The sequence below is a fragment of the Triticum urartu genome, chromosome 2A, assembly GCF_056163025.1.
Source record: "Triticum urartu cultivar PI428250 chromosome 2A, HENAU_Tu73, whole genome shotgun sequence".
Taxonomy (NCBI): Eukaryota; Viridiplantae; Streptophyta; class Magnoliopsida; order Poales; family Poaceae; genus Triticum; species Triticum urartu.
Window position 1 is genome coordinate 334,660,589 of NC_141874.1, and position 72,089 is coordinate 334,732,677.

General features: G+C 43.6%; 2 pseudogenes; both read right to left on the reverse strand.

Annotated features, from left to right (window-relative positions):
* Positions 1–40,030: 40,030 nt before the first annotated feature.
* LOC147985015 (uncharacterized) lies at positions 40,031–41,663 on the reverse strand (annotated as a pseudogene).
* A 17,788-nt stretch (positions 41,664–59,451) lies between these two features.
* LOC147985016 (uncharacterized) lies at positions 59,452–60,153 on the reverse strand (annotated as a pseudogene).
* Positions 60,154–72,089: the final 11,936 nt, after the last annotated feature.

Sequence of the window (72,089 nt, forward strand, 5' to 3'; positions counted from 1 at the left end):
CAAGGAAAGGGAGGAATGTAATCACGAGGGTAGAGGAGCTTATTGATCCAATAACAAATACCTAGGATGCACAATTATTGAACCAGACCCTAGAGGAAGAAGATGTGCAAGCCATTTTGCAAATTCCAATCTATGATTGGATCGATGACTTCCCTGCATGGCATTATGATAAGAAGGGTGTGTTCTCAGTCAAATCTGCTTATGGAGCGGCAAGGGATTATGAAGCTCAAGAATCGATTAGGGGTGTTCCTGCATGCTCCACAATCAATAATGATGACAAAGGTTTTCAATGAAAGAAATTGTGGTCAATCTCTCTCCCAAATAAAGTGTTGCACTTCTTATGGAGAGTGGCCACAAGTAGTCTGCCTATGCGCATGAAACTGAGGAAAAGGGGTATGGAGGTGGACACAAGATGCCCACTCTGTCACAGGCTAGATGAAGATAGAGGGCATGTCTTTATCAAATGTAAATGTGTTAAACCAATCCGGAGACAACTACAGTTGGAAAGAGTAAGAGAAGAACTTTCTGCTTGCCCGAGTTTTATTTCTTTTCTTGAATCAATTCTCAATTTAGGTGAAGAGGAAAAGATAATAGTGTGTTGTTTACTCTCGATTTGGTGGGCCGAGAGGAATAAAGCCAATGTCGGTGATAGAATAGGATCTTCAGAGGAGGCGGTCTCTTCTATTTTTGCACATGCATTGGAATACAAGTCTCTGAAACTGAAGAGGTCAGTTCATAAAGTCCCGGTTGTATCTAAATGGGTCTTTCCCATGGTTAACTATGTTAAAATTAATACTGATGGGGCGTTCTGTGAAGAATCCCATTCAGGAGGCTGGGGCTTTATTGTGACAAATGATCAGGTGTTCCTGTGGATGCGGGACACAACCATCTCCAGGGAGTAAGCTCCGCACTTCATGTTGAAGCTTTGGCGCTACTCAAAGCTTTGCACATGACCTCCGATATGGGATGTAGTTGGGTTCAACTGGAGGTGGACGCGACCAATCTGAAGCAAGCTATCACCTCCCACGATTATGATCTTTCGTCTCTAGGAGTCTTGTTTAAAGAAATAACGCTAAACTAAGCGTGAGTGTAGTTTATATGGCGTCATATCCTGTGAATCCACCTATGGTGTAGAATAAGCTATTCTACACTCACGCTTAGTTTAGCCTGCCGTGTGGGTGGTCGTCGCAACGGCAACCTCGGAGGGAGATCCGTGTTGATTTCGGTCGCATCAGCAGCCTGTGGCGGCCGCCTCGGACAGAGATCCATGTCGATGGTTGTTGCATCGGCAGCCTGCGCCAGAGATCTGAGTAGGTGGCAAGCTGCATCTCATTTAGACAGCGACCAACATAGTCCGACGAAGACAACAATCACCACACTCCGGCTATGGCCATGACCAACACGATCCGACGAAGACAACGATCACCGCATCCCAACGATGACGGCGACCACAACAGCACAACCCCGTAGATGACCACTACTGCGACCACATAGCTGGTCTTATTTAGATGAACTCCTCTTGCAGTTCATGTTGTTGGGAATGCAAAATTCAGAAATATTGAATGTCATTTCTCTGGATTTGTTTTCGAGAAAGTTGGGAGAGAGAGCAACTGAACATGTGTTGGCTGCCTCGACTAGAATCACAGTATATCTTATACTAAAAATGAAAATGTAAACATGTTTGCTAGATTGACTGAAAGCTCTCGTTTAGTATTTTTACTTTCTTTTGGTGAATTGATACTGTAATTTAGTTAACAAGTCTTGTATGCTGCCAACACACTTCTACACCTGATAGATGCTACTTCTACTATTAAGCAGCCAACATCCCAAATAGCTGATGAGTGGCTGAATTAAACACGGCTTGTACAACAGTCTCATTTTGCCAAAGTTTCCTGTACATGATGGAGACAATAGTAGGCGACGACCACACTCCCACTAGGGCCGCGTCTTGCACATCTTGACGGCGGATGGCCATATATATATAGGGTCGCACTATTCATCACTCTGGGTGTACTTAGGGCCAATTCTTTTCTAGCTTATTTCAGCTTATTGTCAAAAAAAGCCAAAAGCTCAAAAGAACTGGATTTGAAAAGGCTAGCTCAGCTTATTTCCATCACTCTCCCCTTCACAATGAGAAAAGGCTAGGTGGGAGGAGCTTCCCGTAGCTTCTGACTTAACCCCGAAGGGGTATAACTATGTGGCCCTGTTGTTTGCCCAATTTACAGCAAAAATGCCACCGCCGGGTCCCAGTTTAGCTCCCGCAGAAAAAAAAACAGGCTCTCGTTCGGTCGTTCCCATCCGCACTGAGCTCCCGCAACACAGAGATGCCGTTGCCGCTAGGTTTCCCAGCTAGCCGCCGCCGCCGGTGCCCTGCTCCTCTGCTGCTGCTCCTCCCTCGGGCGAGCCCATGGACGGCGGGTAGGCCTCCATCCCCCGCCGCTGCTCCTCCCTCGGGGGTACCCCTGCCACCCCGGTCTCCTACCAGTTACTCCAGATCGATCCGGCGGGTGCTCAACTCCGGCCGCGGACGCCATAATGTTCAAAGCATTATATATTTGTTCATATAGGCAGAAAAATGATGAAAACAATAGCACAATATCGTTTAATGTGAACAACAATATAGTTCAAGGGCATTATAGACTTTTCACTGATCATACCACACATAAGCTGAACAAACGGGCATCGAAAAGAACTGGCTAGCTTATTCTTTGGAGCTTATTTCCACATGAGCTTATCTTGAACTTATTTTCATAAGAGCTTATTTCCACAGCATAGCTCAAAAGAACTGGCCCTTATTCCTCACCCCAGCCTAATCACACTCACCTAAACGACCGGCACGGCAGCAGCACCCTGAGTTTTGTGCGGTAATTTATAGTGCGTGTGAGGTAATATTACGGCCTTGACTTGTCTCAGGCGCGAGGAGCCATAACCATCCCCGATTGGAACATAGAGTAGTTGACTGTGACGAGGACGACGCAACATCGACGGGGGTGAGGCGTCGACGACCGTCACCTTGACTGCGACCGAGACGCCGGCCACTCGTTCACCCCTCCTCCAAGCGGCGATTGAGTTTGATGATTCCAGGTGCGGGCATCAGGACCTCTGCTATTGGATCTAGGTGCGGGAGATTGAAGTATTAAAGTCAGTCTCTAACCTCCCGAACGGGACTCAGACTCTGTTGTTGGATCCTGTTGGATCTTGTTCGGGGATGAGACTGACGTTCGAGTTCGATCCTGGACGACGGGATTGAGACGCAGGTTCTCTAACCTCCAACAGGGTCCACTCGTTCGATCCTACCATCGACCATCCTCCAAGCGGCGTGGGCATCAAGTTCGGCTTCGACGCCCGCACCATCCAGGTCCACTCCCGCCTCCCATGTCCCGTCTTGCTTCTATTATTCTATAATCGGTGGGTGCTTCCCATTAATTGGTGGTTCCTTCCAGCATTGCTAGGATATCTGTTGTTGACTAGTTCCAGGATAGGGACTCGTTAAATTTTGCAAGTGATAGGGTTAATTGACTAGTTCAATTAAATCACCAGTATTCAGTCCACTAAGGAGAGTAACTTTAATCGGCCAGTGGCCAATAGGACTAATTAACTAGTTCGAGTTCACTAATAATTAGCTAGTTCAAGTTCAGGTCAGATTCTGAATTAATACCACGGAACACATTACAATGGGGCTAGAGTTCAGTTCGTGTTTTCTTCAATAACCCTAATGGCAATCATGTGTATGTGCTCCATTGCGCTGCACCAGTAGCATTTTGATAAACTTGGCCTGAATTGTCATGAACAGAACCAGATACTTTATTGTGAAGACGTCAGCGCCACACACCCCCATCAAATCCGTCCAAGCTCATCATGTCTCCTCTCATATCTCATTGGCTGCTCCATTCTCGGTGCCTGATTAAGCACAAGGTATTGATAGGGATGCGTTCATTCCTTATTGGATAGTCATTGATAGGGATGCGTTGAGCTGAGCCCCAAGTTAATGTAAAGCTCATGATTTTCAAACCGAACTTTGTTGTCACCATCTAATCTTATGAATCTTACAAAGTAGTTAAGCATTATGTCGTTTCTTTTGCGTCTGCACATCAGATTTATAATAGACAATGTATTGTTGCCTCGAGTGTGTCATATATGACACCATCGCTTCTTTTGTGTCCGCACATGCAGATTTTTACTCCCTCTGTTCTGAATTACTCGTCGCAGAAATGGATGTATCTAGATGTATTTTAGTTCTAGATACATCCATTTCTACGACAAGTAATTTGGACCGGGGGGGGGGGGTAATAGACAATGTATTGTTGCTTCAATGTCATATATGACACCATCGCTTGGCAGGGCGATCCAGTACGAGGGAGCACCATGGGCGAACCCAGCCCTCGCGAATATCCATGGAGGCGGCTGGCGGGTGATGAGGACATCAATACCATTGTTACACCCACAGCCCCTACTGTTACATATACTGGACCAATTACTAGAGCTCGCGCACGCCAATTAAATTACCAGGTACTTTCGTTTCTTGGTAATGATTCTAATGTTCATGAGATTATGATGCTGCCTAAATTGGATACATTTGTTTTGCTTACAAATGAAGGTCCTAGCTTGGAGAAGGATGAACATTGGAGCAAGAACACGAATGGAGTTGATGGCATGCGCAAGGGATCAAGAACGGAGTTACAAGTGATGATTTCAGGACTTTGAAGCCGCCATAAGGAGTGCATGAAGCCTTGGACGAAATATACAAGATGCCACTTCATAATATTCGTCCATAGGCTATTCTAGGTGCTGCGTCACCTTATTAATGGGCCAGGCCCATGTAATTTCGAAATACTTAAGTATAGGCTATTTTTAGAGTCCGTATGTGTGGGGAAACAAGAGTTAGGGTTGGTTTCGGACCCCACCCTCAAGGGCCACGAAATTCCCCTCTCTTCCTCCATATATACAGCCCTTAGGGCGTCGTTTAGACTTGGGTTTTGTTTAGATTAAAAGTTTGCCATAGCTGCAACTTCGCGTACTTTGTTTGTGTCCAACGACCAGACCAAGACGTCACAGAACCCCACCTTGATCAATAAAGCTTTCATCTTATATTCGCAATATCCAGATTGCAATCTCAGCTTCTTGCTTGTTCTTCGTTTGCTCGCAGGAAACAGGCCCTCGTGGTCAGGTTGATCGTGCTCCGGCGTGGTCAATAACCCCTCGGAAGTTGGTTTAGCGATTGCTAAGGCGCGGCGTCTCGCACGTTCGTAGTCGGATCGTCAAGGTCGACTCCCACAGAAAACGATAGCCACCATCTCATCGAAACATCGGGACACCTTTGCCTCTATCAAGTGGTATCAGATTTCCAGGTTGCTCGGTGAGATTTTACAGTTTTTCGTAGATTAGATTGAGTCTGTTCTTCATACCTACAGTCCACGAAAAAGCCACAAAAAAAAATTAGGGTTAGTTCATCATATCCGAACCAATCTGAGCCTTTGCATAATCTTTTTAGGGTTTTTGCTTTGTTGAATTTGCGGTTGCATCGTCGTGTCAAGTTGCTGGTCTTAGAGTCTAGTCTTTTAGAGTTTCGAGTTCTGGTCATAAGTTGTCACGCCGCCGCCGCACCATCATCATCGCCCATCTACCACTTTTGCTTATCCGCCACCGCTTTGAATCCATATCCATATACCACCACCAATCCGTATCCATATACCACCACCAATCTGTATTCATATACCACCACCGCTACCATATACCACCACCGCTGCCATATACCACAACCATATATCCACCACCAATCCGAGTTCTTCTCATATTAGGTTTGTTCTTGAGATCAATCTCAATTCCGATCCGTGTTTCCTTGCCTGCGTAGGTCTCGAAAAAAAAAAAAAAGAGTCTGGAGACCCCCGGGCAGTTTTTAGGCCAAAATTTTCTCGGGCAAAATTTTTTTTTCCCTATCCTATTTTTAGGCTTTTCTGAGTCTTTTGAGCCACGTGCCATCATAGTGATTTTTTGTCGCACTTTTTCGTCGTCGCTGCCCTGATTTCCGAAAAAAAAAGTGGAAAAAAAATTTTCGTGCCCATACTATCAGTTTGACGAGGGAAGAGTTTTGAGACACTCGCCGTTATAGTAATTTTTCGCAAAAAAAAAAAAGAGGAGCACAAAAAAAAAGAGGAGCGCCAAAAAAAAAGAAAAAAGAGGAGCGCAAAAAAAAAGCGAAAAATAAAAGTTCCAGAGTGTGCTTTTCCCTTATTTACGTGCAGCGCCGTGATTTTGTTAGTGTTCTAGGCTCGCGTCTCTAGCACGGTCTAGCCTAGGACCAGCACAGTACCGTCGTTGAGCGTTTATTCAACTTTGCATCTCTGAATTGATTATTGCTGACCCTTTTTGCTACCATACTATAAGCCTTCCCAGCTCCACATACCTCTACGTCGTGCGTTTGACTCTCCCTGGCAATCGCTCTATCCAAGCTTTTGAGAGTTTTGACTACAACGGTTGCCGATCACCGCCTGCTGCTGGGTAAGAACTGGTAAGAATTTGAGATTTGCTTGACGGATTTGTGACACCCGCCACCACCACCTCTTGTTAGTATTCGGTAGGATCATATTCTTGTGTGTTTTCTATTGTTGCTAACCATGGCAGGATCACAAGCCGACGAGACTGACTGGGAGAACATGACGAATCAGGAGTTGCATGATAAATTTCAGCAAATGATGAATGGACAGGTGCAGGATGTGCTAAACAGATTTGAAGAGGCCATGGAGAAGATAGATGACATGGAGAAGACGTTCGAAACAAAGCTCGATGACAGGTTTAATGAATTGCTCGCGCGTCTTCCACCACCACCACCGGCTGCACCTAACGCACCTCTACAACAACAACAACGACGACTACCTACACATCGTGAAACAGCCCTCCGCCGAGCGAGCCGTCTCCCTCTTGCACCTGGCCAAACTGTTGGTGCTGCTGTTGCTACTTCTGTGGCTCCTGCTGCTGATGCGGAGGAGGGTGATTTTGCTGGCGATTACGAGGATGAGGTTGATCAAAATCAGAACTACGTGCCACCACCAGCACAGCAACCATCAGGTCGTCCACATGCAAATAATGGCAATGGTAGGGCTCACGCTCAGGTACGAGATCATGACCATCTCCCTAAACTAAAATTGAATATTCCACCATTTGAGGGTAGATATGTTCCTGATATATATCTTACTTGGGAGTTAGAAACTGAACAACGATTTACATGTTTACAATATCCCGAGGAGAGACGTGTTCCTGCTGTTGTTTGTGCATTCACTAGTTTTGCATGTGTTTGGTGGTCTGAGCATTGTAGATTATATCCCATTCCTGCTACTTGGGCTGCTTTGAAAACTGCTATGCGTACTCGTTGGGTTCCACCATATTATCAACGTGAATTACTTCAAAAATTGCAGCGCTTAAGACAGGGAAAAAATTCTGTAGAAGAATATTATCAGGAATTACAAACTGGCATGATTAGATGTGGTATTGTTGAGGAGAATGAAGCTATGCTTGCACGTTTTATGGGTGGATTAAATAGAGAGATTCAGACGATTCTAGAGTATAAGGAGTATACTAATATCACTCGTTTATTCCATCTTGCTTGTAAAGCTGAACGTGAAGTGCAGGATCGACAGGCATTGGCGCGGACTAACTTTTCTGCAGGTCGACCTTCTTCATGGACACCACGTGCATCATCTACTTCCACACGTTCTGCTTCACCGGCGCCTCCGTCGGCTGCCACCTCCAACCGTGATACAATAAAGCAGGCACAATCACCACTATCTGCCAAGAGCACACCTTCTGGGCCTGCAAAGAGCTCTTCTTCATCCATGGCATCAACAGGGCAGACACATGATATTATTTGTCGACGTTGCAAGGGTGGAGGTCATTATGCGAGAGAATGCCCATCTAAGCGTGTGATGATTGTTACTGAGGATGGTGGGTATGAGTCCGCTAGTGACTATGATGAGGAGACTTTGGCTCTTATTACACGTGACGAACACGGTGGAGACGATTCTGATCATGAGACGCAATACATGGCTCCTGAAGATGCTGACAGGTATGAATGTTTAGTTGCTCAACGTGTTTTGAGTGTGCAGGTTACACAAGCTGAGCAAAATCAGAGGCATAATTTGTTCCATACAAAGGGAGTTGTGAAGGAACGTTCTGTTCGCGTGATCATATATTGAGGGAGTTGCAACAACTTGGCTAGCATCGAGATGGTGGAGAAGCTATCTCTCACCACAAGACCACATCCACATCCTTACTACATCCAATGGTTCAACAACAGCGGCAAGGTTAAGGTAACACGTACTGTTCGTGTGCATTTTAGTATCTCTACATATGCTGATTATGTTGATTGTGATGTGGTACCTATGCAAGCATGTTCCTTATTACTTGGTAGACCATGGCAATTTGATAAAAATTCTATTCACCATGGTAGAAACAATCAGTATACTCTTGTTCATAAGGATAAAAATATTACTTTGCTTCCTATGACTCCTGATTCCATTTTGAAAGATGATATTAATAGAGCTAATAAAGCAAAACAGGAGAAAACTAAGAGTGAAAATCAGATTGTGGCAAAAGAATTTGAGCAACAAATGCAGCCTAATAATAATAAACAATCTAGTGTTGCTTCTGAAATTAAATTGAAAAGTGCATGTTTACTTGCCACCAAATCTGATATTGATGATCTAGATTTTAGCAAATCTGTTTGCTATGCTTTTGTGTGCAAAGAGGCATTATTTTCATTCGAGGACGCGCCTTCCTCTTTGCCTCCTGCTGTCACTAACATTTTGCAGGAGTTCGCCGACGTCTTTCCACAAGACGTGCCACCGGGATTACCACCTATTCGCGGGATTGAGCATCAAATTGACTTAATTCCCGGTGCATCATTACCCAACCGTGCACCATACCGTACCAATCCAGAGGAGACGAAGGAGATTATGCGTCAAGTACAAGAACTGCTCGACAAAGGTTATATACGCGAATCCCTTAGTCCTTGTGCTGTTCCTATCATTTTAGTGCCGAAAAAGGATGGTACGTCGCGTATGTGCGTTGATTGTAGAGGCATTAATAATATTACTATTCGTTATCGTCATCCTATTCCTAGGCTAGATGATATGCTTGATGAATTGAGTGGCTCTACAATATTCTCCAAAGTTGATTTGCGTAGTGGTTACCATCAAATTCGTATGAAATTGGGAGATGAATGGAAAACAGCATTTAAAACTAAGTTTGGATTATATGAGTGGTTAGTCATGCCTTTTGGGTTAACTAATGCACCTAGTACTTTCATGAGGTTAATGAACGAAGTTTTACGTGCCTTCATTGGACGATTTGTGGTAGTTTACTTTGATGACATATTGATTTATAGCAAATCTTTGGAGGACCATTTGGAACATTTACGTGCTGTTTTTATTGCTCTACGTGATGCACGTTTGTTTGGTAACCTTGGAAAGTGCACCTTTTGCACCGACCGAGTATCTTTTCTTGGCTATGTTGTTACTCCACAGGGAATTGAAGTTGATAAAGCCAAGATTGAAGCTATTGAGAGTTGGCCGCAGCCCAAAACGGTCACACAAGTGAGGAGTTTCCTTGGCCTCGCTGGTTTCTATAGGCGTTTTGTGAGAGATTTCAGCACCATTGCTGCACCTCTCAACGAGCTTACAAAGAAGGATGTACCTTTTGTTTGGGGTACCGCACAGGAAGAAGCCTTCACGGTATTGAAAGATAAGTTAACACATGCTCCTTTACTCCAACTTCCTAATTTCAATAAGACTTTTGAGCTTGAATGTGATGCTAGTGGAATTGGATTAGGAGGTGTGTTATTACAAGATGGAAAACCTGTTGCATACTTTTCTGAAAAATTGAGTGGGCCTAGTCTGAACTATTCTACTTATGATAAAGAATTATATGCTCTTGTTCGGACCTTAGAAACATGGCAACATTATTTATGGCCCAAGGAATTTGTTATACATTCTGATCATGAATCTTTGAAACACATTAAAAGTCAAGCAAAACTGAACCGTCGACATGCTAAATGGGTTGAATTCATTGAGACTTTCCCTTATGTCATTAAACACAAGAAGGGTAAAGAAAATGTTATTGCTGATGCCTTGTCTCGTCGTTATACTATGCTTTCACAACTTGACTTTAAAATATTTGGTTTGGAGACCATCAAGGATCAATATGTTACTGATGCTGAATTTAAAGATGTATTGCAGAATTGTAAGGAAGGGAGAACTTGGAACAAGTTCGTTCTTAACGATGGATTTGTGTTTCGTGCTAACAAGCTATGCATTCCAGCTAGCTCCGTTCGTCTTTTGTTATTGCAGGAGGCGCATGGAGGAGGATTAATGGGACACTTTGGCGTCAAGAAGACGGAGGATATACTTGCTACACATTTCTTTTGGCCAAAGATGAGACGGGATGTTGAGCGTTTTGTTGCTCGCTGCACTACCTGTCAAAGAGCTAAGTCACGACTCAATCCTCATGGTTTATATATGCCTTTGCCTGTACCTAGTGTTCCTTGGGAGGATATATCTATGGACTTTGTTTTAGGTTTACCTCGAACAAAGAAGGGGAGGGATAGCATATTTGTTGTCGTGGATAGGTTCTCGAAAATGGCACACTTTATACCATGTCATAAAAGGGATGATGCTGTTAATGTTGCTGATTTGTTCTTTCGTGAAATTATTCGCTTACATGGTGTGCCAAATACTATTGTTTCAGATCGTGATACTAAATTTCTTAGCCACTTTTGGAGATGTTTATGGGCTAAGTTGGGGACTAAGCTACTTTTTAGTACTACTTGTCACCCCCAAACTGATGGACAAACTGAAGTAGTCAATAGAACATTGTCTACTATGCTTAGGGCTGTTTTGAAGAATAACAAGAAAATGTGGGAAGAATGCTTGCCTCATATTGAATTTGCTTATAATCGTTCATTGCATTCTACTACTAAGATGTGCCCTTTTGAAATTGTGTATGGTTTCCTACCTCGTGCACCTATTGATTTGTTGCCTCTTCCATCTTCGGAGAAGGTTAATTTTGATGCTAAAGAACGTTCTGAATTGATTTTAAAAATGCATGAGTTAACTAAGGAAAACATTGAGCGTATGAATGCTAAATATAAACTTGCTGGAGATAAGGGTAGAAAACATGTTGTGTTTGCACCTGGAGATCTTGTTTGGTTACATTTGCGTAAAGATAGATTTCCTAATCTGCGCAAATCAAAGCTAATGCCACGTGCTGATGGTCCTTTTAAGGTTTTAGAGAAAATAAATGATAATGCATATAAACTTGAGCTACCTGCAGATTTTGGGGTTAGTCCCACTTTTAACATTGCAGATTTGAAGCCTTATTTGGGTGAGGAAGATGAGCTTCTGTCGAGGACGACTTCATTTCAAGAAGGGGAGGATGATGAGGACATCAATACCATTGTTACACCCACAGCCCCTACTGTTACATATACTGGACCAATTACTAGAGCTCGCGCACGCCAATTAAATTACCAGGTACTTTCGTTTCTTGGTAATGATTCTAATGTTCATGAGATTATGATGCTGCCTAAATTGGATACATTTGTTTTGCTTACAAATGAAGGTCCTAGCTTGGAGAAGGATGAACATTGGAGCAAGAACACGAATGGAGTTGATGGCATGCGCAAGGGGATCAAGAACGGAGTTACAAGTGATGATTTCAGGACTTTGAAGCCGCCATAAGGAGTGCATGAAGCCTTGGACGAAATATACAAGATGCCACTTCATAATATTCGTCCATAGGCTATTCTAGGTGCTGCGTCACCTTATTAATGGGCCAGGCCCATGTAATTTCGAAATACTTAAGTATAGGCTATTTTTAGAGTCCGTATGTGTGGGGAAACAAGAGTTAGGGTTGGTTTCGGACCCCACCCTCAAGGGCCACGAAATTCCCCTCTCTTCCTCCATATATACAGCCCTTAGGGCGTCGTTTAGACTTGGGTTTTGTTTAGATTAAAAGTTTGCCATAGCTGCAACTTCGCGTACTTTGTTTGTGTCCAACGACCAGACCAAGACGTCACAGAACCCCACCTTGATCAATAAAGTTTTCATCTTATATTCGCAATATCCAGATTGCAATCTCAGCTTCTTGCTTGTTCTTCGTTTGCTCGCAGGAAACAGGCCCTCGTGGTCAAGTTGATCGTGCTCCGGCGTGGTCAATAACCCCTCGGAAGTTGGTTTAGCGATTGCTAAGGCGCGGCGTCTCGCACGTTCGTAGTCGGATCGTCAAGGTCGACTCCCACAGAAAACGATAGCCACCATCTCATCGAAACATCGGGACACCTTTGCCTCTATCAGCGGGAGAGATCATCCTAGCGAGGTGGATCTAGCATCCCGTCGTCGAGGCGCCCCGCGGAGCACCCTGGCCCATGTAAGAAGGCCACTATGGAAGCGCCTCATTTGGGCAAGCAACCATGGTTCTGATTGTTCATATTGATTTTGAACTTGGATAGCAGGGGCATTTACTTTGTTGAGGAGGAAAATTTAGAAGGTACTGAATCCTCTTTTACATGTTTGGTCACAATAAAACTCCATTCTGAATTGACTTCTAATTTCAAATGCCCTGCAGGACGCAGCAGAAGATGTCCTTCAAGAATACCAAAAAGGCTGCAGCCGAGAGACAAAGATGGGAACATAGGATGTCCAGATGCTGTTGTAGAGGCTTCTCACTGTGTCCATTTGTGTTGTGTTGTTCCTTGCCAGAATTCTATGCATGTGCACCGCTACTAATTCTGCTGGCTGAATTTTAATCATGCCTGCCCCACCCAATGTTTTCTATGTTAAAAGTGGCATGTGAACTTCTGTGAGCATGCCGTTTAATTGGTTGAGAAAATTATACTTTGCGTAAAACTAAGTTTGTTTCTGAATTGTGACTCTATTGTTGAGCTCCATGATCTATGATAAAGTATTGCCGGAAGATGGTTGTAATCTTGGTAGAAAGAATGGTATCCTGCATCTGTAGTGCATCGGTGACATGAGAAATTTTGTACATTTTGTATGTATTTACTGGTCCTATGTTTTTTATTTAGATGTAAATGTCTTCAGTACTGATGTGACTTGAACTTGGATAGCTAGTAATGAAACATTATGAGTACAAGTAACTTGGAATCTTGCAGTTAATGAAGTAGTACATCTCTAACTTAAATGTCAAAGTTTGGCTAGTTACTGTTTCTGAAATCTATGTTATACATTGTATATGGAGCAGGAATCTTCTGTTTCCATGTAAGCTAAGGTGTTGATACAATCTGTCATGGAGGTTTGGTAGTATATATATGGTTAAACCACCGCATATTTGTTACCGAATAAAACAAATGCAATGTTGTTCTAGACTATATACTATATGTGATAGGGGAAAATGCAATATTGATATACTATATGTGGGGATGGAAATTTTGCATGTTTATTCTCCTGCTTGAGCGTGACCACGACGGTGTGTCCATGGCGGTCTGGGCATGACCAAGCGACGGACTAGCGTGCAACTCCTCGCCGTCCGTCCCGTCACAGCAATGAGCAGCCCTTGTTTAGTCGGTACTGCTAAATGCAAATAACGGGACATAAGAGTGTTCTCTGGAGGGGTAGACAATGCATGTGTTGTGTTTGTTGATCTTTCTTTAGTTTGCTGAAATTTTTATTAGCAACTGAGGTGTAACCAAGATGTAGGGCGTGGTGAGGATGTGTACTCTACTACTATGAGATTTGCTCAAAATTATCTCAATGGAATCATTTTGAGAGGGGAGTAATGAGTTAAGACTTGAAATCAGTACGCATGCTACATTAGTCATTTTTGGTGCCAACTGAAAGTTTTGAATTGGAACATGAATGGTACTGAGAGATCTATCCATAATAGACATTGCTAATTCAAGAAATGTATTCGTAAGAGACGACCGCAAAGACATATATAACAAAGATGTGAAAATTCAAATATCATTTGAAAACGAGAAATACAATGTTGCTGATGTAGCAGAGCCATAACAATTCTGACATGAAGAAATGAATAAATTCAGTGGTAATTAAACAGCAACCATAACAAGATTTTTTTTTCTTATTCTACTTAAATCTTCTTGCAGTGGCAGTGGCAATGGATTCTTTATCCTTTTGCTGGGCTATAGTACACATGCTCTTCCCTAGCACCTCCAGGATTAATGTTTGTAGAGGAAGAAGCTTGTGAGGACATTTCCTGGGCATTCAAGTTGATAGAAGCTAGGCCAAATCACACTAGCATTTTTAGCACATGCTAATGCCCTCTCTTCTGAGTTGGATTAAAATGTTGCAAATTCAATGAGTGAGCATAACAAGTTAGAAAACATATGATATATTGAACAAATGCTCGTTCTACATCCAATGAACAAAAAAGAAGTTCCTGAGCAAATTTCGAAAAGAAATCAAGGTGAGATGCCCTGAAATGTGTGAATGCATAAATGTGTTTTCATGTAATGTTGTTGCAATCTTACGCTAGAATCTAAATGACCTATGAGATGTGTGATTACAGTAGCATTCTCTAATTAACCTGTAATTTGCCTTTCCATCAGTACAAACCCATAAAAGATGCAGGCTTCAAAAACCAAAACCAAAACCTCGCTCCTCGATAGAAAAAGAGCGGAGCTGAGCTTCCTCTACTCCATTCTGTGATTTGTTAAGTAGGCTTTAATAGCCCTTGCACAACCATTACTACCAGACCACTATGAGAATAATCATAGATTTATGTAGTAACATTCAGCACTGTAAAATTAGCATCGTACTTTCTCAAACTGAATGAAGCGGTAAACCAAACATAGAAAAAGTAAAAGAAGTATGTAAATTCTCAAAATGAGAAAATTGTACAAGAAAAGGAACCTTATAATTCTGATTTCCTATTCCTAGAATAAACATAAACCTCTAAGATTATGTGCTTAAAAGCTTAACCTGATAGTTTACATCCGTGATAAAACTTGTACAGAATGTCTTTTCTAGAAAGAACATAGGAAATATTCTTATAAAGCTATTACCTCTGAACCAAAATATAAGAAGTTTTTGTAGGCTAGTTTGATACTCCCTCCATTCCAAAATATAGTGCGCCCGCGCTTCCCGAGGTCGAACTTTGACCATAAATTTAACGAACGAGACCGATTGCGGCGGGAGAAAAAGTTACATAATTAAAAACTACTTTCGAATACGAATTCACTGATATAATTTTTGCTCCCACCGCAATTGGTCTTGGTAGTTAAATTTATGGTCAAAGTTGAAGCATGGGGATAGAGGAAGCACTACATTGTGGAATGGAGGGATTACAAAGGTAGTTTTTTTTTTGTTTTTTCGAAAAGGGGGACTCCCCGGCCTCTGCATCAGAACGATGCATACGGTCAACTTTATAAATAAGCAAATAGGTTCAACAAGGTCTTAGAATCTTAACCAAAAGTAAAAGTAAAGGCAAGCTCACAAAGAGCCAAAGAGCCAAAAACACACTAGCAAAAAGAATGCCACAACCGGCTGGCAAAAGAAAGATAGGAAAACTAATTGCCTATCCTATTACATGACCGCCATCCAAACCGGTAGAATATATCCTGTGCTACCGTCTCCCACCGGATAGATCCAGTAACCAAACGCTCCCTGGCCTCCGTCGGAGTGAGTAGCGACCACATACGGATCAACGCAGTGGCTCGAAAGATAACCTGCAAAAAATGAATATTTGTTGTCCTGTTAAAAACTAAATCATTTATGCAGTTCCATACTGCCAACAATAAAGCACATACTCCTACTCGAATGTGACTCGTTGTTTCGGACTCTATCCCATTAAGCCATGTTCCAAATAACGTACTGATGGCATTCAGAGGAGTAATGTTAAAGGCTATGTGCACCATCTGCCATAGGCCAATGGGCACTCAAAAAAAGGTGTTTGATAGTTTCATCCCGATCACAAAAACTACACCTAGTAGGTCCTGTCCAGTTACGCTTTGCCAAGTTATCCTTAGTTAAAATGACTTGTTTATGTACAAACCACATAAACACTTTAATTTTCAAAGGAACTTTGACTTTCCATACAAATTTGGAACTAGGAATGGCACTAGAGTTGATGACATCGAGATACATTGATTTAACTGTGAACTCTCCAGACCTAGTAAGCTTCCAGCGCAAATGATCAGGTTGTTGAGATAGCTGAACCTCCATCAGTCTACTCACTAAATGAAGCCACGCTTCCCAACGATTACCGGTAAGCGTCCTCCTAAAATGAATATTAAGGGGGATGGATTGCAGTATCGTTGCAACATAAGCCTCATGTCGTTGAACAATACTATACATGGACGGGTACTGAAGCGCTAGCAGCGTCTCTCCTAGCCAGGTATCTTCCCAGAATCGTGTGGTAGTGCCATTACAGATTATAAACTTTGTCCTATTGAAAAAGGCTGATTTTACTCTCATGAGCCCCTTCCAAAATGATACAAAGGTAGTAATTTGTAGCTCGGAATTCAGTCAGTAATGAAGGGAATGCATGCCAACAGTCTAGATTAGAACAAGCTAGTAGTAATCAGAAACCAACCATGACAAGAAGACACAAGTCAATAAAGATTCAGCATGGGGGACAAAAACTCTAAAGAAAATTCTAGTTAAAGTAAATTTACAGTATCCTAATTTTTTTGAAAGGCAGACTCCTAATTGTAGGGCTTCAGATGGTAGCATGTGCGGCAGCTGACACGGAGAAGAAAATTCCAGTTAAAGTAAAGAATAGACAACAAGAAAAGAAACAATTTTTTTGTACCACCACACTAGTCAGTGTAATTTTAAGCTCGCTTGTCTGGCTACAAGAAAACAAACCTCACTAACTGATAGAGGCAAAGGTGTCCCGATGTTTCGATGAGATGGTGGCTATCGTTTTCTGTGGGAGTCGACCTTGACGATCCGACTACGAACGTGCGAGACGTCGCGCCTTAGCAATCGCTAAACCAACTTCCGAGGGGTTATTGACCACGCCGGAGCACGATCAACCTGACCACGAGGGCCTGTTTCCTGCGAGCAAACGAAGAACAAGCAAGAAGCTGAGATTGCAATCTGGATATTGCGAATATAAGATGAAAGCTTTATTGATCAAGGTGGGGTTCTGTGACGTCTTGGTCTGGTCGTTGGACACAAACGAAGTACGCGAAGTTGCAGCTATGGCGAACTTTTAATCTAAACAAAACCCAAAGTCTAAACGACGCCCTAAGGGCTGTATATATGGAGGAAGAGAGGGGAATTTCGTGGCCCTTGAGGGTGGGGTCCGAAACCAACCCTAACTCTTGTTTCCCCACACATACGGACTCTAAAAATAGCCTATACTTAAGTATTTCGAAATTACATGGGCCTGGCCCATTAATAAGGTGACGCAGCACCTAGAATAGCCTATGGACGAATATTATGAAGTGGCATCTTGTATATTTCGTCCATGGCTTCATGCACTCCTTATGGCGGCTTCAAAGTCCTGAAATCATCACTTGTAACTCCGTTCTTGATCCCCTTGCGCATGCCATCAACTTCATGCGTGTTCTTGCTCCAATGTTCATCCTTCTCCAAGCTAGGCCCTTCATTTGAAAGCAAAACAAATGTATCCAATTTAGGCAGCATCATAATCTCATGAACATTAGAATCATTACCAAGAAACGAAAGTACCTGGTAATTTAATTGGCGTGCGCGAGCTCTAGTAATTGGTCCAGTATATGTAACAGTAGGGGCTGTGGGTGTAACAATGGTATTGATGTCCTCATCATCCTCCCCTTCTTGAAATGAAGTCGTCCTCGACGAAAGCTCATCTTCCTCACCCAGATAAGGCTTCAAATCTGCAATATTAAAAGTGGGACTAACCCCAAAATCTGCAGGTAGCTCAAGTTTATATGCATTATCATTTATTTTCTCTAAAACCTTAAAAGGACCATCAGCACGTGGCATTAGCTTTGATTTGCGCAGATTAGGAAATCTATCTTTACGCAAATGTAACCAAACAAGATCTCCAGGTGCAAACACAACATGTTTTCTACCCTTATCTCCAGCAAGTTTATATTTAGCATTCATACGCTCAATGTTTTCCTTAGTTAACTCATGCATTTTTAAAATCAATTCAGAACGTTCTTTAGCATCAAAATTAACCTTCTCCGAAGATGGAAGAGGCAACAAATCAATAGGTGCACGAGGTAGGAAACCATACACAATTTCAAAAGGGCACATCTTCGTAGTAGAATGCAATGAACGATTATAAGCAAATTCAATATGAGGCAAGCATTCTTCCCACATTTTCTTGTTATTCTTCAAAACAGCCCTAAGCATAGTAGACAATGTTCTATTGACTACTTCAGTTTGTCCATCAGTTTGGGGGTGACAAGTAGTACTAAAAAGCAGCTTAGTCCCCAACTTAGCCCATAAACATCTCCAAAAGTGGCTAAGAAATTTAGTATCACGATCTGAAACAATAGTATTTGGCACACCATGTAAGCGAATAATTTCACGAAAGAACAAATCAGCAACATTAACAGCATCATCGCTTTTATGACATGGTATAAAGTGTGCCATTTTCGAGAACCTATCCACGACAACAAATATGCTATCCCTCCCCTTCTTTGTTCGAGGTAAACCTAAAACAAAGTCCATAGATATATCCTCCCAAGGAACACTAGGTACAGGCAAAGGCATATATAAACCATGAGGATTGAGTCGTGACTTAGCTCTTTGACATGTAGTGCAGCGAGCAACAAAACGCTCAACATCCCGTCTCATCTTTGGCCAAAAGAAATGTGTAGCAAGTATATCCTCCGTCTTCTTGACGCCAAAGTGTCCCATTAATCCTCCTCCATGCGCCTCCTGCAACAACAAAAGACGAACGGAGCTAGCTGGAATGCATAGCTTGTTAGCACGAAACACAAATCCATCGTTAAGAACGAACTTGTTCCAAGTTCTCCCTTCCTTACAATTCTGCAATACATCTTTAAATTCAGCATCATTAACATATTGATCCTTGATGGTCTCCAAACCAAATATTTTAAAGTCAAGTTGTGAAAGCATAGTATAACGACGAGACAAGGCATCAGCAATAACATTTTCTTTACCCTTCTTGTGTTTAATTACATAAGGGAAAGTCTCAATGAATTCAACCCATTTAGCATGTCGACGGTTCAGTTTTGCTTGACTTTTAATGTGTTTCAAAGATTCATGATCAGAATGTATAACAAATTCCTTGGGCCATAAATAATGTTGCCATGTTTCTAAGGTCCGAACAAGAGCATATAATTCTTTATCATAAGTAGAATAGTTCAGACTAGGCCCACTCAATTTTTCAGAAAAGTATGCAACAGGTTTCCCATCTTGTAATAACACACCTCCTAATCCAATTCCACTAGCATCACATTCAAGCTCAAAAGTCTTATTGAAATTAGGAAGTTGGAGTAAAGGAGCATGTGTCAACTTACCTTTCAATACCGTGAAGGCTTCTTCCTGTGCGGTACCCCAAACAAAAGGTACATCCTTCTTTGTAAGCTCGTTGAGAGGTGCAGCAATGGTGCTGAAATCTCTCACAAAACGCCTATAGAAACCAGCGAGGCCAAGGAAACTCCTCACTTGTGTGACCGTTTTGGGCTGCGGCCAACTCTCAATAGCTTCAATCTTGGCTTTATCAACTTCAATTCCCTGTGGAGTAACAACATAGCCAAGAAAAGATACTCGGTCGGTGCAAAAGGTGCACTTTCCAAGGTTACCAAACAAACGTGCATCACGTAGAGCAATAAAAACAGCACGTAAATGTTCCAAATGTTCCTCCAAAGATTTGCTATAAATCAATATGTCATCAAAGTAAACTACCACAAATCGTCCAATGAAAGCACGTAAAACTTCGTTCATTAACCTCATGAAAGTACTAGGTGCATTAGTTAACCCAAAAGGCATGACTAACCACTCATATAATCCAAACTTAGTTTTAAATGCTGTTTTCCATTCATCTCCCAATTTCATACGAATTTGATGGTAACCACTACGCAAATCAACTTTGGAGAATATTGTAGAGCCACTCAATTCATCAAGCATATCATCTAGCCTAGGAATAGGATGACGATAACGAATAGTAATATTATTAATGCCTCTACAATCAACGCACATACGCGACGTACCATCCTTTTTCGGCACTAAAATGATAGGAACAGCACAAGGACTAAGGGATTCGCGTATATAACCTTTGTCGAGCAGTTCTTGTACTTGACGCATAATCTCCTTCGTCTCCTCTGGATTGGTACGGTATGGTGCCCGGTTGGGTAATGATGCATCGGGAATTAAGTCAATTTGATGCTCAATCCCGCGAATAGGTGGTAATCCCGGTGGCACGTCTTGTGGAAAGACGTCGGCGAACTCCTGCAAAATGTTAGTGACAGCAGGAGGCAAAGAGGAAGGCATGTCCTCGAATGAAAATAATGCCTCTTTGCACACAAAAGCATAGCAAACAGATTTGCTAAAATCTAGATCATCAATATCAGATTTGGTGGCAAGTAAACATGCACTTTTCAATTTAATTTCAGAAGCAACACTAGATTGTTTATTATTATTAGGCTGCATTTGTTGCTCAAATTCTTTTGCCACAATCTGATTTTCACTCTTAGTTTTCTCCTGTTTTGCTTTATTAGCTCTATTAATATCATCTTTCAAAATGGAATCAGGAGTCATAGGAAGCAAAGTAATATTTTTATCCTTATGAACAAGAGTATACTGATTGTTTCTACCATGGTGTACAGAATTTTTATCAAATTGCCATGGTCTACCAAGTAATAAGGAACATGCTTGCATCGGTACCACATCACAATCAACATAATCAGCATATGTAGAGATACTAAAATGCACACGAACAGTACGTGTTACCTTAACCTTGCCGCTGTTGTTGAACCATTGGATGTAGTAAGGATGTGGATGTGGTCTGGTGGTGAGAGATAGCTTCTCCACCATCTCGATGCTAGCCAAGTTGTTGCAACTCCCTCCATCTATGATCACGCGAACAGAACGTTCCTTCACAACTCCCTTTGTATGGAACAAATTATGCCTCTGATTTTGCTCAGCTTGTGTAACCTGCACACTCAAAACACGTTGAGCAACTAAACATTCATACCTGTCAGCATCTTCAGGAGCCATGTATTGCGTCTCATGATCAGAATCGTCTCCACCGTGTTCGTCACGTGTAATAAGAGCCAAAGTCTCCTCATCATAGTCACTAGCGGACTCATACCCACCATCCTCAGTAACAATCATCACACGCTTAGATGGGCATTCTCTCGCATAATGACCTCCACCCTTGCAACGTCGACAAATAATATCATGTGTTTGCCCTGTTGATGCCATGGATGAAGAAGAGCTCTTTGCAGGCCCAGAAGGTGTGCTCTTGGCAGATAGTGGTGATTGTGCCTGCTTTATTGTATCACGGTTGGAGGTGGCAGCCGACGGAGGCGCCGGTGTAGTAGAACGTGTGGAAGTAGATGATGCACGTGGTGTCCATGAAGAAGGTCGACCTGCAGAAAAGTTAGTCCGCGCCAATGCCTGTCGATCCTGCACTTCACGTTCAGCTTTACAAGCAAGATGGAATAAACGAGTGATATTAGTATACTCCTTATACTCTAGAATCGTCTGAATCTCTCTATTTAATCCACCCATAAAACGTGCAAGCATAGCTTCATTCTCCTCAACAATACCACATCTAATCATGCCAGTTTGTAATTCCTGATAATATTCTTCTACAGAATTTTTTCCCTGTCTTAAGCGCTGCAATTTTTGAAGTAATTCACGTTGATAATATGGTGGAACCCAACGAGTACGCATAGCAGTTTTCAAAGCAGCCCAAGTAGCAGGAATGGGATATAATCTACAATGCTCAGACCACCAAACACATGCAAAACTAGTGAATGCACAAACAGCAGCAGGAACACGTCTCTCCTCGGGATATTGTAAACATGTAAATCGTTGTTCAGTTTCTAACTCCCAAGTAAGGTATATATCAGGAACATATCTACCCTCAAATGGTGGAATATTCAATTTTAGTTTAGGGAGATGGTCATGATCTCGTACCTGAGGGTGAGCCCTACCATTGCCATTATTTGCATGTGGACGACCTGATGGTTGCTGTGCTGGTGGTGGCACGTAGTTCTGATTTTGATCAACCTCATCCTCGTAATCGCTAGCAAAATCATCCTCCTCCGCATCAGCAGCAGGAGCCACAGAAGTAGCAACAGGAGCACCAACAGTTTGGCCAGGTGCAAGAGGGAGACGGCTCGCTCGGCGGAGGGCTGTTTCACGATGTGTAGGTAGTCGTCGTCGTTGTTGTTGTTGTAGAGGTGCGTTAGGTGCAGCCGGTGGTGGTGGTGGAAGACGCGCGAGCAATTCATTAAACCTGTTATCGAGCTTTGTTTCGAACGTCTTCTCCATGTCATCTATCTTCTCCATGGCCTCTTCAAATCTGTTTAGCACATCCTGCACCTGTCCATTCATCATTTGCTGAAATTTATCATGCAACTCCTGATTCGTCATGTTCTCCCAGTCAGTCTCGTCGGCTTGTGATCCTGCCATGGTTAGCAACAATAGAAAACACACAAGAATATGATCCTACCGAATACTAACAAGAGGTGGTGGTGGCGGGTGTCACAAATCCGTCAAGCAAATCTCAAATTCTTACCAGTTCTTACCCAGCAGCAGGCGGTGATCGGCAACCGTTGTAGTCAAAACTCTCAAAAGCTTGGATAGAGCGATTGTCAGGGAGAGTCAAACGCACGACGTAGAGGTATGTGGAGCTGGGAAGGCTTATAGTATGGTAGCAAAAAGGGTCAGCAATAATCAATTCAGAGATGCAAAGTTGAATAAACGCTCAACGACGGTACTGTGCTGGTCCTAGGCTAGACCGTGCTAGAGACGCGAGCCTAGAACACTAACAAAATCACGGCGCTGCACGTAAATCAGGGAAAAGCACACTCTGGAACTTTTTTTTTTTTGCTTTTTTTTTGCGCTCCTCTTTTTTTTTTGCGCTCCTCTTTTTTTTTTTTGCGCTCCTCTTTTTTTTTGCGAAAAATTACTATAATGGCGAGTGTCTCAAAACTCTTCCCTCGTCAAACTAATAGGATGGGCACGAAATTTTTTTTTTCACTTTTTTTTTCGGAAATCAGGGCAGCGACGACGAAAAAGTGCGACAAAAAATCACTATGATGGCACGTGGCTCAAAAGACTCAGAAAAGCCTAAAAATAGGATAGGGAAAAAATATTTTTGCCCGTGAAAATTTTGGCCTAAAAACTGCCCGGGGGTCTCCAGACTCTTTTTTTTTTTTTTTTTTCGAGACCTACGCAGGCAAGGAAACACGAATCGGAATTGAGATTGATCTCAAGAACAAACCTAATATGAGAAGAACTCGGATTGGTGGTGGATATATGGTTGTGGTATATGGCAGCGGTGGTGGTATATGGTAGCGGTGGTGGTATATGAATACAGATTGGTGGTGGTATATGGATACGGATTGGTGGTGGTATATGGATATGGATTCAAAGCGGTGGCGGATAAGCAAAAGTGGTAGATGGGCGATGATGATGGTGCGGCGGCGGCGTGACAACTTATGACCAGAACTCGAAACTCTAAAAGACTAGACTCTAAGACCAGCAACTTGACACGACGATGCAACCGCAAATTCAACAAAGCAAAAACCCTAAAAAGATTATGCAAAGGCTCAGATTGGTTCGGATATGATGAACTAACCCTAATTTTTTTTTGTGGCTTTTTCGTGGACTGTAGGTATGAAGAACAGACTCAATCTAATCTACGAAAAACTGTAAAATCTCACCGAGCAACCTGGAAATCTGATACCACTTGATAGAGGCAAAGGTGTCCCGATGTTTCGATGAGATGGTGGCTATCGTTTTCTGTGGGAGTCGACCTTGACGATCCGACTACGAACGTGCGAGACGTCGCGCCTTAGCAATCGCTAAACCAACTTCCGAGGGGTTATTGACCACGCCGGAGCACGATCAACCTGACCACGAGGGCCTGTTTCCTGCGAGCAAACGAAGAACAAGCAAGAAGCTGAGATTGCAATCTGGATATTGCGAATATAAGATGAAAGCTTTATTGATCAAGGTGGGGTTCTGTGACGTCTTGGTCTGGTCGTTGGACACAAACGAAGTACGCGAAGTTGCAGCTATGGCGAACTTTTAATCTAAACAAAACCCAAAGTCTAAACGACGCCCTAAGGGCTGTATATATGGAGGAAGAGAGGGGAATTTCGTGGCCCTTGAGGGTGGGGTCCGAAACCAACCCTAACTCTTGTTTCCCCACACATACGGACTCTAAAAATAGCCTATACTTAAGTATTTCGAAATTACATGGGCCTGGCCCATTAATAAGGTGACGCAGCACCTAGAATAGCCTATGGACGAATATTATGAAGTGGCATCTTGTATATTTCGTCCATGGCTTCATGCACTCCTTATGGCGGCTTCAAAGTCCTGAAATCATCACTTGTAACTCCGTTCTTGATCCCCTTGCGCATGCCATCAACTTCATGCGTGTTCTTGCTCCAATGTTCATCCTTCTCCAAGCTAGGCCCTTCATTTGAAAGCAAAACAAATGTATCCAATTTAGGCAGCATCATAATCTCATGAACATTAGAATCATTACCAAGAAACGAAAGTACCTGGTAATTTAATTGGCGTGCGCGAGCTCTAGTAATTGGTCCAGTATATGTAACAGTAGGGGCTGTGGGTGTAACAATGGTATTGATGTCCTCATCACTAACTCTGTAACTTTAACATCAAAATTAAAGGTGTTAGAAAAACAGGAATCAACATCTCATGACCAAACAAAAGGAATCTACCTGAGGTTGGCATGACGAAAGGAAGCTAACTTCTAGCAACGCCGAAAAGTTACAAACAATTCAGAATTTCAGATTTTAGAGGGAATCACGGTAGGTTACTGCAATTCAAAACTAGCATAGCCACTAGCCATATGCGACCATCAGTGTCCCTGAGGTTGGCGTGCAGGCTGCACGCACTTCACGGACACCGAGAGACACGGTCTATGTGACCGCGTGGACACCCAAGGCAGCGAAGCAATGCACTGATTCCGAACGGCGCGGCGAGGGAGAGGAAGGGGTTTCTGTATCCTTCAATGGCGACGGCCGGGAACTAGGTTAGGTCCTCGCCGTATCAAACCCACGGCTCACAACCACGAGGCGGTTTGAGTCGGCGAAACTAAACCAGCGAGATTCTAGCTCAGGCGAACGATGGGGTGGAGGACGTGGGGTAGTTTTGACTCAATGTACAAACGTAATATTACTTTCATACCGATGTAGTCTTACAACGTGGAACCAGTGGGTAGAACGGTGGCCTGGTTGGACGCTAGGGAAGGGCTATGGCTCTGTTGTTCGGCCAGGGTGAAGAATTACTTATTCTTCACCCTAGGTTACTAATAGACTTTATATATATATATATATATATATATATATATATATATATATATATATAACACTATTCTGATCACGGGATCAGAATATTATTCTGATCACAACATGAACTTCCCTCTATAGGAACTCGACCTTCGGGCTATCTTCGCAACCGTGTCTCTCCGCGTGAATTATTCTGGTTAGTCGTGTTCTATGTGATGTAAGTGTAATCTGCAAATGATTTTTATCAACCAAATAACCGTTTTAAATAGTAATCTCGCTCATAGGTGGATTTTGCACTCGGGTCCTGTTGTACTCGCGTTTTTTTTGCAATTTTACTGTCTGAGTTGTTCGACCTGAACTTTCCCGTGTGTTAGGTTGAACTTCCGCCAACATTGTCCAAATAGGTCTTGCTATATACCGTTGGAAAGCTATGGACACGAGTATCATGACCCAAGTTAAATTTTTGGCAAAATGTAAGCGGTTTAAGATTAGTTTTAAAAACCGTTTTTTCTTCATACAAAAAATGTGAATCGTATTTTCGATCGCATTTCTAAACCGTTTATCGGAATGAGGCAAATAATATGGCGTTGGAAAGCTGCTGCAAAACCGCTCCTTCCACATGTTGAAAGTTTTCTCTAATTCCATATGGTTAAAGCATAATTTGGAAAATCGTAAAAGTTCGCAAACCGAGCAGCCGAATTGGTATTTTCGATGTCATTTCTAAACGGCTAATCCAATTGAGGCAAATGATATGGCGTTGGAAAGCTTATAAAAATGCGCTACTTTTTCATGTTAAAAGTGTTTTCTAATTTTGAATGGTTTAAAAGTAATTTAGAAAACAATACAAGTTTCATCGAGTTCGTATTTTCGAGCTAATTTTTTAACTATACGTCTGAATGCAGCAAATGATATGGCGTTGGAAAGCTTGTGGAAATGCGAAACTTTTTGGTATATATTTTTTCTCCCAATTCCTTACGGTTTTAAGAAAATTTTGAAAATAGCTAAATCCGTATTTTTACCGTAATTTCTACAAACTTTATCGGAATGCGGCAAATAATATACCGTCGAAAAGCTACGGAAAATGCAAAACTTTTTCAGGTTGATGGTTTTCTCTGATTCCTAGCAGTTTTCAAGTAATTTCGAAAACACCGAGATCATTCATTCTGCCTTTATCGCGTAACAGATTCTGCGAAAATGCACCCGCGTGAAGAACTTGAGCTTCACTCTGTTTTTTCATGTACTTTTTTTGCTCGTATCTCTCCATCCACTCACCGGAATTGAGAAAGTGATATACCGATGGAAGCTGCTGTAAACACGCAACTTTCCCGTGTTGATTATTTTTTCATACTCGCGACGGTTTTAAAAGTTTTTATCTGAAATTCATTCAGTGCATTAGTTGAACTTCTTACTGTTTTCACGTTGAACTTCTGTGACATATTTTCATTTGTAATTTTCTCATTCATTCATTAGTGTTACACAAATGATACTCCTTTTGTACAAACCCCTCTCACAATAATTTTTTTAACTTTCTCCGGCCGAGGATTTTAACTTATAACAACAAAACTTTTAGTCTTTGCTCTTTTATTCTTTTTAATACAAAATGCACACCATGTAGTACGTGAACTTCTGGCACTTATCAATCGAACTTCTCTCGGTTACGTGAAAATATCTGAGTTTTTATAAATATTTATCTGAATTTCTTAATCCTTTTTTATAAATTTCGAAGCGCTCTATTTTTAAAAGTTTAACTTCTTGTTATTTTATTTTTGAACTTCTTGTTTCCACTCTTTAATAACAAGGAAAATCTAAGTTTTATATAATCATCGAACTTCTCCATCTTTTTAATATGGACTTCCTGGTTTTGTTTCTTAATCTTTTTATGAATTTCGAGGCGCTCTATTTTTAAAAGTTGAACTTCTTATTATTTTATTTTTGAACTTCTTGTTTCCATTCTTTAATAACAAGGAAAATCTGAGTTTTCTATAATCATCGAACTTCTCCATCTTTTTAATATGGACTTCCTGGTTTTATTTTCTTATTCTTTCTTTTTCAATTTGAACTTCATGGTTGATTCTTCAATACTAAGGGATATTTGAGTATTTTAATAACGGTAAAATCTTAGTTTCTAAATAAACATCGAACCACTTTGTTATTTTCGTTTGAACTTCTAGTTTTTTTAGAAATGGGGAAAATCTATTTTTCAACTTTTTTTAGTTGTTCCTTTTTTTAATTTCAACTTCTTGTTATTTTATTTTTGAACTTCTTGTTTCCATTCTTTAATAACGAGAAAAATCTGAGTTTTTCATAATCTTTGGACTTCTCTTTTATTTTAATTTGAACTTCTTAGTCTTATTCTTAGAAAAATATGTTTTTAAATAAGCATCAAACTTTTTAAAAAATATATACTTTTATTTTTTCCAAGAAACGGAAAGAATTTGAGTTTTTCTATATCCAACGAACTTCTCCTTTTTTAATTTGAACTTCTTCATTTTATTTTTTAGTAACAAGGAAAATATGAGTTTTGACATAAATACGAAACTTCTATATTTTTGTAACTTGGACTTCTTGATTTATTTCTTTTAGTAAATCAAATATCCTAGTTTTGTAATAAATATTGAATTGTCCATTATTTCAATTCCAACTTCTAGAGTTTTTTTATTTTAGAAACAATGAAAGTCCTTTTTATGATTTTTGAACTTCTCTATTTTTAAAATTTGAACTTCTTGTTTTTTATTTTAGAAATGGTAAAATATCCGCTTCTAAGTGTCTTTTACTTTTGAACTGCTCTATTATTTCTATTTGAACTTCCTATGATCTTCTGGATTGTCTTTAGTGATTGAAAAAATTTGAGGTTTTAGTAAACATTCAACCGCTCTGCATCTAGGTTTTTTAAGGTGTGTTGTGAGTAGAACACCGAACTTCGGTTGTCAGTGTATTTGAGCTTATGCAATATTAGTAAAAACAGAGCCAATTTGCGCAATTTTTGAATCTTTTCTAAATGGTTGACCTTGAACTTCTTGACATTATTCACTATACACACCTTTTATGTATGTAATAACTTTTCTATATCAAATGTCTCCCTGAATGTATATGAGCTTACCTAAAAAATGTACGTGAGCTTCTTTTTTCAATGGCGTTTTTCTTGCTAACATGGCACCACATAGATCCCTTAAATTCCCTTTCGGCTTCATACCTTCGAATGCAATGGTTTTCCACGGCATGCATGTTTATAGAAATTATAGAAGTTATTTGGTTCGAGATAAAAGAAAACACCGAAATAATTTATTTCCATTTTTGACATAACCACCGACACCTTAGGAATGTATCCATTTTTTATCTACACTTGCTCTTTTTTTGGAGGCTCCACTCCTCTCTGTTGTGCAATCGGACAGGAAGTGTTATGCATTCGTAGTGGGATACAATCTACAACAATCGCGTACAATATGCATCAAACTTCAACCTGGAGTCACATTGGACTTCAAGACCAAATTTTAGAAACAATGAAGTAATTAGAGAGGGGGTGGAAGGGAGATTCGTGCGGTCCATTATTTGCTCCAACGGGACAACCAACGTTGTTGCACGAGACCGGAGAGAACATCTCAGGCGAGGATGATGAACCGGGGGCATGGGATTTCCTGTCGATGAACATGTATTGACGGACGGAGTGCTCACGACCTGCCCAAGGCGTTGACGGCGACCTTCAGAGGGCGCTGCCGCGACCTGCCCTCACGCGCACCTCGGATGAAGCTGGATCTAGGGAGGACACATGCGTCAGATCCGCGTCGACGACCAAGGGGATGGATGGGCTGGGGGAAGGAGGGCGGAGGGGCGGCCAGCGATAATAGCCACGTCCGGCGGTGACTTTTCCGTCCCCTACATCCCTAGAGGCATCGTCGAGATGAGCCACGCGGTGCCTCTTGTCGTCGTTTGGGGCGGAAGACCCGCTCGAGATGCGCGTGGGAGAGGCAGGGGCATAGCCGGGGTGTGGTTGGAGGAGCAGTAGACGGTGTAGCACGAGCGTGGGGATGGGGTGTGTGGGCGTGCGATGACGGCCTGAGGCAGGTCGCGGCCGCGGCCTTGGCAGTTGGCGACGGCGGCGCCTGGGGCAGGTCGCGGCGGCGGCGCCCGAGACAGATCATGGGCGGCTGGGATGGAGCTTCTGCTGTGGAGGGAGGTGGGGGCGGTGGCGCTTCGGCCAGGGAGGGAGGTGGGGGCGGTGAAGCTTCTGCCGGTGGAGGTCGGGTGGGTCGGCGGCAGGGGTGGTGGCGCTCCGACGGCGGTGGGAGGTCGAGTCGATCGGTGGCAGGCGGGGTACCTCTCCGACGGTGGGGGACGAGGCACGACGGCGATGGCCCCGTGCGGTTGGGAGGGGGAGGGGAGGGAGATCGACGGGGGTTGGATCTGGATCAGGGAAGTTGGGAATGGGGGGTGTACGAGAGGTGGTGGGTGGGCTTTTTTCTTTAGGGTTTGGGAATTTGGAAACATCTGATCGCCCCTTATAAGGGCGCGCTGTGATCCAAATAATTATTTTACCACCGGTGGTATTAGAATAGTGGTGTTTTATATAGGACAAATTTTATCTACCACCGATGGTAGTTACCACTATTTGAGTTTTGTACGTTGTATGTAGTATCTATTAAATTGGAGAGTATATACGCGTAGTATGTAGTATATAAAAATGTTTAGCTAGTATATATACTATTCTTTAAATAGTATGTATCGTATTTTAGATATGCTTCTTTTTACGTACAAATATGTACATATTTCATAAATATAATAAAAATCATAGGCCAACTTGCAATTTTTTCGTGTAACTCACTTTGAATCATCTATATATAGTACTACCAAACATGCCCGTGCGTTGCAACAGTTGAAAAAATTACCACACATTTTTAACACAGTTAACCCTTTCTTCCAAAAGTCTACATCCTTTATGTCAACACGACACCTCATCCGTGTTGCCGCTTATCCTTTTCCCTGTCCTAGCCTACATTGGCCGCAGTGTTCATATGATCATAATGTGTTCAAACATGGTTAATCCAAAAATTAATTGGAACACAACATGACACACCTGTCATTGAACTGTGCCTGGGCAAGTAAAAATTTATGACTAAAAAACCAATATCATCAAGCTAGATGCGAGTGCCACCCTTGTTTGGTCGTTAGCATTTTTTGTGGGGCGTTGGGTCATTAGTTTTTTTGTTGAGAAATGTCTGGTCGTTAGTTTTTCAGGGGAGTCTGGCCATTAGGTTTTTGTTTTTTGAGCAAGTCTTTGAGGGGAGTCTGGTCGTTAGTTTTTTTATAGAGTTTGGTTGTTTTTCTTTTTTATTTTGAGACAAATCTGGTTGTCAGTTTTTTAAAAAAAACATCTGGGCTTTAGGTGATCGTGAGATCGATCAACCATGAAAGCAATAGTAGTTTCTTTTATTCTATATGAAGCCCACCCGACAGCCCATAAGGAAAATCAATTAGAAGGCCACTTGGTGGCCTCGTGGCCCAATACCGGTGGTGCGAGATGGGACCCCAAGTAGCGATCTGAAAGCTACGAAGTACAAACCACCTCGACGAACAGACGTACAAAGTAGAAAAACAAATAGATGACGGACAAAACAGACGAACGAAGCACGGACAAATTTTTTGGAGGAAGAATCAATCGCCCTTTTAATAGTAGGTATATACGAATTTTTTGGAGGAAGAATCAATCGCCCTTTTAATAGTAGGTATAGATATGAATAAATTTAAAATGATAAAGTAGTATATATAATACCACATGGTAGTGTTAGGATCTCGATCTATTCTTCTCTCTAGTTTCAGTATTACAGAGTTCCCACACGATACACCCGCTCCACAGGAGCCTGTCTTGAAAAAGAAGAAGAAAAGGAAAGTAGCCAGCCGTGCCGTTCGCCGTGATCCAAGCCCGGATGCTCTCTTGCTTGCGTGTGTTGCCTTAAGTAGCGTTCAGCCATTCTGGTCCCACGTACCGGCGGTTCGGGTGCTTGATCCGATGTGGCCTGTCGATGACGCGACCTCTGCCCTGATTGGTGGCTTACCCTTGATCTGTCGCCAGCGTGTCGTGGTTAGCTGCCCCTGCAGACGTACTGCTGCCCTTGGCTGTGGTTGCACTTGGGACGCTGACATCCCCTTCCCCTTGAGAGCATGCTTGTCCCCAAGCTGCTACAACAGGGTAGCGGGCCTTGAGCGCGAGAGCGTCCTCCCATGTAGCGCCCGCAGATTAGAGTCCGACCAGCGAACCAAGTACTGCTCGCGGTGACCGGTAGGGGTCTGTCGCCAGCGCCTGTCCAGCAGCTCAACAGGAACCAAATCTGCAGAGCGAGGTATTGGCAAAGCAACGGAGACGACTGTACCTGGGGAGAGTACTTGTCATAGTTGGGATACATGGAATACCGGGTGGACCTTCGATTCCGGTGGCAGCTCCAGCTCATATGCGACTGGATTGATCTTGCGCAGCACTTTGAAAGGGCCAAAGTATTTGAAGGCCAGCTTGTGGTTGACTCGGCGATGCACTGACGATTGCACATATGGTTGCAGTTTGACGAAAACATCATCCCCCACAGTGAATTCCCTGTCAGTACGTTTCTTGTCTGCCTGCACTTTCATGATGTGACGAGCTCGGTGTAGATGTTGCTTCAGTACTTGTTGCATTGTCTTCCTCTCTCCCAATGTCTGGGTTCGTGGCCGTACAGAGCATGAAAAGGAGACATGTCCAAAGTAGAGTGGTGACTAGAGTTGTACCAGAACTCAGCAAGTGAAAGGAATTGGCTCAAGTGATTTGGGAAGGCGTGGATGAAACATCTGAGGTATATCTCAAGGCATTGATTGACCCGTTCCGACTAGCCGTCCGTCTGCGGATGATATGGTGTGCTCATGTTGAGTTCTGAGCCGATGATGGTGAACAACTCGCGCCAAAACTTGCTAAACAGGATCCCGATCAGAGATGATAGCCTTGGGCAGACCGTGGAGTTTGTAAACATTATCCAAGTACGAGCGAGCTACCTTCGCTGCTGTGAATGGGTGTTGAAGCGGCAGGAAGTGGGCGTAACGTGTGAATTTGTCCACCACGGCCAGAATGCAATTCGCTTTGCCTGACTGGGGAAGACCGTCAATAAAATCCATGGTGAGGACCTGCCACGCTCCTTCCGGTAATGGAATTGGTTCGAGCAGCCCCGGGTACCTGACCCTTTCTGGTTTTGCTTGCTGACAGGGAAAGAGTCGACGGAGGCGCCGATATGTCATTGGAAATCCCGAATGGCCACCCACCGTGCTATCATGGAAGGCACGTAGCACACTTAGTTGAATTGAAGGGGAGCCGCCAAGCCACAAACGTTGCCTGAAGTATAGCAGGCCGTCATTGACAAAGAAACGACCTTTTGGGTCCTCCTGCTTCGAAAACTACTCCAGCAACTTCTGGGCATGGGGGTTGTCCGTGTAGCTTGCCCTGATATCATCGATGCAAGAAGGTTTGTAGATAGAGATTGCCATTGCCTGGTTTTTCTCATGACTGCGGCGAGACAAGGTGTCCGCGACATTGTTGGTGGTACCTTGCCTGTAGCATATTTTGTACCGCAGCCCCAATAGTTTGGTGAACGCCTTCTGTTGCCACACTGTCGACAGTCGCTGATCGTCCAGGTGCACTAGGCTGCGTTGATCCGTTCGTATTAGGAATTCGTCGTGATGCAAATAAGGTCGCCACTGTTCCACGGCCATAAGAATAGCGAGACACTCTTTCTCATATGTGGACAACCCTCTGTGCTTGGGTGCCAGCGGCTTGCTCATGTATGCAATCGGGTGTCCCCCTTGTTGCAAGACTGCTCCCACACCGTAATCACACGCATCCGTGTCAATGACAAATTGTTTGGTGAAATCTGGAAGTTGCAGAACAGGAGCTGAAATTAAACTCTGTTGCAACAGCTCAAAGGCCTTGGCAGTTTCAGCAGTCCAGACAAATGGTCGGTTTTTCTTCAGAAGATTGAACAGAGGTCTGGCGATAATGCCAAAGTGTTTCACAAACTTCCTGTAATAGCTGGCCAGTCCAAGGAAATGTTCGCACACGAACACGTCACCGTGTACCTCCAACGCCGAGGGTGATGCACCGCAGCTCACGTCGAAGGAGACCCATCCGGAAGCGCGGTACGCAAGCAATCTGGCGGGTGCTTTTCAGGACCCGAAACCCCACGCGCCCGGGAGGGACCCCGTCTGGACATGCGGCGGCTATGGGCTGCCCTAGGTCGGTTCACCCGCCCCTAGAGCCTCGAGGATCGCTGCCCTTCAACACGAAGAACGAACGAAGAACGAGAGAGAAAGAACAAGGGAGGGATGTAAAACTAGGGTAAAAAGTAGATGTGTTTTGCGATTGTGTGTTGTTGTTCAATCGGCCGTCACCCCTTGGGTATATAAGAGGCGGCTGGACTTCCCGTGCAAGAAAAAGGTTTGGATTCACGTCCAAAACCCTAGTCAAATTCGGATTGGTTTTGTCTGAACTTTCCAAAATTGTTCGGTTTAAACTGACTGCACCTTGCAGGTCTTTTTTGTGGTGGTAAACAACCTTGGATGAAAACGAGTCCAAAATCAATCTTGACCGTTTCGACGAGGAGAACAACTTTCATGTTGAACGATTTTTGATCCGAGGTCATCTTCATGGCCAAATTGCTCGCGCAAAACAGCTAAATATTCACGCGGCTCATCAGACATACCCACACATGTGTCTGGTTCCGGGCGTCATATTTTGCCCATTGGAGGGTCACACTGTGCGGGCTCTAACTTTTGCATACGACCTCGGATTGGGACGATCTTTATATTAAAATCGATCGTTTCGATGAGACGAAGACAATCCGTGTAGAAACGTTTCCCATATGAGGCCATCTTAGGGGCGTAATCAGCCTAATAGTGTTCTGAATACAAAATCTGAGTACTTCGAACACAACTTCGGCCTTAGAGATGAGACCGGATGACTATGGCCCAAATATCAAAGTTTTTCCTTTTGACGATATGGAACTTTCTCACTTTGAGCACTTCTCCATTTGATGCCATCTTAATTAAGTTCTTCGTCGTGCCAAAATCTGGTGTCAACACATGCCCCCCTGTTTTCGGCAAACTTGTGTGCTGAAAAATAACTTGCACGATGCTTTTCCTAAGGACGATGTCAACACTCCATCGGCCATTTTATTTGCTTAGGGCAATAATTTCTATATCGGCCATGTTTAACTTCTTGTTTACATCATACCCTGGAACCGATTACCACCAATCGGCTTTAAAGAGATGGGAATGAACCCGTTCCTCATAGCACTAAGGAAATCAAACTCCGAGAGGTCACGCCCTGTTAAGCAAGTAACATCCGGATGATTCCAATCCACCGATGCATCGGCCAAAGCAACACAAGCCTAATTATCCGCGTGAATGACTTCTACCTCATCATCGACCCACTATATTAAGAATTGATGCATGGTAGATGGCACACATTGGTTAGCACGAACCCAATCGCGGCCTAATATAACATTATAGTTACCTTGCACCTCGGCGATGAAGAATGTGGTGGCCAAAGTTTTGCTTCCCACGGTGAGTTCTATGCACATGACACCTTTGGCCTCTGTCTTTTCTTTACCCTCAAATCCATTAAGTACCATATTGGTCTTCATCAATGCATCATTATATAATCCCAACTTCTTGAAGACCGAGTAGGGCATAAGATTTACCACAGCACCACCATCAACGAGCATCCTAGCAACCGGCGATCCGTTAATATGACCTTTGAGGTACAATGGCTTTAAGTGTTTCACCGGTTCTTTTGGCTTCTCGAAGATAGCGTTCTTTGGACCAAAATCCAGTTGAGCCACCTCCCCTTCTTCACCTATAGCACGAAAGTCGGCAGGTAAGTAATACACCATATTAATATCCATACCTTCCCGAACCGGCGTAGAGTCGTAATCCACCATCTCATCTTCATCCCTCAATGTGTATATTGGGCTCAAAGTTTCCTCAATTGAAGGGGATTTTCCAGGTGGTGTGGATGATGTAATAGGGGTCGCATCATCCTCTTTTGGTGGTGAAGGTGTTGCTGCAGCTAATGTAGAAGCATCTGTGTTTTGTTTTTGTTTAGGCCTCCACACTTGTTTTGTGAGTGCCATGGGCCGAATTTCACTTAACAATTCGTCAATTTGCCTCTCCTCTTTGTGCTCTACCTTCTCGTGGTTCCTCATGCATTGTAATCTCCTTTTCATGGTCTTGGTTAAACCGGGAGGACACCACTTAGGTTGAGTATATTTGGAATCCCTTGGTTTGGCCCTGCTTGTGCTTGCCTCATGATCACTAACCATGGAACCCTGCTAAACAATAACAATATCACAATTAGAAGTAGCCAGATTACCAACAACCGGCTTTTCGATCTCCCTTTGCTTGTCACATTCTGCAATTTCCGCATTACGTGACTTAACACGCCACACTTTTTTGTTGGCCTTACTTGGAGAAATTTTTGTTGGCCGATTAGCACCATAGCTCAAACGACCTTGTGTGGGATAATAAAGCCTCTTGTGAGCAGGCCTTCTAGGTGATGCCCACCCCATATGAAAAGCATAAGGAGCCATTGGGGGCTGCCACCATCCTCCATTGAAGTCTCTCATGTAATATGGCACATAGGAGGGTTGTGACATCCATGGTGTCGGTGCCCATGGCCCATATGGCCTTGCATAGCATCGAAACTCTTGTTCCGGAGGTGATCTTGAACGCTTTGAATGTGATGGCCGATTAGACCTAGAACTGGCCGCTTGACTTGCATATTTGGATAGCAACATATCAAAAGTGGCCTGATTCGCTTGCGCTTAGCTTCACTCTTTCCCCACTTGCCAACTTATGAATTCTTGGGCTTGATAAATTTAACATGAGTATCTTCTTGTACTTGTGGTTGCCCCCCGAGTGCAGGATTTTTTATGGTGATCTTCAATACTTCCTTGCCATCGGGTTGCTTATCAAGCACAACCTCTCGTCCCAAGACTTTGTCGCCCTCCTTGCCTTTCCTGGGTTCACCAATAAGAACATTATCTTTATTAGCAGATTCGGCTATGCTAGGTCAAATCAACATTTTCTTTCCCTCCAAGTCCATGGTGTTCATTGGGAAGGGCTGTTTATCAACTTGCATCTCAACAAAATTCAATCGTCCATCATTAATGGCCGATTGTATCTGTCGTCTGAAAACATTGCAATTGTTAGTAGCATGAGAAAATGAATTATGGTACTTGCAATAAGCACGCCGTTTCATCTCCTCAAACGGCGGTATGGTGTGTGATATTCTAATCATCTTATCTTGCAAGAGAGCATCAAATATTTTATCACACTTTGATATATCAAAAGTAAACCTCACTTCCTCATCACGATTCTTGCGAATCGGCTTAAGAGCATTGCACATATAAAGTTTGGCCTTTGAGGACCAAACAAATTCTATAGTATAGACATCAACCTCATCGTCTGAATTATCATCATTGTGTTCAACCATATGCATTCTAGAACGATCGGTTGTAGACCTATGGACTTCTTTACTTCGACTCTCTTGGGCCAAAGCTTTTTGTAAGACTTGGTTAATGCTCAAAAACTCATAACTTTCTAGCTTCTCTTTAATGTGAGTTTTCAAACCATTAAGAACAAGATCCGCCAAGTCTCTCTCAGTTATCACTAAGCTATAACATTGGTTTTTTATACCTCTAAATCTCTTGACATAATCGGTGACCGATTCATCATGTTTTTGCCTAACTGATGTAAGATGTGACGATTTCAGCTCATTATCACCGCTATAAAAATGATCATGAAACTTTTGCTCTAATTGCGACCATAAGAGAATTGAACCATGTGGTAAAGCAGCAAACCATAAAAATGCGTGCCAGTTAAAGACAAGGGAAATAAACGCACTTTCAACTCTTCTATGGAACCTGCTTCACCCAACTGTGCTAGATACTGACTCACATGCTCCCAAGTCATTTTCGTACCCTCACCACTAAATTTAACAAAATCAGGAACCTTATAACCTTGAGGGTAAGAAATTGCATCAAAGTGTTCAGGATAAGGCTTTTGGTACACACGACTCTTTACTTTCGGCTCGTTTCCGAAAGTTTCTAGAAACATCTTATGCAAATCCTCCCTTAATTTAGCTAAAATTGGATACGAGGTAGATGCGGATGTTTGTGGCAATGACATAGGAGCAACCTGAGTACTAGCTATTGGTGCAACTTGTGGGATGGGCGCCGAACCATAATTCGGCGGAAGATCAAACATGCTTGCGCCTATGGGTGGTGTGACAAAGTGATTCGGCGTTGATGCCAAATTGGGCACACTCATAATAGGATTAGGATATGCAGGTGCGGCCACAAGCTGGTTGGTTTGACTAGGGTAAAAATTCAACGGCATACTATATTGTCGTTGTATCGGAGGTGCCGATGAAATAGGTAAAGTTAGACTAGGGTTTTCAAATACACCAACAGTACCACTAGATGACGCAGGCATGTTTTTATTAGCATTAGTATTTGACATAAAAGAATTGTACGTCATCACATTACCCTTACTAACAAGACTCTCAATCACAGCCACTTGCTCTGGAGAAAAAACTTTACTCACAGTGATCTCATCTTGTTCGTCAAGGAGAGGAGGGAAATTGACGTTTCCAACTGGAGTGATGTTGCCTTGACGGTCCTTCTTGAAACTTGAAAGAAACGCTTCCAAATCCTCCTCCTCGCGCTTCTTCTTGAGCGCCTCAAAAGCCTCTTCACGCTGCTTCTTGCGCGCTTCGTAGGCTTGGCGATGTTCATCCGATAGTTCATCAAGACCGGGCTTAATGATGTTATCGGCGTCAACTTCTGAGGGCTTGGGGAGATTTGACATGGTTGATGGTGATTCTTGATCTTTCGTCCCCAGCGGAGTCGCCAAAAAGTGTGTTTGCACACGAACACGTCACCGTGTACCTCCAACGCCCAGGGTGATGCATCGCAGCTCACGTCGAAGGAGACCCGTCCGGAAGCGCAGTACGCAAGCAATCCGGCGGGTGCTTTTCAGGACCCGAAACCCCACGCGCCCGGGAGGGAGCCCGTCTGGACATGCGGCGGCTATGGGGTGCCCTAGGTCGGTTCGCCCGCCCCTAGAGCCTCGAGGATCGCTGCCCTTCAACATGAAGAACGAACGAAGAACGAGAGAGAAAGAAAAAGGGAGGGATGTAAAACTAGGGTAAAAAGTAGATGTGTTTAGCGATTGTGTGTTGTTGTTCAATCGGCCGTCACCCATTGGGTATATAAGAGGTGGCTGGACTTCCCATGCAAGGAAAAGGTTTGGATTCACGTCCAAAACCCTAGTCAAATTCAGATTGGTTTTTTCCGAACTTTCCAAAATTGTTCGGTTTAAACTGGCTGCACCTTGCGGGTATTTTTTGTGGTGGTAAACGACCTCGGATGAAAACGGGCCCAAAAGAAATCTTGACCGTTTCGACGAGGCGAACAACTTTCATGTTGAACGTTTTTTGATCCGAGGTCATCCTCATGGCCAAATTGCTCGCGCAAAACAGCTAAATATTCACGCAGCTCATCAGACATACCCACACATGTGTCTGGTTCCGGGAGTCATATTTTGCCCATTGGATGGTCGCGCTGTGCGGGCTCTAACTTTTGCATACGACCTCGGATTGGTATGATATTTATATTAAAATCGATCGTTTCGACGAGACGAAGACAATCCGTGTAGAAACTTTTCCCATATGAGGCCATCTTGGGGGCGTAATCAGCCGAATAGTGTTCTGAATACAAAATATGAGTACTTCGAACACAACTTCGGCCTTAGAGATGAGACCGGATGACTATGGACCAAATATCAAAGTTTTTCCTTTTGACGATATGGAACTTTCTCACTTTGAGCACTTCTCCATTTGATGCCATCTTAATTAAGTTCTTTGCCGTGCCAAAATCTGGTGTCAACAGGAAGCTGCGCATTTCCCGGCTGTTGCGAGGAGCTGGCCATTTTTTGATAGTCTCAATCTTGCTCGGATCTGTAGAGACGCCATGTTATTATTGACATGCCCGAGATAGGCTATCTAGCGTTGACCGAAGGCATATTTTGATTGCTTCGCTTGCTAGTGGTCTCTCCGAAGCAACTGGAGTACTTGCCGAAGGTGATCCACATGTTGTGCCAGGGTTTTACTGAAAACCAGAATGTCATCGAAGAATAGGATGACATAGACTCGCAACACTGGTTGAAGTGTGGAGGTTACAGCACCTATGAAAGTTGGAGGAGCAACAGCTAATCCAAATGACATAACCACGTACTCCCAGTGACCAGAATGTGTTGAGAAAGTCGTCTTGTACTCTTCTCCTTCTGCCAACCGTATTTGATGGTAGCCGGCGCGGAGGTCCAGCTTAGAGAACCAACATGCTCCGACCAATTCATCCAGCAGTTCATCTATGATCGGGACAGGGTACTTGCTGACGATCGTCATTGCATTCAGACATCGGTAATCCACATACAACCGTCATGTACCATCTTTCTTTTTCACAAGCAGAGATGGAGAACAAAATGGACTGGTGCTCTTCCGGATGATGCCGACGTTGAGCAGCTCCTTCACCTGGCGCTCAATCTCATTTTTGAGCTCCGGTTTGTGCCGATATGGTCGCAAGTTAACAGGTTGCGCCCCTTCCATGAGTGGGATCCGGTGGTCACAAGCACGCCGAGGCGGAGTTCTTTTGGTTCTCCGAAAACATCTGTGTATTGTTCCAAGACTCTGAGGGTTTCTAATGGGATTGGTTCCTCTGGCACCCCTGATTTGCTCACAGCATTCAGGTGGACCACATAAGCCACTGATCCTTGTTTGCAGGCCGACAAAAGTTCCTGGGAAGAAATCGCAGAGCACTGGAGCTGGTCACTGGACACTGCTTGCATTTCCACTGAACCTTGATCAGTGGTGACTGTCATATGCTGTGCTTCCCAGTCGATATGCATGGGGCTGTGCTTCTTGAGCCAGTCCATTCCTAGAATAGCGTCATATACTCCCAACGAGATGAGTTTGAAATTGGTGACAAATTCATGGCCATGAGATGTCCATGGACACTGCGGTATGAAGCTGTCACAATGCAACAAGGCGCCATATGCCACTTTTGACTTTGCAAGCTTTAGGCATTTTGCAAACTCCTGATAGTTTAGCAGCCATATGATGATCCAGAAAAGAAGATGATCTGCCGGAGTCCACCAGTAATGACATCTCTCGGCCTTGGAATCATGCGTGAAGCTGCATCACACCCGGGCCAGCAGATCCATTGACAATTTGTTTGGAGATAGTGCACAAGTTGTCTTTGTCAGGTTCAGGTGGATCTTGTGTATGGTCACCTAGCACATCCTCTGTTGCAAACAATGCCAATAATTCTTCCACGACATGCATTTGTACTGTAGGTGGGCATGTATGGTCTTTGCCCCACCTTTCTCCACACTTAAAGCAAAGACCGCGAGCGCGCCTGAAAGTGCGCAACGCCAATATCTTGCTGTTATCTACACCTGAACCTACCCTTGCTGCATCTGTGCCTCACCGATCTTCTGCGTTGGCAGTGGGCATTGATGGTCGTAGTGAGCTTGCGGGGAGACTTGAGGTACTGGGCGCCATCCAACGCAGCGGAGACGGCCAACTGGACGCGGCGCGCATGGCAAACTCCCCGTCCGCAACTCTTTGTTGAAGCAGAGCCAACGAACACGCCGTGTCGAGGTCAGGCGGCCGTTGAATGAGTACCACTGCTCGAATGTCCGCCCGTAGACCCTCGATGAATCATGTAAGGAAGAAATAAGGATGTGTTAGTTCAGAGTAAGAGATCATATGATTCATCACTGTCTCAAAGCGTTTGATGAAATCAGCAACAGAATCCGTCTGACGTATCGCATAAAACTGTCGGATGAGTAATTGATGTTTATCGCGCCCGAAGCGCGTACACAGCAGAGCTGTAAACGGCTCCCAGGCGAGGCCAGCGATCTTGCACTGCACTGATTGTAACCAAATTGCAGCATGGCCTGAGAAATTCAGAATTGCCATCGGAACCCAGTAGGATTTGTTCACAGTGAACAATTGGAAATACTGCTCAGCGAGTGTTTTCCAGAGCTGAGGATTTTCACCCGAGAAGATAGGAAATGACATCGGCGGTGAGGATTGACCCAAAGTCGCCAGAACTTGCGAGGACAAAGGGGACGATATTTGGGACGGGATCAGGTTCATACCCGTGACCGGGGCAGTCGCCGGTGATGCGGGGGTCACCGGCGAGTGTCCCCCGGTATGCAGTGGCGCGCCATGGCCTGGTTGCCCGTGGATCTCGCGAGCCCCCGTTGAAGGGATTGCAGGCGGCGTTGATCCACTGGATGGTGGAGACGAAGACGACGCTGCTTGGAGAGCGGCGACCGAGAGCTCCAATTGCGCAAATCGCGCCTCCAACTTCGGCGTCCAGGTGATGAGGGAGTCGATCCGCGCTGTTTGCGTCGCCAAGGCCTGGAGGATGGCGTTGTTGTCGCTGTCCTGCTTGTTGGCGCGGGCGACGACGTCCTCGCTCATCTTGTCGAGATAAGCCTTTAGCGCGGGATCCATGGTGGCGATGAGGTGGTCGCGCGCCTGCTTCTGGCGGCGGGTTTCTAGGGCGACGAGCGGTTGGCGACGACGGAGGGTGGCAGGTGGCTGTCTGATACCAGGATGTTAGAATCTCGATCTATTCTTCTCTCTAGTTTCAGTATTACAGAGTTCCCACATGATACACTCGCTCCACAGGAGCTTGTCTTGGAAAAGAAGAAGAAAAGGAAAGTAGCCAGTCGTGCCGTTCGCCGTGATCCAAGCCCGAATGCCCTCTTGCCTGCGTGCATTGCCTTAAGTAGCGTTCAGCCATTCTGGTCCCACGTACCGGCGGTTCGGGTGCTTGATCTGATGTGGCCTATCGATGACGCGACCTCTGCCTTGTTTGGTGGCTTGCCCTTGATCTGTCGCCAACGTGTAGTGGTTAGCTGCCCCTGCAGACGTCCTGCCGCCCTTGGCTGTGGTTGCACTTGGGACGCTGACAGGTAGTATATGAGATATATGAGGTAACTACTCCTGGGTGACATATAAGATATATATAGGGTGGGTCTATTATGATAACATCCTTAAGAGTCTTATTCTGATAAGACCTAATCTTATTCTGCTAACACCCCCGCCTACCGCTGTAGCTACAAACTAACCACCGAACTGCGGCGATAAAAAAATCCCACCCACCTTATCATGTTCGGCACCAACTCCCCTCTCCCTCCCCCAGTCCCCACGACCTCCACCTCCAACCCCGCCGCCACACAAGCTCCACCTCCCACCCCAACACCGCCCGCCTGGCGCCTCCCCGCCTCCTACTCCTCCCGCCCGGCGCCTCCCCGCCTCCTACTCCTCCCGCCCGGCGCCTCCCCGCCTCCTACTCCTCCCGTCCGGCGGCGCCCCGCCTCCTCCTCCTCCCGCCCGGAGCCGCCCCGCCTCCTACTCCTCCCGTCCGGCGCCGCCCCGCCTCCCCGACGCCACCTTACTCTCCCCAACCTTGCGGCCTCCTCCCCAGCGCCACCATCTTCTCCCCCGTCCCCGACCACCGTGGCGCCCCTCCCCACCACCCCCTCTCACTCCCGCTCGGCGCGCCTCCCTCCCCAACCCCACAACGCCGCCCCCCGACTCCCCCACCCAAGCCCGACTCCCTCATGGCGCACGCCACCTCCCTGGACAGCCGGATCTCGGCCGCCCCGAGGGACCCACGCCCTGCAGCTGCCGTCTGAGCAGTGGAGGCTGATGGAGCTAGTGTCGTTCGCCAGCGACTCATGATGCAGTGCACGTGGTCATGCGGTGTAGTTCCTCTGGCAGCCAATGCCGATCCACCTCCGGCTGCGGCGCTGGCTGCCTCGCCCTCGCCCAGAGCCCCTCCGCCATTCACCTCCGCCCTCTGCCTCAGCGGTGCTGGTGCTATCCAGTGCGGCTCGGCGTGCAGTGCGGCTCCACGTGCAGTGCAGCTCCGTTCGGCTCCCTCTGTAGTTCTCCTAAGTACGCATGAGCCGACGGCCATCTTCCTCGCTGCAGAGAGCTAGACCGATGGGAGACGGCTGCCCCATGCCCTCCAGCCTCCTCCAACAACTGCAGCAGCACGTGCGGCGGCAGACTGCTCCCCCCATGGCTATCGGCGACAGGCTGCACCTCCCTGGCGGCCGGTGGTGAGTGCCAAATCGTCCGCGTGCAATGCACAAACCACTGCACTGCAGTCCACCTCCTCTTATTTCGTGCGCTTTCAATCATCCTGAAGATGGCAAGGACAAAACATGGACGATCTGTACTTTCAGACATTTGTTAGGATGACAGGGACTGAACAAGAAAGATCTGTGTTTTCGATCATTCTGAAATTGTTGAAAGTCTGTTCAACAAACTCCCATTCATTTAGTGTTTGAAATCCTTTTGAAACCTATTGTTTAATGTTGGTGCTCTCCCAAGCTAGTGTTTTGTAATTTTGTGTTGTGTACTGCTAACCTACTGTCTCATGGTCTGTGTTGTGTACGTTGTCAAGTGTTAACCTGCGTATCATGGTCTTTGCAGTTCATCATGTGTATTGTTGAAGCTGATCCAAAGCAACAAAAGCAGCGAGCGGGCATATGTATGCAGGCTGCTGCGGGTTGCCACGTATTCCTTCAAGTATTGTACTAAAGATGGCCATGCATGATACAGGCTGCTGAGTGTACTTTTAGATTGTTCTAAAATCTGGGTACACACCCATGTAGTGTATTCATGGGAGCTCGCAATTCAGTTCAGAAGTACTGTAAACGAGTTTCAGTTAGCTTCATCTACTCACTTCATTTGCTTTTAGTTTTGTTCTTTCAGATTTTTGTTGTGTGGCTGTGCGGTTGTAATTTTGACTTAGTATTGCAGTCTGCTTTGGCTGCTCCCGGAGTTCAGATGGCAGCTTCTTGAGGTCCAGTTTCAAGAAAAAAAATGTAACAACAACAAGAAATTGATATCTAAAAATGTAGAAACAAAAATGCAGTGCACTTTTTTATGTGTGGGAGTTCACTAGATGTATTTTGTTACCTTCGAACACTCTAGAAATTCACTCTTCTCATTGAAAAAAAATGATTTCAAGAGTAACGCTCGTCACTTGCGCCTAAAGTGAAGTGCAAAAATGTTAGGGAAACAACAAACAGAGTAATGCGGTTCACTTTTCGAAAGTGTTGTGGTCCGCTTGTCCTCGTCTCTGCGGTCCACTCTCGTTCATACAAATATCAAAAAGGACAAAAAAAATCATGCAGTTCACTTAATACCAATGTGAAGTTAAAAAAATGATACGCAAATGACAAAAAAATAATGTGGTTCACTTCTCGATAGTGTTGTGGTTCACTTATGCCCGATGTGAAGCACGGTCCACTTCTCTTGGAAAAATTTATGTCTAACAAAAAAACAATGAAGTTCGGTAGCCCGTCTGATGAAGTGTGGTTTCCCTTCTGAAGCAGTGCGGTTTTCTGTATGATGCAGTTCTTTTGTCTAATTTCAAAACTGCTCTTAAACCGTAAGGAATTAGAGAGAGCAGTCTACATCAAAAAGTTGCATCTCGGTGATATCTTTCCAATGGCGTATTGTTTGGATCATTCCGACGAGCGGTTTGAAAATAATTACAAAAAAGGCCGCTGCCGCTCGTCTTCCGTCGCACGATTTTCAAAATTAACTTAAAACCGTAAGGAATCTAAAAAATTTTCAATATTTGAAATTTGCGCCTCATCCATAGCTTTTTAACGGTAAATTACACGCCTCGTTTCAACAAGCGGTTAAAAAACTGGAGTGAAAACAGTGCCAAAAATTTGAAAAATAGAATTCCGCAATTTAGTAAATTTGAAACTACTCTTAAACCATAATGAATTAAAGAAAATAATACATATAAAAAAGATGCGCCTCGACGATATCTTTCCAACGGTGTATCATTTGCTTCATTCCGACGAGTGATTTAGGAAAAAACGCGAAAAAACGCTCACTGTCACTCGTCATGCGCCACACCGTTTTCGAAACTGCTCTTAAACCATGATGAATCTAAAAAAATCAACATGGGTAAGTTGCGCCTAATCCATAGCTTTTCAGCGGTATATTACACCCCTTGTTCCGACATACGGTTTAAAAACTGGAGCAAAACTAGTACCCAAAAAACATCGCGTGCAGTTTTTTCTGACATGAAGTTCACTAGTCTCAATTGCAGTGTTTTGGTACAGAAAGTGCAGTGCTCTCGCGTTGAGTGTGCAGTGGAAGTGTTATCAGAATAACTCAGAATAGACCGGCTATATATATATATATATATATATATATATATATATATATATATATATATATATATATATATATATAAACCCCTTATGATAACACCCCTTAAGAGTCTTATTCTGCTAACACCTCTCTCCGCACCGCCCCACTAATCAAACCACCCCACTACCACTAACCAAACCGCAACAAAGCCCACCGCAGCTCCCGCACGACACCCACCTCCCTCTTCCCCGGATCCAAATCCTCGACCTCCCTCCACCTTCTACCGCCCTGGTGGTCGCCGGATCCAAGCACCTCCATCTTTCCACAGTGCTGCCCCACATCACCAATCCCCGAGTTGTTCGGCGCTAGATCGGCGTTCGCAGCATCCCAGCATCCACCGTCGGCGCCGCCCCCTCCAGCCTTCCCCCATGGCACCCACCCTCCCGACCGGCTAGTGATATGGTGGATGGCCGGCGGCACCCTCCCTTCCCTCCTAACCGGCCGGCGCTGCACTGGATTGATGGATCCCGCGCTGCTATGGGGCGACGGCCGCGCACGTGCCTGTGAATGGTGGATCCTGCATTTGGAGGGGACCGGTGACCTCGCATGTGCCCAGGAAGTCGGATCTCCCGTGTCTGCCAGTGGAGATGGGGTCGCGGCCATGAAACATGGAAAGACGACCTGCTACATGGGCATCTCCCTCCCCCTCGATGAACTGCATCACCACTGGTGTCGATGCTGGGCAGTTTGTTTCGTTTGTTGCCGCTGAACCTCGCCGAGGGAGAACAGAAGCAAACTGAAGTTCATCTCTGTTAAATGGCTCATTTTTTTGAATTTTCCCTAGCGTGCAATATGGCACCCCCGTGTGTGCAGTTTGATTCTACTGCCTCTAAACCTGATTGCGTTTTATTGCAGATCGGGACCTTCTTTTTCTTCAGATTTTGCTTGTGTGCAGTTTGCCTCTCGTCTCGGTGTGGTGCGGTGCATGTGCCAGCGGCCACTTTCTATGTGGTTGACCACACTGCCCTTTGCAAATCGCCGGAGGGAGAGAGGGGGTGCTCTGCATGGCCCGTTGCAGTTCCTGGTGGCACTCCAGTGCAGCTCGGTTTGTGCACAAAAGTGAAGTAGTTTTTTTGTAGTTAATTTTTTGCTAGATAAAATGTCTTTGCGCGGACTGCAAATCTTGGAAACACATAATAGGATGAATGGGGCTCATTGGTTTTTGTATTTTCCTAAAGATAGGTGGTGCTGTTCGGTTCAATGCCTAATGCCCTGTTAGTCAAAAAATAATGTTGAAAACTGCACTTCATTGTAAAAACAGGGAATGCCATGTGGTGCAGTTTGGTTGGGGGGCAACAATGCAGTACTTTTGTTGTGTTTGTGCGGTTCAGTTAGTTGCTCGTGGTGCTCGAGATCTAATTGTGCTATGTAGAGGATGTATGTATAAAAAAGTAGTTCATTCCACTTTTGCAGCAGCTCATTACCCCTCTGTATGAAGTGCAATTTGTTCTGTGTGTCTCAAAATTCAGTCAACTACATCAACACCTGCAGTGCGTTTGGTCCTCGGATGTGGCTCACTTTTAAGAGTGATGATGTTCACTTGCGCCCAACATAAAAGTGCGAAAAAATTAGCGAACAACAAGACAGTAATGCGGTTCACTTCGATATATGTCGCGGTTCACTTGCCCTTGTCTCTGCGGTTCACCCTCGTTCATAAAAAATGTTGAAAAAAAGACAACAAAAACTCATCTCATAAAATTTACATCCGACGAAAGGAATCATGAAGTTCAATTGACTGTCTATTGCAGTGCGGTTGTAGTTACCCATCCTACCACCCGGTGGTAGTTACCCCATCCTACCACCCGGTGGTAGTTACCCCATATGCCTCATATACTATCATGTGGTACTATATATACTAATTTATCATTTTAAATATATTCATACACTATATCTAACATATTTCAAAGCAAGTTACATGAAAAAATTGCATATGAGCCCCATAGTTTTTGTTATATTTATGAAATACGTACATATTTGTACGTAAAAAGAGCATACTCAAAACATGGTATATACTACCTGAAAATTAGTATATATATTACCTAATCATTGTTATATACTACATACTACACGTACATACTCTCGATTTCGACAGATACTACATACAACATACAAAACGCAAGTGGTGGTAACTACCGCTGCTTGTATGAAACATCTTGTCTATATATATATACATATATATATATACAGACGGTCTATTCTGCTAATATTAGCAGAATAACTATTCTGCACACCACTTCCGCACTGCACGCTGAACGCAAGTGCACTGCATCTTCTTTACGTTGGGCACTGCAATGCTTCACGGGAGAACTGCTTCATTTTATGGTGTTCCACCCGCGTGTTCTATGTGGAATCGGGTGTCGCGGGATGATTCAGTTTGTGTCTGCATCTCATTTTAGCTTTATTCTTTCTAATTTATAGGAAAATATACTAGAGTGCTTGCAAATCGAGGGATTTGGCGGACGAGCTTTCTCTGTTCGTTCGTGTTCGCGTCAGATGTGATTTTTTTGTGCTCGGATGTTGTTATTTAGTAGGAATTGTTTGATTGCATTCGTTTTAATCGGTCCGTTCACTCTATAATTTGTTAATTTTTAGGAGTTAGTTTTCAATTTCTTGCTATTTTGGTTGTGCGGGCGGGTGAGCTTCGTCCGCTCCTCTGTTCTTGTTGATTTTTTTGATTTTTTCCCGTCCACGCGTGTTTGAATATTGTAATTACTGTTGCTGTAGGTTTGAATTCATTGTATTGCGGGTATAATTTTCATTTTTTGAATCGCGGTTTTTAAATGAAAGGTGATGTTGTTCGTCAAGTTGCCATGTCTCCCATGTAAATTTGTGCGGGTGTATTTTTCGATAGTTTAGTGGCTGTACAATTTTTAGGCGAGTTATGGAAGTGCGAGTGAAATTGACACCTCTATTAGTCTATCACATTGTCTGTAGTTTCAGTGCTTTAATTTTATTTGTTGTAGTCGCGGCATACATTGTAGTGCACTGCATTTTCTTTGGTAGCGTACTTCGTTGTAGCTGTATTACAGTGGTTATGGCTGTTTATGAGATTTCTCCTTTTCTTAAACTACATTCTGTGTTCTAGATGAATGCATAATATGCATTTCTGTACTGCATTAGCAGTGTTGTTAATTTTCTATTCTGCTATTAGAATGGATGGTCCATGATACGCTTGTGTTAGCTGAATAGTTATTATAAGATTTTTTTTGAACTGCATACTATGATAATTGTTTTTGAACATCATATGTTAAGTGCAAAGTTTCTACCATTTGCATTTCCTTGTTACTGTTTCAGATGGCTGCTTTTTGTTATTATTAGTACCACACTATGTGTTCGAGAGAACTGCATTACTGCCAACAGCAACTTTGTCTAAAAAGGATGATAAAATGACGTAGTTGAGGTTGCATACTTTAAATAGGCATCGTTCAAATTGTCTGTTGGACATAATTTTAAAAGCATACAGCATAAGCAAAGCATTAGAAATATTGGTTGCTTCATATTAGACAGCGTGGAGTGCAAATATTGTAAACTTGATGGAGTCTTCTTCTTTGTAGAAAAAGACCATGGCCACTTCTCCGGCCTCAAAGCCATTCTGGGAGAAAAAATCTTTCCAACCAGTAGTTATGTTGATGCAGTCTTCAGAGTCGATGTGGTAGTCAGCTTCCATGTCTCCATAGCCATTCTTGTGTTCTGTCTCCAAAGTAAGCTTCCCCGAACTCGGAGCATGAAATTTTATTGTGGATGGCAGTTTCTGCATATTGTAATGGGTGGAAAAAGAATTTGTAAGTAAACAGCAAATGTTTTTGTTTTATACTTAGTATGATTTGTTTATGTTTACTTAAATAGTTACATACATATGATTGTATTTTGTAAAGTAGTTGCAATGTATGAACAAACTTATATACGCAATTGACTCCTAGTTTTACTGGGATATATATTATACTGCAACATGTGTGCACTGCAATGTCAGTAACAGTGTACTTCTCCAGCATGTTAAGATAACTGCAACTTATCTACTGACCCTTTTTTGTACATATGTCGATACATGGTGTGGTACTGAAGAAAGATAGGTGGAAGCATCTAGTCTTAATAGCTAACAGATCAGAACAAGAATACAAATTCTGTTTTGTATTTTTGTTGATACTACTGAACAAATTGATTGAACTATATATTCAGATGTGTATTTGCAGTGTAGATTATGTGCAAAAATTGTGAGTGGAAAAACATACCCAACTTTCCTGTAGATCTGCGTTGTGAGGCGATGAAGAAATGGCGCACGAAACCCCCTGTTGGGTATCATCAGGCAGCCGAGCATGCTGCGCCACTCGGTGTTGGTGAGCTGTAGGCCTTCTGCGTAGACGCATGTGTCCGCTACCGAAGCCATCCTTGCCAAGCACCCGCACTTATAGTCCATGGTGGGTTCAGTGGAATTCCAGAGAAGAGCTGTGGATGGGATGAACCCTAGATCTATGTTTTGAGGAAAATGAGGAACGGGGGGAGGAGTTGTGTTAGTCTGTAGCACGAATGGATAAGTTTTTATGCAACCAATCGAGCAATGGAAGTAATAAATGGTGTGGTTGGCGTTAGGTGGTGGATTGGGTGTGATTCAGTGAACACGAATGCATTTAAGAAGCAACAGGACTGCTTACTTGAAAATAGCGAACTGCATTGTCATATCATGGCGAACTACGAACGCGTGGTTGGGCCTGTGTTTGTGTATGGTATGTAACATTTTTTTTTCAGTGGCCTCTCTTTTTTTTGTCGGCCCTGTGTTCTGGTAGTGAAGACGTAATTGAGCCCAGGTCGGCCTGTGAGCACACGGCTGGTTCCCGGTGCGCTGTGTGCGGTCTAATGTTTAGTCCCACCTCGCCCGCGGAAGGCGCGGCCGACATGTTTATAAGCGGTGGCAAGGCATCTATGTCGAATTCCTCTTGTTACTTATTTGGGCGCTTAAACACGGCGCTCGCAGCTGTATGCTCTCTGACCTGTGGGCCCATGTGTGGCCGGCCCTGATAGAGGCTAAGGTGTCCCGATGTTTCGATGAGATGGTGGCTATCGTTTTCTGTGGGAGTCGACCTTGACGATCCGACTACGAACGTGCGAGACGTCGCGCCTTAGCAATCTCTAAACCAACTTCCGAGGGTTATTGACCACGCCGGAGCACGATCAACCTGACCACGAGGGTCTGTTTCCTGCGAGCAAACGAAGAACAAGCAGGAAACTGAGATTGCAATCGGGATATTGCGAATATAAGATGAAAGCTTTATTGATCAAGGTGGGGTTCTGTGACGTCTTGGTCTGGTCGTTGGACACAAACGAAGTACCGAAGTTGCAGCTATGGCGAACTTTTAATCTAAAAAAAACCCAAAGTCTAAACGACGCCCTAAGGGCTGTATATATGGAGGAAGAGGGGGGAATTTCGTGGCCCTTGAGGGTGGGGTCCGAAACCAACCCTAACTCTTGTTTCCCCACACATACGGACTCTAAAAATAGCCTATACTTAAGTATTTCGAAATTACATGGGCCTGGCCCATTAGTAAGGTGACGCAGCACCTAGAATAGCCTATGGACGAATATTATGAAGTGGCATCTTGTATATTTCGTCCATGGCTTCATGCACTCCTTATGGCGGCTCCAAAGTCCTGAAATCATCACTTGTAACTCTGTTCTTGATCCCCTTGCGCATGCCATCAACTTCATGCATGTTCTTGCTCCAATGTTCATCCTTCTCCAAGCTAGGCCCTTCATTTGAAAGCAAAACATATGTATCCAATTTAGACAGCATCATAATCTCATGAACATTAGAATCATTACCAAGAAACGAAAGTACCTGGTAATTTAATTGGCGTGCGCGAGCTCTAGTAATTGGTCCAGTATATGTAACAGTAGGGGCTGTGGGTGTAACAATGGTATTGATGTCCTCATCATCCTCCCCTTCTTGAAATGAAGTCGTCCGCGACGGAAGCTCATCTTCCTCACCCAAATAAGGCTTCAAATCTGCAATATTAAAAGTGGGACTAACCCCAAAATCTGCAGGTAGCTCAAGTTTATATGCATTATCATTTATTTTCTCTAAAACCTTAAAAGGACCATCAGCCCGTGGCATTAGCTTTGATTTGCGCAGATTAGGAAATCTATCTTTACGCAAATGTAACCAAACAAGATCTCCAGGTGCAAACACAACATGTTTTCTACCCTTATCTCCAGCAAGTTTATATTTAGCATTCATACGCTCAATGTTTTCCTTAGTTAACTCATGCATTTTTAAAATCAATTCAGAACGTTCTTTAGCATCAAAATTAACCTTCTCCGAAGATGGAAGAGGCAACAAATCAATAGGTGCACGAGGTAGGAAACCATACACAATTTCAAAAGGGCACATCTTAGTAGTAGAATGCAATGAACGATTATAAGCAAATTCAATATGAGGCAAGCATTCTTCCCACATTTTCTTGTTATTCTTCAAAACAGCCCTAAGCATAGTAGACAATGTTCTATTGACTACTTCAGTTTGTCCATCAGTTTGGGGGTGACAAGTAGTACTAAAAAGCAGCTTAGTCCCCAACTTAGCCCATAAACATCTCCAAAAGTGGCTAAGAAATTTAGTATCACGATCTGAAACAATAGTATTTGGCACACCATGTAAGCGAATAATTTCACGAAAGAACAAATCAGCAACATTAACAGCATCATCGCTTTTATGACATGGTATAAAGTGTGCCATTTTCGAGAACCTATCCACGACAACAAATATGCTATCCCTCCCCTTCTTTGTTCGAGGTAAACCTAAAACAAAGTCCATAGATATATCCTCCCAAGGAACACTAGGTACAGGCAAAGGCATATATAAACCATGAGGATTGAGTCGTGACTTAGCTCTTTGACATGTAGTGCAGCGAGCAACAAAACGCTCAACATCCCGTCTCATCTTTGGCCAAAAGAAATGTGTAGCAAGTATATCCTCCGTCTTCTTGATGCCAAAGTGTCCCATTAATCCTCCTCCATGCGCCTCCTGCAACAACAAAAGACGAACGGAGCTAGCTGGAATGCATAGCTTGTTAGCACGAAACACAAATCCATCGTTAAGAACGAACTTGTTCCAAGTTCTCCCTTCCTTACAATTCTGCAATACATCTTTAAATTCAGCATCATGAACATATTGATCTTTGATGGTCTCCAAACCAAATATTTTAAAGTCAAGTTGTGAAAGCATAGTATAACGACGAGACAAGGCATCAGCAATAACATTTTCTTTACCCTTCTTGTGTTTAATGACATAAGGGAAAGTCTCAATGAATTCAACCCATTTAGCATGTCTACGGTTCAGTTTTGCTTGACTTTTAATGTGTTTCAAAGATTCATGATCAGAATGTATAACAAATTCCTCGGGCCATAAATAATGTTGCCATGTTTCTAAGGTCCGAACAAGAGCATATAATTCTTTATCATAAGTAGAATAGTTCAGACTAGGCCCACTCAATTTTTCGGAAAAGTATGCAACAGGTTTTCCATCTTGTAATAACACACCTCCTAATCCAATTCCACTAGCATCACATTCAAGCTCAAAAGTCTTATTGAAATTAGGAAGTTGGAGTAAAGGAGCATGTGTCAACTTATCTTTGTATACCATGAAAGCTTCTTCCTGTGCGGTATCCCAAACAAAAGGCACATCCTTCTTTGTAAGCTCGTTGAGAGGTGCAGCAATGGTGCTGAAATCTCTCACAAAACGCCTATAGAAACCAGCGAGGCCAAGGAAACTCCTCACTTGTGTGACCGTTTTGGGCTGCGGCCAACTCTCAATAGCTTCAATCTTGGCTTTATCAACTTCAATTCCCCGTGGAGTAACAACATAGCCAAGAAAAGATACTCGGTCGGTGCAAAAGGTGCACTTTCCAAGGTTTCCAAACAAACGTGCATCACGTAGAGCAATAAAAACAGCACGCAAATGTTCCAAATGTTCCTCCAAAGATTTGCTATAAATCAATATGTCATCAAAGTAAACTACCACAAATCGTCCAATGAAAGCACGTAAAACTTCGTTCATTAACCTCATGAAAGTACTAGGTGCATTAGTTAACCCAAAAGGCATGACTAACCACTCATATAATCCAAACTTAGTTCTAAATGCCGTTTTCCATTCATCACCCAATTTCATACGAATTTGATGGTATCCACTACGCAAATCAACTTTGGAGAATATTGTAGAGCCACTCAATTCATCAAGCATATCATCTAGCCTAGGAATAGGATGACGATAATGAATAGTAATATTATTAATGCCTCTACAATCAACGCACATACGCGACGTACCATCCTTTTTCGGCACTAAAATGATAGGAACATCACAAGGACTAAGGGATTCGCGTATATAACCTTTGTCGAGCAGTTCTTGTACTTGACGCATAATCTCCTTCGTCTCCTCTGGATTGGTACGGTATGGTGCACGGTTGGGTAGCGAAGCACCGGGAATTAAGTCAATTTGATGCTCAATCCCTCGAATAGGTGGTAATCCCGGTGGCACGTCTTGTGGAAAGACGTCAGCAAACTCCTGCAAAATGTTAGTGACAGCAGGGGGCAAAGAGGAAGGCACGTCCTCGAATGAAAATAATGTCTCTTTGCACACAAAAGCATAGCAAACAGATTTGCTAAAATCTAGCTCATCAATATCAGATTTGGTGGCAAGTAAACATGCACTTTTCAATTTAATTTCAGAAACAACAGTAGATGGTTTATTATTAGGCTTCATTTGGTGCTCAAATTCTTTTGCCACAATCTGATTTTCACTCTTATTTGTCTCCTGTTTTGCTTTATTAGCTCTATTAATATCATCTTTCAAAATGGAATCAGGAGTCATAGGAAGCAAAGTAATATTTTTATCGTTATGAACAAGAGTATACTGATTGTTTCTACCATGGTGTACAGAATTTTTATCAAATTGCCATGGTCTACCAAGTAATAAGGAACATGCTTGCATAGGTACCACATCACAATCAACATAATCAGCATATGTAGAGATACTAAAATGCACACGAACAGTACGTGTTACCTTAACCTTGCCGCTGTTGTTGAACCATTGGATGTAGTAAGGATGTGGATGTGGTCTTGTGGTGAGAGATAGCTTCTCCACCATCTCCATGCTAGCCAAGTTATTGCAGCTCCCTCCATCTATGATCACGCGAACAGAACGTTCCTTCACAACTCCCTTTGTATGGAACAAATTATGCCTCTGATTTTGCTCAGCTTGTGTAACCTGCACACTCAAAACACGTTGAGCAACTAAACATTCATACCTGTCAGCATCTTCAGGAGCCATGTATTGCGTCTCATGATCAGAATCATCTCCACCGTGTTCTTCACATGTAATAAGAGCCAAAGTCTCCTCATCATAGTCACTAGCGGACTCATACCCACGATCCTCAGTAACAATCATCACACGCTTAGATGGGCATTCTCTCGCATAATGACCTCCACCCTTGCAACGTCGACAAATAATATCATGTGTTTGCCCTGTTGATGCCATGGATGAAGAAGAGCTCTTTGCAGGCCCAGAAGGTGTGCTCTTGGCAGATAGTGGTGATTGTGCCTGCTTTATTGTATCACGGTTGGAGGTGGCAGCCGACGGAGGCGCCGGTGTAGCAGAACGTGTGGAAGTAGATGATGCACATGGTGTCCATGATGAAGGTCGACCTGCAGAAAAGTTAGTCCGCGCCAATGCCTGTCGATCCTGCACTTCACGTTCAGCTTTACAAGCAAGATGGAATAAACGAGTGATATTAGTATACTCCTTATACTCTAGAATCGTCCGAATCTCTCTATTTAATCCACCCATAAAACGTGCAAGCATAGCTTCATTCTCCTCAACAATACCACATCTAATCATGCCAGTTTGTAATTCCTGATAATATTCTTCTACAGAATTTTTTCCCTGTCTTAAGCGCTGCAATTTTTGAAGTAATTCACGTTGATAATATGGTGGAACCCAACGAGTACGCATAGCAGTTTTCAAAGAAGCCCAAGTAGCCGGAATAGGATATAATCTACAATGCTCAGACCACCAAATACATGCAAAACTAGTGAAAGCATAAACAGCAGCAGGAACACGTCTCTCCTCGGGATATTGTAAACATGTAAATCGTTGTTCAGTTTCTAACTCCCAAGTAAGATATATATCAGGAACATATCTACACTCAAATGGTGGAATATTCAATTTTAGTTTAGGGAGATGGTCATGATCTCGTACCTGAGGGTGAGCCCTACCATTGCCATTATTTGCATGTGGATGACCTGGTGGTTGCTGTGCTGGTGGTGGCACGTAGTTCTGATTTTGATCAACCTCATCCTCATAATCTCCCACATAATCATCCTCCTCCACATCAGCAGTAGGAGCCACAGAAGTATCAACAGCAGCACCAGCAGTTTGGCCCGACTGAAGAGGGACACGGCTCGCTCGGCGGAGGGTTGTTTCCCGACGTGGAGGTAGTCGATGTTGTTGCTGTTGTTGCAGAGGTGCGGCAGGAGCAGCCGGTGGTGGTGCTGGAAAACGCGAAAGCAATTCAGCAAACTTGTTATCGAGCTTTGTTTCAAACGTCTTCTCCATGCCATCTATCTTCTCCATGGCCTCTTCAAATCTGTTTATCACATCTTGCACCTGTCCACTCATCATTTGCTAAAACGTATCATGAAGCTCCTTGTTCATCAAGTTCTCCCAGTCAGTCTCATCGGCTTGTGATCCTGGCATGGTTAGCAGCAATAGAAACACACAAGAATATGATCCTACAGACTACTAACAAGTGGTGGTGGTGGCGGGTGTCACAAATCCGTCAAGCAAATCTCAAATTCTTACCAGTTCTTACCCAGCAGCAGGCGGTGATCGGCAACCGTTGTAGTCAAAACTCTCAAAAGCTTGGATAGAGCGATTGCCAGGGAGAGTCAAACACATGAAGTAGATGTATGTGGAGCTGGGAAGGCTTATAGTATGGTAGCAAAAAGGGTCAGCAATAATCAATTCAGAGATGCAAAGTTGAATAAACGCTCAACGACGGTACTATGCTGGTCCTAGGCTAGACCGTGCTAGAGACGCGAGCCTAGAACACTAACAAATTCACGGCGCTGCACGTAAATAAGGGAAAAGCACACTCTGGAACTCTTTTTTTCGCTCTTTTTTGCGCTCCTTTTTTTGTGCGAAAAATCACTATAATGGCGAGTGTCTCAAAACTCTTCCGTCGTCAAACTGATAGGATGGGCACGAAATTTTTTTTTTCACTTTTTTTTCGGAAATCAGGGCAGCGACGACGAAAAAGTGCGACAAAAAATCACTATGATGGCACGTGGCTCAAAATACTCAGAAAAGCCTAAAAATAGGATAGGGAAAAAAATTTGCACGTGAAAATTTTGGCCTAAAAACTGCCCGGGGATCTCCAGACTTTTTTTTTCGAGACCTACGCAGGCAAGGAAACACGAATCAGAATTTAGATTGATCTCAAGAACAAACCTAATATGAGAAGAACTCGGATTGGTGGTGGATATATGGTTGTGGTATATGGCAGCGGTGGTGGTATATGGTAGCGGTGGTGGTATATGGATACAGATTGGTGGTGGTATATGGATACGCATTGGTGGTGGTATATGGATATGGATTCAGAGCGGTGGCGGATAAGCAAAAGTGGTAGATGGGCGATGATGATGGTGCGGCGGCGGCGTGACAACTTATGACCAGAACTCGAAACTCTAAAAGACTAGACTCTAAGACCAGCAACTTGACACGACGATGCAACCGCAAATTCAACAAAGCAAAAACCCTAAAAAGATTATGCAAAGGCTTAGATTGGTTCGGATATGATGAACTAACCCTAATTTTTTTTCTGGCTTTTTCGTGGACTGTAGGTATGAAGAACAGACTCGATCTAATCTATGAAAAACTGTAAAATCTCACCGAGCAACCTGGAAATTTGATACCACTTGATAGAGGCTAAGGTGTCCCGATGTTTCGATGAGATGGTGGCTATCGTTTTCTGTGGGAGTCGACCTTGACGATCCGACTACGAACGTGCGAGACGTCGCGCCTTAGCAATCGCTAAACCAACTTCCGAGGGTTATTGACCACGCCGGAGCACGATCAACCTGACCATGAGGGTCTGTTTCCTGCGAGCAAACGAAGAACAAGCAAGAAACTGAGATTGCAATCGGGATATTGCGAATATAAGATGAAAGCTTTATTGATCAAGGTGGGGTTTTGTGACGTCTTGGTCTGGTCGTTGGACACAAAAGAAGTACGCGAAGTTGCAGCTATGGCGAACTTTTAATCTAAACAAAACCCAAAGTCTAAACGATGCCCTAAGGGCTGTATATATGGAGGAAGAGGGGGGAATTTCGTGGCCCTTGAGGGTGGGGTCCGAAACCAACCCTAACTCTTGTTTCCCCACACACACGGACTCTAAAAATAGCCTATACTTAAGTATTTCGAAATTACATGGGCCTGGCCCATTAATAAGGTGACGCAGCACCCAGAATAGCCTATGGACTAATATTATGAAGTGGCATCTTGTATATTTCGTCCAAGGCTTCATGCACTCCTTATGGCGGCTTCAAAGTCCTGAAATCATCACTTGTAACTCCGTTCTTGATCCCCTTGCGCATGCCATCAACTCCATGCGTGTTCTTGCTCCAATGTTCATCCTTCTCCAAGCTAGGCCCTTCATTTGTAAGCAAAACAAATGTATCCAATTTAGGCAGCATCATAATCTCATGAACATTAGAATCATTACCAAGAAACGAAAGTACCTGGTAATTTAATTGGCGTGCGCGAGCTCTAGTAATTGGTCCAGTATATGTAACAGTAGGGGCTGTGGGTGTAACAATGGTATTGATGTCCTCATCAGGCCCCATGCACTGTGACTCAGAACGACTCGCCTTCTGTGGGCGCAGACCTATTATGAGACTGGCTGGGGCCGGTGCCACCTGGGTGGTCATTTTTTCTTTTTATTTTTCTTTCTTAGGTGTTTTTTTCAATGTCGGGAGCTTGCACTGCATTGATCAGGGTTCTGTACTGCATGTGTACACATTACGTACTGCATGTACAGTTGCCATTTTTTTTGTTTCCATCTTTTTGCTATTATGTAATCTTTTTTCCCAATGTATGGGAGTGCACTGCTTAGTAAATCATACGCGTAATAAGTTGATTATGGTTCTGTACTGCACGTTCATATATTTCTGTACTTCATTGATTATTTACGTGTTTGTGTTTTTCATTTTCTGGTTTTGCTCTTATGTATTCTTTTTTCAAATTTAGGTTCGTGCACCGCTTTGTTGGGTATGTTAAGACTTCATTGGACAGATTCTGTACTGCATTCGTACACAACTTGCACTGCATGCGTCCTGTTTGCACACTGCAACTCTTTTTTCGTTTTCTGCACTGCTCGAATCTAATGATACATTAGCAGACAACAGAAAACAAATTATCACAGATATTCCGTACGACAATTTCATCACCAGCAAGCTAAGTTGAACAGAAAGCAAACTAACATAATCAGAGTTCATCATTACAAAGCGATTGTGCATGGCAAGCAAACTAGGTTCAGCACACAAGCAAACTAACGATACATAAGCAAACAACAGAAAGCAAATTTGATGATAATTCTAAAAGAACACTGGCATTGTTGGCTCCTGGCCGGCACCATCTTCTTCTTCACCAGTCAGGCTCTCCCCATCCCCAGCTGCTCCTGGCGCGCTTCTTGGGGGGCTCCTCCTTCTCCAGCTTTGCACGGCGAAGGCCGTCCTGGGTGAGGGTGATGTGGTTCCATATCTCGTACGCTGCATAGGCGTCCTTTGCCGCGTACTCGATGTGCCTCCTGGACAGAGGCAGGATGGCCCAGCGCTGGTGCTCGTCGTCGGTGATCTTCTTCTTCATGTTGTTGTAGTAGTCGTCGATGAGCATGCCGGAGACGTCTCCGAGGGAGTCCAACGGCTTGGTTGCCTCGGGCACCCTCCACTCCTTCTGGATGTCGACGAAGTTGGCGACCTCCAGTTTGACGCGCTCCAGCCTGGTTTTGTCGCCGTCGATGGAGAAGCCTGCAAAGGTGTACCTGGGGTCGGCGAGGAAGTTGTCAAAGACGGTGCACCTTTCACTGTCGCTCATTTGGAAGAGCAGCACCGGGTGATTCTTGCCGATGGAGAGCTGGCAGAGGGCGGGTTTCTACGTCGCTTCAGGGTCGTTGTCGTACTCAAGATCAATGCCGACGATCTTGTGGCGCTGGAGGCTGAGGTGGCGCTCGTACTGCGCGAGGGTGATCGCCATCTGCTTCCTGTCGTTGGTGTGGATGACGTGCAACTTGGTGTTGCCGTGCGCCTCCACGGCGTTGTCGCCCTTGTACTCGTCGGTGAACGTCATCGCCGGTGGCAGGGCTTGGTGCTTTTGGTGGGAGCGCAATGGATACTTGTGTTGTTTGTGGATGAGAAGGCCTTTGGCAGGGGTCTGAATTTAAGGGGAGGGCGCGGGGTGGGATGGCCTCGTCGGATGAACTGCATGATCGCGTTGATGATGCGGTTGTGCGGATCGTGGGTTGGTTTTTGCATCTGTGATCGTGGGCTTGTGGCGATGGAACTGCTCCGATCGGGTGGATGTATGCGAACGTGGGGTTTTTTTTAAGGTGGGTTTGTTTTATTTTTGATCAGGACATTTTTTTTAACCACCACCTTTTTCTATGCGAACGGGCATTTTGTCATGTTTTATAGATGTATACTGCGTGACAACATAACTGCATTGATTATACTTACGCACTGCGTTGCGTACAAATCAGAACTGCAACATTGTATACATGTGTGTACGTCATCATTTTTTGCGTGTCTTTGCTATATGCTTCGGCGGTCTGCATTGCGCAACGGAATGCACTGCATACTTCTACCGCACCGTACTGCATCTTGTTTTTGCCGGTACTTATTGCAGCCCCTTGCACGGGACGGATAGGGAAATGGGAGGGAGGGGGGGTGGGGGGGCCCCCCACTTTTTTTTTGAACTTATTGTTTTTTCTTAGTCAGTTTTGTTGGGCCTGTGTTCGGGTAGTTCAGAGACGCATGTACGTTGTCAAATTTTGTGTGGCTGGGGCTGGTATCATTTGGGTGATCAGTTTTTATTCTTTGTATGCTTTTTAATGTCGTGGAGTGCATTGCTTTTTGGTAAATCATCGGTGTACTGCATTGATCATGGTTATGTACTAGATGTGAACTTCATTCCTTACTGCATGTACAGTTCTCATTTTTGTTCCCGTGTTTTTACTTTTTTTGTAATCTTTTTTCGAATGTACGGCACTGCACTGCTTAGCAAATTACGACTGTACTGCATTGTTTATGATACTGTACTGCACGTTCGTGTACTTGTGCACTGCGTTTACTTTTTCCGCGTTCGCATTTTTCTTCATCCCGAAAAAGAAATGCATAATGGCGTACTACATCCCGTATAGAAATGCACTGCATTTTTCCAGTAGTGCGTACTACATTTGTTTTTTTGCCTGTGCTTACTTCACTGTATGGGAGGTTTAAGGGGAGAGCGGAGGGGGGGGGGGCACATTTTTTTGTGTGGCACTTAATTGAAGGTAGACTTTTTTTCGGATGTGTTTTCTTAACATGTGTTTTGTTTTTTATTTTAACTTTTTTTACGAACTGTATGTATTTTATTTGTTGTTTTACCGTTTGAACTTCATGATTCTTCATAGAGAACTGCATCATGTTTTTTTTGTTGTTTTTTAGTAATATGTGAGTTTTGATGTAGACTGGCTTATTTTGTCCGGGCTGTTTTTGGGCCGGCCCGTTATTTGTGACCCTTTTTGCGACACGTGGGCCTCCTATGTATCGTTTCCAGGCTATTCCACCGCTCCGCTGTCAGAGAAAGAGACCGAGAACAATCCCCTCTCCTCTCTTGCAGTTTCTCCCGAGGCATCTCTCCCTCGGGCAAAACCGCTGTCGCGCGCAGCAACCGCCGTCGCCCGGAGAACCGCCGCCCTCAAGAGGTCCTTATTCCTGCATTCGGCGTCGCTGTCCGCTCCGTGAGCCCTTGCCGCTGCGCTCCCGCAGCCCTTTCCTGTCTGTTCCCGTCGCCGCCCCCCTCTTCCCCCTTCCCGCCGCCGTCGCCGCACACTTTTCTTCGGTACGTTCCGCTTGGCTCGGTGTTGATTGTCCCCTCGCCTTGTTTTTGTGATTCTTGTAGTTGCTGTAGCTCTTTTTGCTTGTGTAATTTTTCGTAGGCAGTCGATTTTATCTCGTTTTGAAGTCGATAGTTGTGTGTAGCAATGCGGATCTAGGGTTTCGTGAGATTTTCGCCGATTTTGTTGCTTATGTCTGTCACTTCGTCCTTTGTGTTGCAGGGAAACGCTATGTCTTCGCCGAGCAGGCCGGGAGAAGGAGTTCAGGGTATGTGGAGTGCTTATTCGTTAGGCTTTGTTTATTTTGTTTGGTGTTTATCTAGTTTCCTAATTCATCCTGCATATTGGGTTATGCTCTGTTAGTTGTCAGCGTTCGTTTGCATTATTTTGTCAAGTGATGTTTTTGTAATTTCTTTTTTATTGTTTTTTTTGAATCTAGCAGGTGATTGCAGTGCTCATAATGACACACCAATTGTCTCTCCTTGTCCTGGTGGTAAGGATCATGGTGCCGAGGGAGGACATCAAGTGAATTCGCCAATTGAATCTTCTCCTATAAGTGTGGCCCCTTCTTCTGGTATGTGATTAATTTGTTTATTTTTGTGTATGCTTTGTTTTATCTAGTTCGACATTTTTGTTGTGAATATCCGTGAATTTAGTATATGCAGCACTGCATTTTATTTTTGTATGTGAACTCCAGTGTATGTACTTGTGAACTGCATTGTTGTTTTATTCAAGTTTTTTGTACAATGCATTATTTTTTATTTTGAGTTTATGGTTGAGCACTACATTTATATGTCTAACTGTACTGCATTTGTTCTTTTTGTGCAATTTTTAACGAGCATAGACAAACTTTATTTTGACGCAGTGTCTGTTTTCCATGCTAGGGCGCCTGGGTTTGAGGAGGTTACTCAATTGATTGACCATTATTTTGCAGAGGGTAATGTTGGTGTGAGCTTTGACCAGAGATGTCTTGTCTTGTCTGAAACACAGTCGCAGTCTGTTGATGGTACAGAGGAAGTTACACAGGATTGGATGGTCCCGGAACAGCTTCGTCAATATGAGTTGAAGCAAAGCAAGAAGAAGTTGAGGTTTGAAATTGAGTCAAAAGAGTTTGCTGAAAAGGAGAAGCAGAGGAGAACTGCAGATGGTGCCAAAGGTGGTAAATTTGGTAAGGTGAAGAAGAGGTTGAGTACTGTTGCTGAGGAAGGTGGTACACCTCGGCGGAGTCCACATGTTGCTGGAATGAAGAAGAATCTTGGCAAGAGAACCGCTGAAGTTGGTGGAAGTGATGCCTCAGCGCAAACGACTACATGTCACTGAAGGTCCCAATTTTGATGACGACGACTTTGTGCTTGCTGATTATGTGAAGGGTGTTCATCCTTCTAGACGCAAAGACTGTGGTTCATCTAAGAGTGTACCCAAGCGTGCCCATGATGATGTCGACGAAGATGTTGGTGGTGATTCTGGCGAGGAGATGGATGCTGCTCCAAAGGTTTGTTGAAGTGCACTGCATTTGTTTCCTTCATTTGTTATTCTTTCTGTATTTTCTATGTCTCTTTTTTTATGCCTAATCTTCTAATGTGGACTGCATTTCCCTTTACACAGAGGAAGAAGTCTAGTAAGAGCAATGCAACTGAAGATGATGGTGAGGGAGATGATTCTCGATTTAACAAGACCGTGCGTTTGTCGCTTCCCATTGTTTGCAAGGCTGCTTCTTTGTTGAAAGAGGCGCATTGCAGCCGTGTTAAGGATGCTGGATTTGGTGTTGTCTTTGATCTAACAGTAAAGAAAAATGTGTTGCGCATTCTTATGTGCTATTTGATGGGAGTGATTGACCCTGCCACTATGTTAATGGACTTTGGGAATGGCAGGGTTCTTCGAATCAATCGTGATGCAGTTCATCACATTTTTGATTTACCTATGGGACGTCAAACTGCACCCATGCCTGCTTCCAGCGGTCATGATGAATCGTTGACTGCCCTCAAGGATGAGCTTGGCTTTGACCGTTCAAAAAGTATAGGTGTCAAGGACTTGCTTGATAAGTTGAAGGTGTTGGTGGAGGAAGATGATTATGTGAGTGTTGACCTTGCTGTGAAGGTGTTCTTCCTGATACTTTACCAGAATTTGCTGTGCCCGGGGCCTGCAGTTCGTTTGGGTAGAGTTGCTGCGATGGTAGAGAACATGGATTATGCGGCTATGGCTCAGATGGACTTTTGTCAGCTTGTTGTTGATGAGTTGCAGGCAGCTGTGGTTAGGTGGCAATCAGAAGGCAGCAAGCAGAATTGTGCAGAGGGTTGTGCCATTGTCCCCCTGATTATGTATCTTGACTGCTTGAAGCTTCGCAAATTTTCAGTCATGCACACGTTGACGCCACGCGCGTCATACCTGATGACCAAGGACCTAATGAAGTTGTACAATGAGGATGTGCTTGTGAAGGGAAAGATTTACTTGGAAAGTTACAAATTTGGGAAGCTACCGGTTAGTGCAGCTAATTTTTTAATATCAGATTTTTTTAAAAAAAAATGTGCAGTCATTATAAATGTGAACTCTTCTAGTGCTCACATGTGTACTTCTCTTTGCGTGTTGTCTTTTTTTGTAGTGGAAGGCGTCAGGTGATATTGTGTACAACCGTCCTGTTGCAGTTGTACACGGCAGCTCTGATGCGGGGCCTAACATTCATGATAGGTTTTATGAGCCTATCTGTAGTTAGCTTCCTGCCTGTGATGATGAGGTGCCGCATACTCGTGGTTTCATGCCTCGACAGATGTTTGATAATACAAGCTCTTATAAACAGACATTTGTTGGCGGCAAAAAGCATGAGGAGATTGATGAGCTTCTTCTGAAGGTTTTGAAGCTGACTGAAGATTTGCCAACCTCTGGTGACAGGTTGAGGACAGTTGCTGGTTTTTTCCCTGTTGGCCATGGCCCACGAGATGAAGATATTGTTGCTGCTCACAATTTTGATTGTGGTGTGATTGAAAGCCTGAAGATTGCAGTGACAAATGTTCGTTCTTCGTATGCTCAATTGAGACATTCACAAGAAGAAAAATGCGGTCGGTATGAGAAGGATGCTGGGCATATTGTGGATTAAATGATCCGTCAGGACGCTGGCGTTGGCGCTGATAATGTATGTTCTAGGTTTTTTGTGGCTTTGGACCTCTTTTTTGTGTATTATGTTGACTGCTCCTCACTATTTTTGTTTTTTTTGTTATAGGCTGGAGTGGAATCTTCTGGTGTCGATGGAACTAGAGACGATGGAGTTCGTCAGGTATAAATACTCCTGCCATGTATGTTCTGCCATGCTTCCCTTTTTATTTGAACTTACATTTGTTTGGTTCCCATATTTTTTGTGTACTTCTCTGTTGTGAAGTGTGTACTGCTTGTGCATAGTTGGAGTTTTTTCTTTTTCGGTCGGTACCATCTTATTTCTCGTTTTTGGTTTGTTCTATGCCCGTAGACTGGTGTCGCTGCTCGTGATGTGCACAAAGAGACTTACGATTCCTCTGGGAAGGATGAGGTCTTGGGTGATGCAGTGTCCCCTCTGGATGTTGTAGCTGATAAGGTATAGTTGTATTACTTGTTCTGTTAGTGGGTTGTAATCTAATTTTTTGTTATCTGTTATAAACTTGATGTACGCTGTTATGTTCATCCATATGCATTTTCATTTGGGTATGTTAGCTGCAATAGTTTTACATGTGTGATCTTCATTGTTTGACAGAAGTGAACTGCAATTCTTTTTGGCATGCGTGATCCATACTTATTTACGTACGTGCGCTTCAGTATTTAACATAACTGAACTGCAGCGTTTGTCAAAGCGAACTGCAGTTTTTTTCTATGTATATGTGGGTTGCAGTTGTAGTTGTGTTTGACACACGTGTGTTGGTGTTGTTTTGCATATGTGGACTGTAGTTGTTATGTGTATGTTGCCAGCAGTCTTTTGACATAAGTGTGCTGTGTGTTTTTGTGTTGGTTATCCCCATGTTTATTTTTGTGTTACTGGGTGTTTTTTAAACTTTCCACAGGTTGGAGAACAAAACGTGGAAGTCCATGTTGATCTGAATCAGGGCAGTTGTGCTGTTGATGGCCGTGTCAGTGTTGATGCTTCTGTATCGGTTGCCGTTGAGTGTGCAAATCCTTCTGTAGCTCAAGGATCCCATGATGCTGTTCCCACCAGTCGGGATGAAGATTCTGATGTTGGCATTGAAAAGCCACCGGAGAATGTTGCCCCTGCTGCTAGTGTTGTTGCTTCCCTGTCTCTCTGGTGTCCAATGATGTTCCGGAAGTATCGATAGTGGAGCCTCATGTAGTTGAAGTATCTAAGGAAGCTGCTGTTGACCAGACTATTGTAAATCGAGAGAATGCTGATGTTGCTGCAGAAGGAAAGTCCAGTGAGGTTGTGGTGGATTCGTCGCAACCTATGCAAGAAAATATTTTGCTCAGTTCTGAAGAACAGCAGCCTGAAGACTCTGACACTGAAGGCAAGAGATTTTTTTAACGGTGCAGTTTGATGTTTTCTCATTCATGTTGTTTAATTACTATGGTATCTGTATTAGATGTTTAATGATAAGTGAAACTTTGATCTTTTGTCTATAATTTTCAAAATAGCTAGCAGAATTCCCTTATCTTAATATTTAAACTTCATTGTTTGTATACGTGAACTTCATCTTTTTTATTACAGATGATGAACTCCCTGTTGTGACACCGTCGAGCATTGATCTAGCTCTTCTGAAAAGATACAATGAGTTGTACGCTGCTGTTACAAGGGCTCGGAAGGACAAGAAGAAGAAGTATGGTTTTTTAGAAATTGTTTTATTCATATGTATTATCTAATTTTTGTATTTACCTGTTTTTATTTGTTGTTATTTTTTTAGTATCTTATGTTTGAGTTTTTCATGAAAAATTCAGGGACATGATTGCTTTTAAAACTGAGATGGGTGATATTAGCATTGGCAAAGTTGGTCAATCCTTTTGGGATAAAGGGATGCTCACTACAAGGCTTGTAGATCTTGGGGTTTCTTTGCTGGTAGATAAGTTTAGGAGATCTCCGACAATGGTTGTCCTGTACCATATTTGTGTAAGAATGCAGAAATTTTTGTTTTATTTTTTTCATTTCTTTTCTGATTTCGTGCGACGACTTGTTTTGCTTATTTGATTTTTGGTTTTGATTTGCAGACAAATATTTGGAATGGTGGTACTGTAGGCAGGAGTGTTAAAATGATGTTCTCTTCAAAAGCCGAGGAGCGTGTTGATAAAAAGGATATGGTGAGAGACGTTTTTATGTGTATTTTGCCTGTTTTGTTTTTATAGCGTTCTGTTTTTTCTTGTTATAATAATTTTATTTATTTATTCATGCTTCCAACAGGTCCTTTTTGCAACTTTTGATCCGCGAGATACGAGGGATTGATAGAGGCAAAGGTGTCCCGATGTTTCGATGAGATGGTGGCTATCGTTTTCTGTGGGAGTCGACCTTGACGATCCGACTACGAACGTGCGAGACGTCGCGCCTTAGCAATCGCTAAACCAACTTCCGAGGGGTTATTGACCACGCCGGAGCACGATCAACCTGACCACGAGGGCCTGTTTCCTGCGAGCAAACGAAGAACAAGCAAGAAACTGAGATTGCAATCTGGATATTGCGAATATAAGATGAAAGCTTTATTGATCAAGGTGGGGTTCTGTGACGTCTTGGTCTGGTCGTTGGACACAAACGAAGTACGAGAAGTTGCAGCTATGGCGAACTTTTAATCTAAACAAAACCCAAAGTCTAAACGACGCCCTAAGGGCTGTATATATGGAGGAAGAGAGGGGAATTTCGTGGCCCTTGAGGGTGGGGTCCGAAACCAACCCTAACTCTTGTTTCCCCACACATACGGACTCTAAAAATAGCCTATACTTAAGTATTTCGAAATTACATGGGCCTAGCCCATTAATAAGGTGACGCAGCACCTAGAATAGCCTATGGACGAATATTATGAAGTGGCATCTTGTATATTTCGTCCATGGCTTCATGCACTCCTTATGGCGGCTTCAAAGTCCTGAAATCATCACTTGTAACTCCGTTCTTGATCCCCTTGCGCATGCCATCAACTCCATGCGTGTTCTTGCTCCAATGTTCATCCTTCTCCAAGCTAGGACCTTCATTTGTAAGCAAAACAAATGTATCCAATTTAGGCAGCATCATAATCTCATGAACATTAGAATCATTACCAAGAAACGAAAGTACCTGGTAATTTAATTGGCGTGCGCGAGCTCTAGTAATTGGTCCAGTATATGTAACAGTAGGGGCTGTGGGTGTAACAATGGTATTGATGTCCTCATCAGGGATGGTGTTGGTCATTATTGTGTAGTTGCATTAAATGTGAAAGAAAGGCGGTTTGAATTTATTGACTCGCTCAACAAACCTGGCAGCCCTGATGCAGTCAGGGTTTTTAGGAGGATGGTTAAAAATATGAAGCGTGCATGGAAAGAAGGTAGCTTGAGTTCTGATGAGCCCCTAAATCCTCCCACACTTGATGGATTTGTGTTGAAACATGTCATTGTCCCATTGCAGCCAAATGGGTGCGTTCTTTACAGCCCTTCTGTGTCATACCGTTCAAGTTTTTTTCACTTAATTTTTGTGAAACTGATGTTTTTTATTCTTTTTATTGCAGGCATGATTGTGGATTCTATATGTTTCAATTCTTGCAGACATGGGATGGTGTTCGAGTTGCTAAGTTTGGGGTGGAGCACATTGGCTACATCAGAAAGGCCATGCTCTATAGCTGGCTAACATCGAGGAAGTGTTGCCTTGATTTAACATCACTTCTAATTTTTGCAGATAAAGGTTGTTTTATTGAACTTCTTTATCCTCGCTTTATTTTATTTTTGACTACTGCTTGGTTCCGCTTCTTTATGGGCAAGTGGGCTGCATTGTTATTTATATGTGGGCTGCATTGCTGTATACAAGTGCGGGATGCATTGCTGTAGAGAAGTGGGCTGCATCGTTCTTTTATATGTGGGCTGCATTGCTGTATACAAGTGCGGGCTGCATTGCTGTAGAGAAGTGGGCTGCATTGTTATTTATATGTGGGCTGCATTGCTGTATACAAGTGCGGGCTGCATTGTTGTATACAACAGTGGGCTGCATTCTATTTTTTCTCTATACATGTTTTTTGGTTTTTGTGTTTTGTACTGAGTGCTTCCATGTTTTTTCTGCACGTTTTTAGGTTTTAATTGGGGGCTTCATGAAGGCTGTACGTCACTGTTTGAGTCCCAGGGTTCTGATGTGGTTATGGAGGATTGTGTCATTGAAATCTCTCCAGATAATTCTGGTTTGAACACAAATGTGGCGTCTGGACCTGATGGTGGAAGTGTCTCTCGACCTAGCTCTCCACACGATGTATATGATGTTGATGATGATGATTTTGTTACACCGTGTGCACGTGCAACTAGGACTAGGAGTGCAGCAATTAATCGTCCTCATTTGGATGAGGTTGAAGTATTTTCGAACAAGAGGGCAGGTGAGAGGGCTTTTAAGTTGAGATGCTCTATAGAGAAATTGAAGCCTCCGAGGTTCAGATATATGGATGAGGCGATTAAAATAAAGGATCTTGTTCGCAGCAAAGATTTTGTAACCAAATACCGCGAGTAAGTTTTTTATGTGATGTGTGTGCCCTTTCATGCTTTTTGTGTGTTTTGATTTTAATTCTAATTTTATTGATCCCATCTGTGTATGTTTACTGCAGGAACGCGTTCTTTATGGTGCATGGTCCTTTTGGTGATGTCGATACTTACAATATCGACTATATCTATGATACATTTGGCAAAGGAGCTTTAATGGATTCGTATATCATGGATTTTGTCATCAAGTACTGGAAGCAAGACCCTGAATTGGGTTTAGCTTATCAATCCGGTGAACGTTTGCTACTTTCACCTTTATTTATCATGGTAAACGTTTGCTGTCATTCTTTCCTACTGCACTGGGCTTTTTCATGTCCATGCCTGCTTGCATTGTTTATTCTTTTTTTTCATGTCCTTTTTTTGTTCTTTTTTGTGTGCAGTACGTTCTTCAAATGGAAACCTCTGTGACAAGAGATAATGACGGAAATCCTGTGTTGCTAGTTGTGCATAGCTCGTTTGTTTTAGAAGATGCAGTTAAGTAGTTCAAATTTTTTGTGAACGATGGCGCAAACCTGTTGGATGCAAAACTGGTAAATTCATTGTTTTTTTGTCATTTATTTTTCCTGGTTTGTTGCATTTCTTTTTATAGTTATTTTTGGAACAGTGGTCCTGGTGGTACGTGTCGAAAGAACTTTTGATTTCATTTTTTTATGCGAACAGATTATGATGCCGCGATTCAAGGATGGTCATTATTCCTTATACACGATGAACCAGCATTGCCAGACCCTTGATATCCATGACAGTAGGAAGTACACTCGCCATCCTAATGTCACGACAAGGTGGCGCAGGACTGACTACCACGCAGATTGCACTGAAGTGGTATGTTATTTTTTCTTTGCCAAGCGTAAAGCTTTCTTTGTGTTTCTCCCACTGTATTTTTTTATAAACTGCAATTGTTTATGTAGTGAACTTCAACATATGCGCGATAGAACTGCATTTTTCTCACACGTGCACTTAAAAGAGGGATTGTTTTAGATGTTTGAGAACAACTTTTTTTTGGGTTCGTTTGAATATCAACTTTTTGATCCGTGATGTGTGTTATTCTTACCTTGTGCTTCTTTTTTTTTGCCAGATGAGGAGGATGACTCAGCTGCTGAAGGCGATTTATGGTGAAAAAATGTATAAATCGAGGAACCTTCCTGACTGGGTTAAATTGGCAGAGAAGCCATCTTACCCGGTCATGCCAGCGCAGGGAGCAAATGAGTGCGGAATCTATGTTCTGAGGATGACGCAGTTGTATGACGGCCAACGTCTAGTTGAGAAAATTTTGAAATCTGACGTAACAGCTTCTCTATTTTCTTTTTACTTTTTTGTTCTTTATGACAACCTTTTTTAATCACTTGTTTGCATTTGTTTTCTTTTTTTCAGCCTGCTGCTGAAGATTGGAAGGCGGAGTACATGTTCCAGCTGCTGTTCAATCCTTTGAACATGTTGTGTTATGAAGACATGCCGCTTGAGTTACGTGAACTGATTGCGGACCTCGGGCTCACTTCCCTGTCACAATCGCAGACGAAGTCGCAGATGCAGTAACAGTCATTTGGGGCACTATTTTTCTACTGGGTGCAAAAGGCTGTGCGTGGACAATAGCTAGGTTTTGATGTTGTGTTTGTGTGTGCTGACTAAGATAGACAATGAATGAAAAAGAATTTTTTTTTGTCGTTGTGTTTCTTCTTGTTCGTTTATACAGCAGTGCATGTGGATGATTTTGTATATGTATGTGTATTTTATATCAATAACTGATACAATATATATATAAGTGTATAATTTTATTTTTTGTTGACGACCACGGTCTATGCGAACTGGCATTTTTGTCACGCTTTATATGTATGATATGTGTTCGATAAACTGTATCGCATTTGATGCCGAACTTCTTTGTCCAATATAAGAGAACTGCATTTTTTGGCATTCAAGCAAAGTGCTGCACGTGTGTGCATGCCGAAGCTGCATTGCTTTATGAAACCGAACTGCTTTTTTTGCCAAAACAAAAAACGCATTGCTTTTAGCCTATAGTTGCGTTTTGTAGTTGGTTTTTTTATTTGTTTGTACGTTAAGGTACATGGGGGGGTTGGGGGGCCCAATTTTTTTAGCTGTCTATATATTTTTTGTATTGTTCTTGTACGCACTGCATGCGTTAGCGCGAGGCCGAGCAGGGGGTGGGAGGGGGGGTCGTGACCCCCCCTCCACATCCCCCTGCGAGGCCGAGCCTGGAACGAGCCGGAGCAAGCGGGGACGCGGCTTGCTGCTGCGCCACATGCGTAGGCGAGTCTGTCATACCCCGTCGCCCCCTGTCTATCTTAGGGAGTGTGGGGTCCGGATGGGTTTTTGCGCGCGTCCCCTTTGATGGGAAAAACAGAATGTCCGCACTGCGCCTGTCAACCAAGCGCACTGTGTGCGTTAGCGCGAGGCCGAGCAGGGGGTGGGGAGGGGGGTCGTGACCCCCCCTCCACATCCCCCTGCGAGGCCGAGCCTGGAAGGCGCCGCATGCGTAGGCGAGTCCGTCATACCCCGTCGCCCCCCTGTCTATCTTAGG